At 31.9% G+C, this 72,089-nt stretch overlaps 5 protein-coding genes across 6 annotated transcripts; 3 read left to right on the top strand and 2 right to left on the bottom strand.

Moving 5' to 3' along the window:
* Positions 1 to 23,923: 23,923 nt before the first annotated feature.
* Positions 23,924 to 26,060, top strand: LOC110649655 (endonuclease 2). Its single transcript, XM_058132258.1, has 9 exons — positions 23,924 to 24,227; positions 24,316 to 24,490; positions 24,640 to 24,750; positions 24,899 to 24,954; positions 25,035 to 25,118; positions 25,189 to 25,281; positions 25,387 to 25,454; positions 25,649 to 25,722; positions 25,813 to 26,060. The coding sequence occupies exons 1-9, from the start codon at positions 23,934 to 23,936 to the stop codon at positions 25,905 to 25,907; spliced, it is 1,050 nt and encodes a 349-aa protein (XP_057988241.1). The 5' UTR covers positions 23,924 to 23,933; the 3' UTR covers positions 25,908 to 26,060.
* Positions 26,061 to 31,204: 5,144 nt separating this feature from the next.
* On the bottom strand, positions 31,205 to 33,259 carry LOC110649658 (transcription factor bHLH75-like). The gene is made up of 6 exons (XM_021804325.2): positions 32,653 to 33,259; positions 32,415 to 32,534; positions 32,075 to 32,140; positions 31,910 to 31,978; positions 31,734 to 31,811; positions 31,205 to 31,574 (listed from the first exon to the last, which is right to left on the bottom strand). The coding sequence occupies exons 1-6, from the start codon at positions 32,941 to 32,943 to the stop codon at positions 31,479 to 31,481; spliced, it is 720 nt and encodes a 239-aa protein (XP_021660017.2). The 5' UTR covers positions 32,944 to 33,259; the 3' UTR covers positions 31,205 to 31,478.
* Positions 33,260 to 39,179: 5,920 nt separating this feature from the next.
* Positions 39,180 to 40,658, top strand: LOC110649657 (MYB-like transcription factor EOBI). Its single transcript, XM_021804324.2, has 3 exons — positions 39,180 to 39,421; positions 39,524 to 39,653; positions 39,757 to 40,658. Exons 1-3 carry the CDS (start codon positions 39,256 to 39,258, stop codon positions 40,403 to 40,405), a joined length of 945 nt encoding a protein of 314 aa, XP_021660016.2. The 5' UTR covers positions 39,180 to 39,255; the 3' UTR covers positions 40,406 to 40,658.
* A 4,425-nt stretch (positions 40,659 to 45,083) lies between these two features.
* Positions 45,084 to 57,696, bottom strand: LOC110649656 (glutamine--tRNA ligase). 2 transcript variants are annotated; one of them, XM_021804322.2, is made up of 23 exons: positions 57,283 to 57,696; positions 56,889 to 56,939; positions 56,585 to 56,656; positions 56,371 to 56,470; positions 56,063 to 56,158; positions 55,617 to 55,678; positions 55,409 to 55,510; positions 55,224 to 55,316; positions 54,820 to 54,972; positions 54,641 to 54,696; positions 52,618 to 52,708; positions 52,454 to 52,540; positions 51,941 to 52,138; positions 51,759 to 51,857; positions 48,789 to 48,920; positions 48,567 to 48,703; positions 48,344 to 48,443; positions 48,148 to 48,243; positions 46,795 to 46,895; positions 46,329 to 46,434; positions 46,117 to 46,206; positions 45,889 to 46,018; positions 45,084 to 45,512 (listed from the first exon to the last, which is right to left on the bottom strand). In XM_021804322.2, exons 1-23 carry the CDS (start codon positions 57,412 to 57,414, stop codon positions 45,418 to 45,420), a joined length of 2,379 nt encoding a protein of 792 aa, XP_021660014.2. In that variant the 5' UTR covers positions 57,415 to 57,696; the 3' UTR covers positions 45,084 to 45,417. The 2 variants fall into 2 exon arrangements, with proteins under 2 accessions (XP_021660014.2, XP_021660015.2); XM_021804323.2 differs by lacking the exons at positions 52,618 to 52,708; positions 54,641 to 54,696; positions 54,820 to 54,972; ... (6 more) ...; positions 56,889 to 56,939; positions 57,283 to 57,696 and having other exon boundaries at positions 52,440 to 52,546.
* An 11,561-nt stretch (positions 57,697 to 69,257) lies between these two features.
* On the top strand, positions 69,258 to 70,046 carry LOC110649653 (uncharacterized). The gene has a single exon (XM_021804317.2). It carries the CDS (start codon positions 69,258 to 69,260, stop codon positions 70,044 to 70,046), a length of 789 nt encoding a protein of 262 aa, XP_021660009.2.
* The last annotated feature ends 2,043 nt before the right edge of the window (positions 70,047 to 72,089 follow it).

Genomic DNA, 72,089 nt, shown 5'->3' with positions numbered 1-72,089 from the left:
AGTTTATATTTTCGGAAAATCGAACCCGATTTTTAAAATCCGAAAAATCTCAAAAAAATTCCTAAAATTTAAATAAAATTAAAATATAAAAAATGCTCATAAAATTTTAAATTTTGGGGTGTTACATTAAGATAGAATGGCAGGTCTGTAGATAAATATGCTACAGAATTTCTAGAACTGAGCAGGTATGCCCCTACAACAGTAGCTACAGAAACTATGAAGGTGAAGAGATTCCTAAAGGGGCTGGACAGGAGATATGCAAACCTGGCCATGATGTCTGATCAGTCTTTTGATGTGATAGTTGATCGAGCCCGACAGATTGAGATTAGCTACACCGGAGATGACAGTGGAAGAGCAAAGAAGAATAGAGCAGAGGGTTCTTCAGGTGTTTCCCACATGGGTACTACGGATAGTGGTGGCCAAACTAATTACAGAGGAAGAAGCAGGAATAAGAGGAGTGGTTTTAGACATAAATCTCGAGGATTTATACCAGGGTACAGATCTAGCAGTGGTCACAGCTCGGGATACAGTAGTTCTGGGTCTAGTTCAGGATCCTCCTTGGCACCTTGCGCACAGTGTGGAAGAGGACATTCAGGACCTTGTATGATGGGTTTAGGAGTATGTTTCAGGTGTGGCCAACCAGGTCACTTTGCTAGGGAATGCCCCATGTTCAGCGAGCCACCGATGGGGTCACAGGGTTCTGTTGCAAATGTTCCTTGTCAGTTGTATCCTGGAACTTTCAGTATGGCAGGCAGTCAGTTCAGTGGCCAACAGGGCCAAGGACAAGGAGGATGTGAATTTGGAGGCAAATCAGGAGGTAGAAGTCAGTATCAGGGTTCTGCAACCCAGGGTAGGGGTCAAGCTCGGGTTTTCACCCTGACCCACCAGGATGCTCAGTCTTCCAATGTAGTTGTGGCAGGCATTCTTCTAGTCTGTTCCTATGAGGCTCATGTTTTAATAGATCCTGGTGCTACGCACTCGTTTGTCTTTCCAGTGTTTGCCATGAGATTGGGTAGGAACCCTATAACTTTAGAATGCCCTTTGTCTATAGCTACCCCGCTTAGTGACAACATAGATGTAGATATGATTTTTCTGGATAGCCCAGTAGTAGTGGATGGAAAGATCCTCCCAGCAGATTTGGTTCTTCTACCAGTAATGGATTTCGATGTAATCTAGGGAATGGATTGTTTGGCAACTCATTATGCCATTTTAGACTGCAGGAACAAAAAGGTGTATTTCCACATACATGGTGTGGAAGAGTTTAGCTTTGATGGTGACAGGAGTGTAACTCCATATAATTTGGTGTCAGCAATTAGTGCTAGAAAAATGTTGAGGCGTGGATGTCAAGGGTATTTGGCATTGGTAAGAGATACATCTGTAGAAGGTGTCAACATGGAAAATGTTCCTGTTGTCAGAGAATTCATGTATGTTTTCCCTGAGGAGCTTTCAGGGTTACTACTAGGAAGAGAAATAGAGTTCTGCATTGATGTTGTACCGGGTACAAACCCCATATCAATGCCGCCTTACAGGACGGCACCAGTAGAATTGAAAGAGTTAAAGGAGCAATTACAGGAGCTTTTGGACAAGGGTTTCATACGTCCGAGCACTTCACCTTGGGGTGCTCCTGTTCTATTTGTGAGGAAGAAAGATGGGTCCTTGAGGTTGTGTATTTACTATAGACAGCTGAATAAGGTGACTGTGAAGAACAAGTATCCACTCCCTCAAATCGATGATCTGTTTGATCAGCTCCAAGGGGCTAGATTCTTTTCCAAGATAGACCTACGATCAGGCTACCATCAGTTGAGAATCAGGAATGAGGATGTGTCCAAAACAGCATTCAGGACAAGATATGGTCATTATGAGTTCTTGGTGATGTCTTTTGGACTCACTAATGCACCAACAACCTTTATGGACTTGATGAACAGAGTGTTCAGGCCATTCCTGGACCGTTTTGTCATTGTATTCATAGATGACATTTTGGTATACTATCAGACCAAGGAAGAACACGTGTGGCATTTGAGGATGGTGTTGCAGACTTTGAGGGAGCACCAGCTATATGCCAAATTTTTAAAATGTGAATTTTGGCTAGAAAGCATCTCATTCTTGGGACACGTGGTTTCTAGTGAAGGCATTCAAGTGGATCCTAAGAAAATTTAGGCTATAATTGATTAGCTTAGGCCTACAATAGTCACTGAGGTGCGAAGTTTTCTAGGTCTAGCTGGCTACTATAGGCATTTTGTGCAGGATTTTTCCAGGATAGCAGCTCCCTTAACTAAGTTAACTCAGAAGAATGTTCTATTCATTTGGATAGATGACTGTGAAGAGAGTTTCCAGAAGCTTAAGGAGTGTTTAACCACCGCCCCTGTGTTGACACTCCGATGAGTGGTGAAGGATATACCGTGTACTGTGACTCCTCCAGAGTTGGCTTAGGGTGTGTTTTGATGCAGAATGGAAAAGTAGTGGCTTATGTTTCAAGGCAGCTGAAGAGGCATGAGCAGAACTACCCCACCCATGATTTGGAAATGGTGGCTGTAATCTTTGCACTAAAGATTTGGAGACATTACCTGTATGGTGAAGTGTGCGAGATATACACCGACCACAAGAGTTTGAAGTATATCTTCCAACAGAGGGATTTAAATTTGAGACAGAGGAGATGGATGGAGCTTCTGAAGGACTATGATTGTACCATCCAGTACCACCCTGGGAAGGCCAATGTAGTAGCAGATGCTTTGAGCAGAAAATCTTCTGGCAGTTTAGCACACATATCAGTGGAGAAGAGACTGTTGATTCAGGAAGTACATGAGTTGATGGATCAAGGTCTAATCCTAGATCTTTCAGATGAGGGGGTATTGTTGGCTCATTTTTCAGTGAGACCAGACCTGCGAGATAGAGTCAGAGTTTCCCAGCACAGAGACCAACAATTGATGAAGATCATAGAAAGAGTACAGCAGGGTGAAGGTGGTGAGTTTAGATTTGCCAATGATAGTACCCTTATGCAAGGTTCTAGGATATGTGTGCTCAATGTAAACAATCTCAGAAATGAAATCATGAAAAAGGCACACTATATACTGTACAACGTCCACCCAGGCTCTACCAAGATGTACCATGATGTGAAAGATAGCTATTGGTGGAATGGCATGAAGAGAGGCATAGCAGACTTTGTGTCCAAGTGCTTGACTTGTCAGAAGGTGAAATTTGAACATCAAAGGCCATCAGGGAAGCTACAAGAGCTCCCTATCCCAGAATGGAAGTGGGAAATGATTACTATGGATTTTGTGACTGGATTGCCTCGTACCATGCGAGGATATGATTCGATATGGGTAATTGTAGACCGCCTAACTAAATCAGCTCATTTCTTGCCTGTGAAGATCACATATTCTGTTGCACAGTACGCCTGACTCTATATTCGAGAAATCATCAGATTGCATGGAGTTCCTGCTTCCATAATATCTGACAGAGGGCCCCAATTCACTTCTCGGTTTTGGAGAAAGTTGCAAGAGGCACTTGGCACACAGTTGAACTTTAGTACCGCTTTCCACCCTCAGATAGACGGGCAGTCCGAAAGGACAATCCAAACACTGGAAGACATGCTTCGCATGAGTGTTTTGGATTTTGGAGGTCAATGGGATGATCAGCTACCTTTGGTGGAGTTTGCCTACAACAATAGTTATCATTCCAGCATAGGGATGGCACCCTATGAGGCACTATATGGCAGAAAGTGTAGGTCTCCTCTGTGTTGGACGGAAATGGGAGAAGCGAAGGTGCATGATGTAGACCTAGTGCGGTACACTTCAGAGATAGTTCCTTTAATCAGGAAACGTTTGAAAACAGCTTTCAGCAGGCAGAAGAGTTATGCAAATCCTAGACGGAGGGATGTAGAGTTTGTAGCAGGCGACTATGTATTCCTGAAGGTTTCTCCAATGAAAGAAGTCATGAGATTTGGAAAGAAGGGCAAGTTGGCACCTCGGTATATTGGACCTTTTGAGGTTACTGATAGAGTTAGAGCAGTTGCCTACCAGTTGGAGTTACCACCCAACCTTTCTCATGTTCATCCTGTATTTCACATCTCCATGCTCAAGAAATACATACTTGATCCTTCTCATGTGTTACAGCCGGATGTAGTAGAGCTGAAAGAAAACTTGGCGTTTGAGGAGCAACCTGTAGCCATAGTGGACTACCAAGTGAGGCAGTTAAGATCAAAACAGATCCCTATGGTTAAGGTTTTGTGGAGGAGCCAGTCAGTGGAAGGGTGCACCTGGGAGTCAGAGCGGGACATGCGTAGCAAGTACCCTTATCTATTCAATGTGTAATTCTGTACTTTATTCTGCCTTGTGTAAAATTCAAGGACGAATTTTCTGTAAGGGGGGAAGAATGTAACACCCCAAATTTTTAAATTTATTATTTTGTGAGTAATATTAATATTTTATTTTATTTCAATTTTAGAAAATTATTTGAAATTTTTCAGATTTTAGAAATCGGGTTTGATTTCTTGAAAATATAAAACTTTGATGATTTTTAAAAATTAATTTAAAGACCACATGGCAAAACTAAAAATATATTTGGAGTCTATGAATTTTTCTGAGTTTTCTGAAATTTTTTTAAATTTTTTGGACATCGTTTTTGATCCCAAGATAGAGTAAAAAATTAATTTCGGGTATTCTGAATCGAACCGGCCGAATCGGGCCAGTTCCTTCTTCTTCTTCTTTTTCCTCCCCACGCGTCTCGACCTCTCTCCCATTTTCTCTCTCCTCTCACCTCTCCTCGCCGGCCAGCCGCCACCCCAGCCTCCCCACCTCGCCGGCGCATCGCCCCGATGCCTCCCCACCGCCGGCCGGCCTTCCAAGCTGCCGAAAACGACGTGCAAAGCTCCCTTTGTGCGGCGCACCGTTTCGGCTTCCCGGTCGAAATCCAGCCGATCCGGCCACCAATTGAGCCGGGTCTTATGTCAAACACCATCTACACCTCGAGAGGTTTCCGTAGACACTAAAAACACCAAAATTCATCGAGCGGTTTGTCCAATTTTTATCCGGGAAGTTTTAGCCCATTTTGACTTTTGGGCTAGATTTCTCGCAAACTGTGAACCCCACGAGAAAACCGAGAGTACCAGAGCACTCCACTCGTCGAGAGCTTTGCGGCAATATAAATTTCAAAATTTTTCGACATCGTTTTTCAGTGGGTCTCACCAAATTTCATAGTGTTTTTCCGAGCATTAAATGAGCTTAGAAAATTCCGTAAAAATTTTATACTAACCCCCATGTTGTGGGCTTCGTGTAGGCACCTTCAATTTGCGGAAATTCGATAGTTGTCAGGGTCTGTGAATTTCCGGCTAGACAGACCGGCTACCGAAAAAGTTTTGAAATTTGATCAAGATTTTGGTACCCCACCATTGTCAGACATCCCGAGCGCGTCCCTGGAGTCAGAATCGGCATAGGTAAACCCGAACCTTGCTTTTTCATAATTTTCTAGTGCTTGAATTAGATTAAAATTTCATAAAATATTCGTCGTAGCTCAGAAAATTATGATTCTTTTTGCAATAGCTTAGTAATATTGCTAAGGACCGCGGAGCAAAGTTTTAGAATTTTTAGAGCTTATTTGGGTAGTTTTTACAAAAAGGGGTCAATTTAAGGACTAAACTATAATTTTACATATTGTGATTGATGACTGTTTGGATGGGCCCATGAGGGGGGCTGTGTGATGTGATTGAGATGTGGATATATAGTTTGTGGATATAGAAGTGTGTTTTGAGCCTTTTTGCAGGTTGGGTAGGTCTTAGGTATAGGGGAGACTCTGTCGGATTTTCGGCACGACTTAGGACGTATTTGGTCTTTTTCTTGGTTTGTATTGAGTCAATTGTATTAAATAATTGTAATAAAAATTTCAGGTGAGCCGGGACAGCCTTCCTCCTCCGCCCAGCAGCCACAGTGACTTCGGTTGAGTCTGTGAGTAAAATATTAATTTTAATTGTAATTTCGATATTATTATATGTTCAAGCATGCCCATGCATCACTTATATGTAAATATCTATGTAGTTAAACTCTAGGCACATTTTATATTGCATTCATAACTATTAAAGTGCCATGGATGTTGTAGTGGTAATTTGGAGTAGTGTGCGTGGGTTGGCGTGCGTGTGGTGTGGTGTTGGCTATGGACAAGACGGGTAGACACGGCTTGAGATCTTTACTGGGACCCGGTCCTTCGGGGTAGACACAGCTTGAGTTCTCTGGGACCCCGATTTGGTTTATTAATTGGAAGTCTAAGCTGAGTTCTTCACTAGCATAGGTTGGATTAAGAGAGCTGTATAGAGGATCAGCTCTCATATATGTATCGTTTGACATTATCGGGTGTGTGAGTGCTCCAAATTACCTTTTTACTGTTATGATGTAAAAATATTACCGACGTTGCATTTTACTCTACAGGGTGCATTAGCTTTAGATAGCTATAGAGATTATGGTTAAAATTGATATTTTACTCTCTGAGTCGAACGCTCACTCCTGTTCATTATTTTTCAGGCTACAGGAGGATTATTGTTGTGGTTAACCTGCTTTTCTCCTTCGCAGGTTGTTTATTAATGTTTGTATAATTCTGTTAACTCCTAGAATTTTCGCATGTGTTAGACATATTTATTTGATTTGGGTCTGTAATATAAATTGTCATGTTGGACCTATAAACTTATTATTATATGCATGTTTATTGGACTGGATGAGGGAGCTGAGCTCCCATTTATTTTTATGTTGTTATGAGTATGTGGTGGGTGAGCTGAGCTCCCCAATTGATTATATATTATGTTTACAGGTCGGGTGAGTCAAAAACTCCCCGTTGAAAGGTCCACTTTATGGCCTGACTATATCCGGTTGAATTCTTGAAATTTGGCCCAAATGGGCCTTAGAGTTGGATTAAGGAATAATTAGGCTTACTAGGGGCCTCGGGGGCTTTAGGCTGGCCCGGATCCTAGTGCCGGTCCGGCCCATAGGTTGGATTGTAACACTAGAGACCTAATCTTTTCAGTATTTTTTTAAAGAGTTGAAATATAATTATTATATAACATCTAAATTTAAATATCTTTAATTTTAAAAAAAAAAATAAAAGGTCAATAGTAAAGTTTATTTATATTTTCTAAATAGTTTTAATTAAATTTAATTTTCTTTAAAATATCTGTTCTAAATTAGAACAAAAAATCAAGGATATTTGAATATTTGTGAGAAATTAATAAATAAATTTTTTTAAAAGATGTCTAATTATTAAAAGTTATTTAAAAAAAAGATCAAAATTAAATTTTATCTATATTTTCTGAATAGTTGTAATATATAATTATTATACAATATAATTTTCTAAATACAATTCTTAATTAATATGATCTTCAAAATTTAAATAATGAAAAATTATTGATTACTATAATTAGGTTTAATTTCTTTTAAAATATCTGTTTAAAATTAGAACTAAGAATCAAGAGGTATTTGAATTTTTTTTAGAAATTAATGATAAAAATTTTCATTAAGTTTAATTTCTTTTAAAATATATGCTTTAAATTAAAATAAAAAATTATGGGATATTTGAATTATTGTGAGAAATTAATTATTGAAATTTTAAAAGCAATTAATCTTTAATTTAAAAGAAAAATAAAAGGTCAACATCGAATTTTATTTATATTTACTAAATAGTTTTAATTAAATTTAATTTCCTTTAAAATATCTACTCCATTCATGACAAAGATTCTTAGTGATTTATATATATATACACCCCATAATTAGGTTTAATTTCCTTTAAAATATATGTTTAAAATTAGAACTAAAAATTAGGAGATATTTGAATTTTTTTTAGAAATTAATGATAAATTTTTTTATTAAATTTAATTTCCTTTAGAATATATACTCTAAATTAAAATAAGAAATCAGAAGATATATTTTTAATTATATATTAAATGATATATATATATATATACACACAAACACAAAATGAATTCTTGAAAATGAAATGAAATAAAAATTTATTTTCATAGTTATGGTAAATAGAAAATTTATATCAATATTCAATTTTCATTGTTTTATATTATTTATAGTATATTAATAAATAATTAATATTATTACTTTGGTTAATATTAATTATGTTATATTATTTTATTATCATTTAGAAAAATTAATTAATGATAAATTTTTTTATATTATTATTAAGTTATTAATTTCTTAATTATGTGTATATAAGTTACAAACTATTTACTTATTTATTACTTTAATATTATAATAAGTAGCTATTATTATTATTATTATTATTATTATTATTATTATTATTATTATTATTATTATTATTATGTAGAAACCTCAATTTAATTAGATATAGGAAAAACTCTTTATTTTATATATATATAGAGGTTATATTTAATAATTATATTAATTAATGTAATTAATTATTATCATTACTGTTATCATTAATTATTTTTACTATTACTATTATTATCACAATTTTTATGATTAACTAATTAAAAATATTAGACATATTTTAATAATTTTATAAATTTCTCATCTAATTATTCTTAAATTTTTAATTATTTCATTTAATTATAAAATTTTAATAATTATATATATCTTAAAATTAATAAAATAATTTAAAATTATACTATGAAATTAGTCACATAGAGTTAAATACTTTACTTTCTTTCTCTCTCTCTTTTATATATTTAATAATTTTTAATTTACTTTAATGTTATTTTATTTTTATTTATATTATTTTAATATTCTTTTAATAAAGACATATTTAATTATATATTCAATGCTACATAAAATGAATTGTGGAAAAATGAAATAAAATAAAAATTTATTTTCATAGTTATGGTAAACAATAAATTTATATTAATATTCAATTTTCATTATTTTTTTTTGATATTTTTATAGTATATTAATAAATAATTAATGTTATTAATTTAGTTAATATTAATTATGTTATGTTATATTGTTTTATTATGTAAAAGTTACAAATTGTATAATTATTACATTTTAATATTATAATAAGTAGCTATTATTATTATTATTATTATTATTATTATTATTATTATTATTATTATTATTATCTAGAAAAGTTTAATTTAATTAGAGATAGAAAAAACTAAGAGTTAATCATATTAATTTATTTATTATACTCAATAAAAATACATATGTTAATTTATGTATATTCCATGTTCACTTTTCTAATGAAGATGTTATTTAGATTTTATAAAAATAAATTCAATAAGTGATAGGATTTTAAATTTGTCACATTTATAGCAAGTAGTAATTTTTAATTAAATTTATTGATAACAATTTTTATATGTTTCTTAAAAAGTTGTAATATATAATTATTATATAATATTATTTTTAAATATGATTCTTAATTATTTTGATCTTCTAAATTTAAATAATAGAAAACATATTAGTTACTAAATATAATTGTTATTCATTGCAAGTTTTTTGCTTTTTAATTTGAAAAGTTAATTGCAGTTACTTTAAAAGAAAGTGAAATATTTTTTAATATATTTATTGTAATTAAATTTAATGTTTAATTGCTCATAATTTGACAACTCAAGACATTTAATTTTAAATTTTAACTAATATTATAATGATTATCAAAATTATTACTATAATTAAAAGTTTAATTTTCTTTAAAATATCTGCTCTAAATTATAATCAAATATATTTAAATTTTTGTAAGAAATTAATGATTATTTTTTTTTTAAACATGTCGAATTATTAAAGGTAATGCTTATTCATTAATTTTTAATTTTTTAAAAGAGAAAAATCAACATTAAGTATTTTCTATATTTTTTAAATAGATGTAATATAATTACTAAATATAATTATCACATGTTATTATGTTCATAATTTTTAATTTAAAAAATTAATTACAGTAAAATCAAGACTTATATTTACTTTGAAGAGAAATTAATATTTAAAAGTTTTCTCTTTTCATTTTATGCATTTAATAAATTTTAATTTTATTTTATTTTTATCATTTTAAAATGATTTTATTATTATTATATATGAAGAATAATTTATGGCCATTAAAAAAAAACTTATGCCTATTAAGTTTATTAATTTGAGAGCGATTATTAACTTATTTGATTAAAATTTTTAATAACATTTTAAAATTTTAATTTTTAAATATTAATATTAAAATATTTTTAATTAAAAAAATAATATATATATATATATATTCACAAATATTCCGCTCGTTATATTATGAAATTGTGATTTTATATAGATAATTTATAGAGAATAGCGAATTAATAAGAATTAAATATATAAGTAATCTTAGTTATTAAATTTTAAAAAAGAAAAAAATTATTTAATAATTATAATTTTATAAGATTTACTTATCTATACATAATTAATTTTTATTTATTTACTATTCTACACATAATATCCTACATAAAATCACCTATACCATATAATTATTCCTTGCTGAGGGTCAACGGTTGTTACCTAGAGGGCTAGGATAAGAAGTCACTAGTGCAGGAGAGGGAAGGCAAAATAAAAGGAGAAGGGGAAACAGGTTAACGAGGATTGTTTGCTGTTTTTTTCTTTAAATTACTTTTTAGTTTTGAATTTAAGTGTAGTCCATTATGATAATTTAAAAATATTTTTAATTATTTATTTGATACAAGGTGGTTAAAACTTAACGATGTTAATGAAAAAGTCTCATTTAATTACTAGTGAAAAACTATAGGTATCTATTATTGTAAATTTAAATTGAGTCTCCTAATTAAAAATGTGTGGAATTATAATATACTTTTTTTAATATATTTATAACGTTCTCAATATTTTTAATGCCACGTTAAGAACATTTAACGGTGTTAAAGAGAAAAGTCTCATTAAAACCGCATAACCATGGGACAGTACTATTAAACGCGGCTTATAAGTTGTCTTGGCAAAGAGATTGAGTGAATAAATTAGTAGTTCGATCAATGGATCAATAATTCAATTATTAGGTTATTAATAATTAATTAAATATATATAATTTAACTGAAAATTTATTAATAGAAATAAATAAATATAATTAATGAAATTTTAATTATTTAAAATAAAACTTTAACATTTTTTAGATTATATTTAATAAGTTTTAATATTGTTTTTAAATTGTACATAAAAGTATTCAAGTTATATAATGCATAAAAATTTCTATAAAAATATAATCCTCTTTTTACTATTTATTGATGAAATATTAAGTATATTAGTATGTATATATATATATATAATAAAAAAATACATAACTATCAAGCTAACTCAATTGAATTTAATTTTAAATATTTTTATGAGGTTTGAAATTCAATTCTCTATACCAATACTTAAATAAAAAAAAAAAAATTCTATTGAGATTTATCGGTTAACATCTGAATTGACTGAGTCACGTTGTGTCGCTTCCTTATCTGACTCAATTACAAACTTAAATCAGTTTACCGATTTATTGATTCAATTAACCAATTTGATCTGAATTTAATAATTATGCCATAAGATACTACTTTGTGACAAATTTAACCTCAAACTTTGATTTGAAAGCATATATATATATATATATATAACTTAAAACTTTATAGTTATGTAAATACTTCTAATATTATTGAATTAAAGTTAGAAGATTGATGTTAAATTGGGACGTTGACTTGGAAAAAAAAATTATGTTGATAATGTTATAATCACATCCAGATCAATTGAGTCATGCTAGGTCGCTTATTTATTTTATTCAATTACAAATTCAGATTGATTCACTGATTTACTGATTCAACTAACTAATTTGATCCGAATTTAATAATTATGCCATAAGATACTATTTTGTTACAAACTTAAACTCAAACTTTGATTTGAAAATATGTGTAATTACAAGGTAGATTTTTTTATTATATATATATATATATATATATATATATATATATATATAGACTTAAAACTTTATAGTTAGTTATGTAAATTCTTTTAATATTATTGAATCAAAGTTAAAAGATTGATGTTAAATTAGGATGTTGACTTGAAAAAAAAAATTATGTTGATAATGTCATTATAATGTAGAGAAATTACTTGAGATGCATGAATTATAGGGTGACAGTGGAAAAATGTGCTTCCTTTTCGCTTAAAAAATTTGACAAAACTTTTTTGTATTGAAAATCATTTACTTGACTTAAACTTCGCATGTATCGCATTTGTAAAGTCAATAATTATTTGTACGTATATTTACTTAGTTTGCCTTCAAAATTAATCTGAATGTAAATGAATTAATTTTTAATGTAGTTGCAATTTTAAAATCCTATTTTAAATAGTGAATTCTATCTGTAGTTTTAAAGTGAATCAACATGCTCTAAAAATAACACCTAACAGGTAGACAAAAGAAAAAAAGTCATTTATTTATGCCATCTAAATGTAGAAGTATAAATGAATCGAGCTGAATATTAAAGAGTTTAGACTTAATTCATTAAGTTTGTTAAAACTCGAATCCAGTTTATATCTAATTCGAGCCGAACATCAATAAATTCAAACTTGATTCATTTGTAAAATAAGCTCTAAATAAGTAGGACGACTCATTTATAAAGTAAAATTTTAAGTTTAGAGTTATAAAATTTAAATTACATAGTTTCTATTAACTCTCATATAAAAAATAACTTAATTTTCATAAAAATTAAATTTAAATAACTATATTTTATAAAATACATTTTATATATTAATTATATCATTGTTTTAAATAATATATTATTTTTATAATATTCATAAATAAATTAATAAATATTTATAATATAATAAAATATAATAATTAATATGAATATTTTTATAAACAAGTCTGCTCATAAATTTATTTACGAGTCAGCTAATAACTTACGAATTGAATTATAAATATTAAAGAGACAAATATGCGTAGTTTAAACTCAATTTATTTATTAAATAAATCTAAACATAAAAGTCAAACTTGATTTGTTTGCTAAATAAGTCGAATTAAATTGATTTTTTATCAAGCTCAACCAGTTTGATTGGTTTACAGTCTTGTTGATAATATATATATATAAAATTGAAAAAAAAAAAAATTGAATGAGTAGCCGAGTTAGATTGGTGGGACTTTGAAATAGGTTTTTTCTTTATTTTTCAGTTAAATAATTTTGATGTAAGCATGCGTCGGATTGTCAGGAATGAAAACTGGCATTATACGAAAGAGCAATCCAATAGAAATATTTTGTGAAACTTAGATCGTATTTGAGTTTTATCACAGGCATAAATTAAATAATAAATTGAATAATTAGTTTCGAAAATATAAATTATGGAAAAATTATGAAATTCATGTATATACATTTATTGTATTTTATTTTTTTATTTTTTTAAATCAAAGGTAAACTTCATTAAAAGCATTAGGAATAGGAATATATACTCCATGGTCCAACATAAAAGTGGATTCTAGACTAATAACCTAAGCACCTACCTCAAAAGAAAAATAGTCCAAAGCCCATATAAATTGAAACACTAGCTCGGTTTGGATCTCGACTCGAGCCATAAGTAACTTGGCAAGAAGGGACAATAGTGCGTTGCCAATCGCATCGAGCAAACCAGTTACAGGGGGAATGTCGAACACATCGAGGAGTGCAAACAGGAGCCATGCATGGCTAATTAGCCTGTCTAAAGACCATGGTGATGTTGGAGAAACAGAAGAGGCCTGCCAAAACTCTTGATTTTCAATCTCGCATGGTCACTGAGGGCATCAGAACAAGCATATCAATAAAAATGCTTGCCCTTCAACTCCAAGATCTGTGAAAGCAATCAAAACCCAAAATAAATTATTTAATGGTAGAATCAATCAGATATTAACATCAAGGGGTGAAGAACATATATATATATATAATTAAGTAATCAGTGGTATTTTCAATTGGAGTTAAAAAAAAATTAAATTTTAAGAATTATTTTTATTATAAAATACACATCAATAAATTTATTTTTACTCATGAACTTAGTCTTTTTAATTTTATTAATTTAAAATTTTATTAATTAGTTCCCAATTTAAACATGTGAATAATTACAAAACTAACAACTTAAAATTTCTCTCTCTATATATATATAAGTTTACTATTTATATATGAATGTAATTATCAAAATAAAACACAAGTCATTAAAAATTAATACAAAATTTTATCAAAATTTTCATCCATCTATATTAAATATCAAAGTTTAATAAAAATCCTATAAATGAAATTATCAATTTTAATCTGTCACGACCCAACCTATGGGCCGGACCGGCACTAGGACCTGGGCCAGCCTAAAGCCCCCGAGGCCCGTAGTAAGCCTAACTGTTCATTAACCCAACTCTAAGGCCCATTGGGCCCAAATTCAAGAAAACAAACGGACAGAGTCCGGCCATAAAATGGACTTTCCAACGGGGAGTTTTCGACTCACCCGACCTGCAAACACAATAAACCATCCATTGGGGAGCTCAGCTCACCCTCCACATACTCATCAACATAATAATAAATGGGAGCTCAGCTCCCTCATCCAATCCATCAAAACAGACTTAAAATATTAAGTTTACAGGTCCAACATGAATATAATATTACAGACCAAATTCAAATAATTACTGCTAACACATGCGGAAATTCTAGGAGTAAATAAAATTACACAAATATCGATAAACAACCTGCGAAGTATAAAAGCAGGTTAACCCAGAATAAATATCCTCCTGGCTGTAAAAATTTTTGAGCAGAGTGGCGTTCGACTCAGAGAGTAAAATATCAATCTTAACTATAATCTCTATAACTATCTGAACTAATGCACCCTGTAGAGTGAAATGCAACATAAACAACATTTTCACATCATAACATCAAAAAGGTAATTTGGAGCACTCACACACCCTGTAGTATCAATCATAACATATGGGAGCTGATCCCCTATACAGCTCTCTTAAATCCAACTTTGGTGCGAATTACTCAAGCTCGGACTTCCACTTAATAACCAAATCGAGGTCCCAGAATTACTCAAGCCGTGACTACCCCTCGAAGGAACAGGTCCCCAATTACTCAAGCCGTGACTACCCGTCCTATCCATAGTCCACACCACATCACACGCACGCCAACGCACGCACACTGCTCCAAATTACCACAACAACATCCATGGCATATTAACAGTTATGAATGCAACATAAATCGTGCCTAGAGTTTAACTAAATAAATATATGCATATAAGTGATGCATGGGCATGCTGAACATATAATAATATCGAAATTACAATTTTAATTAATATTTTACTCCACGGACTTGACGACAAATTACAATGGCGGTGGGCGGAGGAAGAAAGGCATCTGCTCACGACAATCATATTACATTTATTTAATACAATCGACTCAATACAAACAAAGAAAAAGACCAATTCGTCCTAAGTCGTGCGAAAATCGGCGAGTCTCCCTATACCTAGGACCTACCCAACTGCAAAAGGGTTCAAAACACACTTCTATACTCACAATCCATATATCAACAGTTCAATCATATCACACACCCCTCTGGGCCCATCAAATCGATCATCCATCACAATACGCAAAATTTCAATTTAGTCCTTATTATTGATCATTTTTGCAAAAGCGCCAAACAAGCTCTAAAAATTATAAAACTTTGCCGCGGTCCTTAGCAATATTACTAAGCTATTGCAAAAGAATCGTAATTTTCTAAGCTACCACGAATATTTTATGGATTTTTAATCCTATTTAAGCACTAGAAAATTACGTAAAAGAAAGGTTGGGTTTACCTTTGCCGATTCCGACTTGAACGCAGCTCGGGATGCACGACAATGGTGGGGTAGCCAAAACCTCGATCCAATTCGGAGACTTTTCCGGTAGGCTGCAATGCAGTAGGAAATTCACGATCCGGACAAGCGAATTTCCGCGAATTGAGGATACCTACACGAAGCCCAATAATAATATATAAAAATCGGGGTGTTACATTCTTCCCCCTTACAGAAAATTCGTCCTCGAATTTTACACAAGCGAGAATAAAGCACATGATTATACATTGAACAGATAAGGGTACTTGCTACGCATGTCCCGTTCTAACTCCCAGGTGCACTCTTCCACTAACTGACTCCTCCACAAAACCTTAACCATAGGGATCTGTTTTGATCTCAGCTGTCTCACTTGGTAGTCCACTATGGCTCTGTTTGCTCCTCAAATGTCAAGTTCTCTTTTAGCTCTATCACATCCGGCTGTAGTACATGAGAAGGATCGGGAATGTATTTCCTGAGCATGGAGATGTGAAACACGGGATGAACGTGAGAGAGGTTGGGTGGTAGCTCCAACCGGTAGGCAACTGCTCCAACTCTATCGGTAACCTCAAAGGTCAATATACCGAGGTGCCAACTTGCCCTTCTTTCCAAATCTCATGACTCCCTTCATTGGAGAAACCTTCAGAATACATAGTCGCCCTTTGCAAACTCCACATCCCTCCGTCAGAGTGCATAACTTTTACGCCTCTTTGAGTGTTTTGATCGTTCCCTGATTAAAGGAACTATCTCTGAAGTGTACTGCACTAAGTTTACATCATGCACCTTCGCTTCCCCCATTTCTGTCCAACACAGAGGAGACCTACACTTTCTTCCATATAGTGCCTCATAGGGCGCCATTCCTATGCTGGAGTGATAACTGTTGTTGTAGGCAAACTCCACCAAAGCTAGTGATCATCCCATTGACCTCCAAAATCCAAAACACTCATGCGAAGCATGTCTTCCGATGTTTGGATTGTCCTTTCAATTTGTCCGTGCATGCATGCGAGGGTGGAAAGCCATACTAAAGTTCAAGCGTGTGCCAAGTGCCTCCTGTAACTTTCTCCAAAACCGAGAAGTGTCCTGGGGCCCTCTGTCAGATATTATGAAAGCCGGAACTCCATGCAATCTGACTATTTCTCGAATGTAGAGCCGGACATACTGTGCCACAGTATGTAGTCTTCTGAGTAAGAAGTGAGTGATTTGGTCAAGCGGTCTACAATTACCTATATCGAATCATATCCTCGCGTGGTGCGAGGCAACCTTGATCACAAAATCCATAGTGATCATTTCCCACTTCCATTCTGGGATAGGGAGCTCTTGCAACTTCCCTGACGGTCTCTAGTGTTCAAACTTCACCTTCTGACAAGTCAAGCACTTGGACACAAAGTCTGCTATGTCTCTCTTCATGCCATTCCACCAATAGCTATCTTTCACATCATGGTACATCTTGGTGGAACCTGGGTGGACACTGTACAGTGTGTAGTGTGCCTCTCGCATGATTTCATTCCTGAGGTTGTCCACATCGGGCACACATATCCTAGAACCTTGCACTAGGGCGCCATCATTGGCAAATCCGAACTCACCACCTTCACCTTGCTGTACTCTTTCTATAATCTTCATCAATTGTTGGTCTCTGTGCTGGGAAACTCTAACTCTGTCCCTCAAGTCTGGCCTCACTGAAAAGTGAGCCAACAATACCCCCTCATCTGAAAGATCTAGGTAATCATCTCTGCTGAAATGTGCGCCAAACTGCCAGAAGATTTTCTGCTTAAAGCATCTGCTACTACATTGGCCTTCCCAGGGTGGTACTGGATGGGGCAATCATAGTCTTCCAGAAGCTCCATCCATCTCCTCTGTCTCAAGTTTAAATCCCTCTGTTGGAAGATGTACTTCAAACTCTTATGGTCGGTGTATATCTCGCACACTTCACCATACAGGTAGTGTCTCCAGATTTTTTAGTGCAAAGACTACAGCCGCCATTTCAAAATCATGGGTGGGATAGTTCTGCTCATGCCTCTTGGTGCCTTGAAGCATAAGCCACTACTTTTCCATTCCGCATCAAAACACACCTAGGCCAACTCTAGAGGCATCCACGATTGCGGTGTATCCTTCACCGCTCATAGGTAGTGTTAACACAGGGGCAATGGTTAGACACTCCTTATCCTCATCATTATAACTGACTCTATCGAGCTCTCTTCCTGTCCTTTGCATCTTATCCACTTCCCTTTTCCTATTTTTGGTATTGTTGGTATCATTTCAACCTGCTGTACTTATTCCTTAATTTTAGTCCTATCTCATCCTTACACCTTTTCCTTCAAAGATGTCTATCCCATCATCAACTTTAACTTTCTTTTTATTTCTTAGTCTTATCTTGAATACTAGTTTCATTACTTCAAGAATTCTAACCCTATGATTTACTCCTACCAGCACATTCTTCACCTTATGTAACACTTATAATTACCCATAGAAAATTTTTTTTTTCTTGTATCCCCTTTTTTCCAACTTAACTATCAGAACATTATCATTCCCTATCAGCCTTAGTAGGAAATTGCTTATCCTGGATGAATATGAGCCCCATAAACTATAAGTTCCATCTGAACTAACACGGCTGTAGGAAATATGTGTCATGCCTTAATTCCAAACAAGATACTTCACGTGTTCATTCTCCTTAATATAATCATATATACTGCCCATAGCTTTCTAAACTTCAACCTCAAATTACCCATCAGCAACAATTTCATCTATTGAATCTCAACCATAAATAGTACTTCCTCCAGCTCATAGTTTAAAACAGTTGCAAGCCTTAGTAGCTAACTCAATTTAACTCCTGTCATTACTCTGTTCGTCCTTTCATACTTAATACTAGGTATGCACTTACTGTCATTCTCATATCAGGAAATTATGTATGAATTTGTGCCTACTAAACTCTCAATAACTAGGTCTCATTGACTCAGTTTTTGTTCCTTATATAACCTTCTAGAACCAAAAGCACAAGCTAAACTTGAAAAGAAAGAAAATATCCTCTTATATTCAACTACACCCGATTGTCATATTATAACGTTTCACCTAAGTTTCTTGGTCTTTATCTCCAAATTTCATCATCTCCTAGCACAATTATGCTCTACCTATAAGTTATCATCTGCATAAACCCTTTACCGTACCATTTTCCTTCTTGACATAATATTTTATAATTTATTAACTTTACTTATACTCGACCTATGATTCATATCTATCATCGTTTTTATTGTGCCCTTAACTTTTGTTGATTCCTGAAAGATTTCTCTCACTAATAAATTCTTCCAACACTAATTCCACCCTTATCTAGGGTCATTAATTTAATCCCTTAGACTGACTTTTATTCAACTTACTGCTTACTAACTTCTCTTTCTCTACCTATTTAGGTAGTCCGCAATACCATCGCACACCTTCTAACATTTACTCATTATTATTGTATTCCATACCTCCATCACTTTTCTCACTAATGTGATCCCATTTTGGGTTTTCCATCCTTGTCATTCTCCTTGCCAAGAATAACACTTAGCCTATCCTATATCTTAACTTTGTTCCTTTTATTATGCGCTCTTTAGGTTGTCCTTTCATTTATTTCCTTTGTCTTACCCAAAATAGAACTTGACTATTCTATCCCTGGTTTCATTCTTCTTCCTAACATAATAATTGTACTTGCTAACTATATCTTTCGAGTCTCTATCGCTTTATCATATGTCTGTGCTACTCAGATTTGGTCCTTTGACCACTCTAGCTAGTACTTCCACTAGCATTTAGATTATATTGCATCTGCAATCAATTGCCCAAACTTTCATTCTGCACTTTCTTTATCCATTGGCCTTCTGTGATTGATCTTCGCTAATTTATTACTCTTAACACTATTATAATTAGATTATACTATTGTTTTGAATAATTTGAAATTAGAAAGGAACTCAGCAAATTACAGTCATACTTTTATTGTATGATCTCTATTCTTATCCTTTAACTTACATAATACCCTTACTACCTCGAGAACTGATTCTGCAGTAATTTTATTTATTATTATTTTTATTATTATTATTATTATTATTATTATTATTATTTTCCATGTTTACTCAATTCCAAAACTTAAGATTTCGGGCACCCAAACCCGTCATCCAATTCAAAGGATTTACATCCATCGTGATCTGATTATATATGATTCCTATGATGGAACTTGTATCCTCTCCGGATACCCGAGCCAACTACTCTCTACCACACTCTACGGTCCATCCGGGACACTATTCCATAAGTCATCATTATCGTAATAACCTTCGATCCATTCTGAAAAGATAGGACTATATCCTAACTTGCTGCAACAAAGGTACTACATCTACCACCTTGCCTGAACCATGTCAAGTTAATGACTCTTTTATCATATCATAGCTCTATAAATCATCAATTCATAGTTTCGACCTTCTTTAGGTAGTAGAGTTGTACTTTATTCCATACTGATACACACAAGGTATACTATTCTCACTCTATAAGTGTCACCTTTACTTTGCAACTAGTCCAAACCTGCAGTGCGATGGCAACTCTTGATGAAACTCTAGCTCATCTTTGGGGTAAGCGAGTCAACGACTCTAGTTATCACCCAAGCTGTGACCTTTCAATATTCTAACTCTAAACTCTTAGCCGAGTTCCCAACTCCTCTGCAAATATAGAACTCTGTTACGCATAAGCTGTACTAAAGCGAAGCCATCTCAAACACCCTCATTATGGAGCACCACGGGGATGCACGCGACTCTACACAATAATCTCATGTCGATCATGTCTGCGACTTACAGAGCAGACATCGAGAATATTGTATAGTTACTACGATACGTCCTGACAGACTAGGTCTCCTAATTTCTTATCTCTCCTGAATCTTCTATTATCACAAACTTATTACATTGGGTCATCTACCGATGACCGCCGAGTGGTATCCTCATCCTTATCTAGGCAACTGTACTTTTAAGACTCACTTTTATGTACTCGTGTCTTACGAAATGGGCACACCATTTAAACCCATACTGACAAAAATATAATATTTCTTGGAGTACGTATCCTCATGATAGATCTCACATGTCTACAAACTCCATTTCACATTTCTGTGTACTCCACGAAAATCAAGACACTAACTGAGGTAATCTTATATTTCCCGAGGTATAACGTAGAATCTAGAAACAAAGAATTACAGGAAAAGACGAAACAGAATCCTATACTCGCATGTGACTCTAGTAGACTCTTCCCAACACTTAGATAATTTTTCCTATGAATCTGGAGCCTAAGCTCACGATACCACATTTGTCACGACCCAACCTATGGGCCGGACCAGCACTAGGACACAGGCGACCTAAAGCCCCGAGGCCCGTAGTAAGCCTAAGCGTTCATTAACCCAACTCTAAGGCCCATTGGGCCCAAATTCAATAAAACAAGCGGACAGTCCGCCATAAAATGGACTTTCCAGCGGGAGTTTTCGACTCACCCGACTGTAAACACAATAAACCATCCATTGGGAGCTCGGCTCACCCTCCACATACTCATCAACATAATAATAAATGGGAGCTCGGCTCCTCATCCAATCCATCAAAAGCAGACTTAAAATATTAAGTTTAGGTCCAACATGAATATAATATTACGGACCAAATTCAAATAATTCTTGCTAACACATGCGGAAATTCTAGGAGTAAATAAAATTACACAAATATCGATAAACAACTGCGAAGTATAAGCGAGTTAACCCGAATAAATATCCTCCTGTGGCTGTAAAAATTTTTGAGCAGGAGTGGCGTTCGACTCGAGAGTAAAATATCAATCTTAACTATAATCTCTATAACTATCTCGAACTAATGCACCTGTAGAGTGAAATGCAACATAAACAATATTTTCACATCATAACATCAAAAGGTAATTTGGAGCACTCACACACCTGTAGTATCAATCATAACATATGGGGCTGATCCCCTATCTGACTCTCTTAAATCCAACTTTGGTGCCGTAATTACTCAAGCTCGGACTTCCACTTAATAACCAAATCGAGGGTCCCAGCGAATTACTCAAGCCGTGACTACCCCTCGAAGGAACGGGTCCCAGTGAATTACTCAAGCCGTGACTACCCCGTCCTATCCATAGTCCACACCACATCACACGCATGCGCCAACGCACGCTTGCTCCAAATTACCACAACAACATCCATGGCATATTAATGATTATGAATGCAACATAAATCGTGCCTAGAGTTTAACTAAATAAATATATGCATATAAGTGATGCATGGGCATCTTTGAACATATAATAATATCGAAATTACAATTAAAATTAATATTTTACTCACAGACTTGACGACAAATTACAATGGCGGCTGGGCGGAGGAAGAAGGCTGTCCCGGCTCACCTGACAATCATATTACATTTATTTAATACAATCTGACTCAATACAAACAAAGAAAAAGACCAATTACGTCCTAAGTCGTGCAGAAAATCCGTGAGTCTCCCCTATACCTAGGACCTACCCAACCTGCAAAAGGGTTCAAAACACACTTCTATACTCACAATCCATATATCAACAGTTCAATCATATCACACAGCCCCTCCTGGGCCCATCAAATCAGTCATCCATCACAATACGCAAAATTTCAATTTAGTCCTTATTATTGATCATTTTTGCAAAAACTGCCCAAACAAGCTCTAAAAATTATAAAACTTTGCCCCGCGGTCCTTAGCAATATTACTAAGCTATTGCAAAAAGAATCGTAATTTTCTAAGCTACCACGAATATTTTATGGATTTTTAATCATATTTAAGCACTAGAAAATTACGTAAAAAGAAAGGTTCGGGTTTACCTTTGCCGATTCCGACTTCGGGAACGCGCTCGGGATGCCTGACAATGGTGGGGTAGCCAAAACCTCGATCCAATTCGGAGACTTTTCCGGTAGGTAGTGCATGCGGCGGAAATTCACAGATCCGGACAACTGTCGAATTTCCGCGAATTGAGGATACCTACACGAAGCCCAATAATAATATATAAAAAATCAGGGGTGTTACATAATCATAGAATAGAAAAAAAAAAAAGAATAAATGAGAAAAAAAAGTTCAGCCTTAAAGTCTTAAACTTTTAAGTTTTTAAGGGTATATATATAAGCATCACTAATTATGTTTTGTTATTTTGATTAGCTAAAATTTATTTAATTAATAGTTTGAATCATGAAATGGGACAACTTAAGATTATAATAATAATAATTGGACTTAAATATTAAAAAAGAAAAATTTTGGTTAGACTAGGTGTTTAACATTAATTTAGTTAGAGGGCAACTTGAATCTATACAAGAGCAAATATAGTAAGCTTCTTGAAAATAATTTTTTTGGCCTGGGGGCATTGGCCACAGTTAGTCCCCTTAATTCTGCTATTGAAACTATTTATATCCTCAACCTAGAGGTAAGGAGGGAAAATTCATTATTTGATAAGAAGAAAGGCTTTCTACGTCCTTTCGGACAGAATGAGAGCTAAAAGGATATAGAAAGCCTTTTAGAGGCAGTGATTAAGAACTCCTAGAGAGCTAAAAATGAAAGAAAATCAAAGGAAATGAGAAAAATCAGTTTCAGACTTCTATATTTGTAGTTGAATGACTGTTAAGTTAGTAATATTATAGTCAATACTACTTTGTCAATAATATAAAAAGATTTATGCGCATTTTGCCAATACTTGTGAACATGTACAATTTGGGAATTCACAACCACACAAGGCAATAAGCATTGACAATTAAATTTGGGGATACCATAAAACATTATTAATCTTCCCAAATTTTGCATCTCAAAAGGGAAAAGTCTTCCAAATTTTTGATATACAGAATCTCTTATTGTTCCATTGGGCAGATCCTGCATTCTAATTCAAGTGTCAAAATGAACTCCCAAAATTTTCAATCACAAGTCAAAAGCCCAACACCATCAAATTCAGCCTTTAATTCCTATCCTTTTTCAAAACTTCCTTTCCAACTACGTAGCCGTTAAGTCCGTGGACACAGGTATGAAAATGACCAACAATGGCCTTTTACGTCGAGATTCAAAACACGTAATAATAACTTTCAAGTGTGAACATAGGCACCAATCCAAGCCCACATCCTTTTAAAGATCCGCTTTGTCACATCCAAACATAATTAAAAACTTGCCTGTTCATGCAAATCAAAAACACTATATGATTTGTGATACAGCTCAAGCAGACGCTACAAAAGTTGGGCTATTCATACAATCAGTTCACACCAATCCAAATCCCATACGTTTAGGTTCTTGCCTTCTTGGTACTTCCATTTCCATAGCTAGATTATATAAACAAACTACTCGCATTAGCAATAATTGTCTTAGAATGAAAATGGGCTACTCTTGTTTCAAGGTTGGGATAATATTAACTATTTTCTCACTAACACTTCTCCTTCCAGTGACTCATGGCTGGGGAAATGATGGGCACTTCATAGTTTGCAGAATCGCTCAGGTACTTGAGCCTTCCTTCTACTTCTAATGTATTTTTGGCATGTTTTTATTCTTTTAGTGGATGTATGTTTTCTCTGTGTTATGAACAGTCTCGGTTGAGTGAAGCTGCTGCAGATGCTCTGAAGCAACTTCTGCCAGAGTCTGCGGAGAATGACTTAGCAAGAGTGTGCTCATGGGCAGACAATGTCAAATTCCGTTACCATTGGTCATCTGCCCTTCATTACATTGACACCCCAGATTCTCTCTGCACCTACCAATACAATAGTAAGTTCCTTTTCCTTATCTTTCCTCCCATCAAAAGTTTTCGATTTCTTGATCAAAGAGTACTTTTCGATTTCTTGATCAAAGAGTACTTTTCGATTTCTTGATCAAAGAATACTATTAGGCTCTTTTTTATCTTTTTGGGTATCTAGGGGATTGCAAGGATGAAAATGGAGACGAAGGAAGGTGTGTTGCTGGTGCAATTAACAATTACACTTCCCAACTTATTACCTACAACACTGCTTTCTCCCTGCAGATTGAATGTAATTAAAACAAACCTATTGTTTAATCTCTTTAATTTTTTTTTTCGTATCTTCCATCTTTTTATTCACAGTATATGCTCGATTTGTACAAGCATTTCTCCTTTTTAAATCTTGTCTGACAAAATATAATGATATGAGTGAATATCAGATAATCTCACAGAAGCACTTCTTTTCCTTTCTCATTTTATAGGAGACATCCATCAGGTAAGGCACTCAATAAATTTATACCCATTTATTGATATTTTTCGAGTCTGTAAATGATAGTATAATTTTCCATAATGTAGCCTCTGCATGTGGGTTTTACTTCAGACAGGGGAGGCAACACAATTGATGTCCATTGGTACACAAGGAAACAAGTCCTTCACCATGTGAGTCCAATTGCCAAACCAACTTCATGAACTTCAATAACATAGTACTGATTAATGCCAACGGTTACAGGTTTGGGATGCAAATATAATTGAGACAGCTGAGGAAAGATTCTACAGCTCAAATGTGGAGGACATGATTGATGCAATTCAGCAGAATATCACGGTATTCCACTCTTCAAATGAATTATCTGTATCATTTGTTTTGGCTTCATTTATCCTGACGTATACCCTTTTTCTTTCCCTTTGCATTGGGAATTATGAACAACAGACAGAATGGAGAGATCAAGTTCAAAAATGGGAGACCTGCAGTCGTAACAAGACAGCCTGCCCAGACATGTATGCTTTGACAACCTCATTTTATTTGGATATAATACTTTAGACAATTTATCATAAGATCACTCAACTCTCACAGTTTAGTAGCAAGAAGCCCTGTTTATTGAGCTTCTTTTAAACTATCATGCTAGAATTGATGAAGAATTATTAGTTTAATTGAAGCATTACTCTCAAATAAAATTGCCTGCTTCCCATAGGTATGCATCAGAAAGTATCAAAGCAGCATGTGATTGGGCGTACAAAGGTGTAACGGAAGGATCAGTACTAGAAGGTAAGCCACAAAATCTTCTGATATTAAGGCATGTTCATTTTTTTATTTGATAAATCAGGAATAATAATTAAAACAATAACCTCCTTGTAGATGATTATTTCCTATCCCGAAAACCAATAGTGAATTTGCGATTAGCTCAAGGCGGGGTCCGATTGGCAGCAACTCTCAATCGCATTTTTCAATGACTTAGTCTGGTGCTAATTAATGTTTGGTGTTAAGTAAGGCATGCCTGAAGCTTTTCAAAACGTTATGTTTACTTTAGTACATTATCAATGTATCATAAACATCAAGGCATTGCTTGCAAAAAAAATAATGCATATATTCAAATAATTCTTGCACTGTTCTCTTCTAAAATTCTTGCACGCATGCGTAATTCCAACTACTGTGACAAGCAACAACAGGAGATAATGACAATGTTGGTTCATTCATCAATCACTACCTGTAACAGACCGTTAAGAGAGGGGCGGTGGGGTGGAGATCCAAGTTTAAAGACAATCTTTGTGACACTACATTCTTCTTAACATAGCTCATTTACTTCAGAATCGTATCAAACAACATGTGAACATCTAAGTTCTTGCACAGTATATACTGTACTCTTGTTATGGTTTCTTCACAACAAGAACAGGGCACTTAGCCTCTAGGACACCTAAGGTATACCATTGAAGAAAATTATAAAATAAGAAAAAGAAAAGAAAAAGCCTCGGATATCCCATTGTACACGGGAGGAAGGGTGAAAAAGGACGGGCTAGGCTGACCCGGTTTCTCATCATCTCAGGCTTGGTCAGTCTAGTTGAGTTCGAAGGGGATTCCAATTTTGGTTTTTAAGGTTTTGATTCTAGTTTCTTTAATATACTCAATTCGATTCCTTATCAAGCTAACAGTTTCTTTTAAAATAAAAAATTAAAATTTTTTATTTTGAAACCAAAAAATTTTTATATTTATCAAAATTTATGGTACATCACGTTGTCTTAGTTTTTATTATTGTAATTTCTTCTATAAATATCTTAGTTTCTATAAATTTGCATGATTTACATGAAATTAACCAAATTTTGATCTTAATTTTAGGAAGACAATTTGCTTTATTGACTTAATTTTTTTTTAACCTGTTTAAAAAAAAATCCATTGAAATGTACATTTTTGTATGAAAATAACTAAAGGATGCCCTTAGTTTTAGGAGAGAAAATTGCCTTAATTAATTTAAATTTTTTCAATTTTTTTAAAAGTTCATCAAGATTTTGAATTGGATTTTTTATATGAAAATATTAAAAAGTCATTTTTTTATAAAATTTAAGTTAAATTGAACTAAATCAGCAATTTCAGCCTGATCTATTTATGAAACTCTCAAATCAACATTGATCCTTCCTCTCCCTGATTTTAATCTAATTTCAAGAAATGAATTTCTAACCTAGTTTTAGCTATGCCAATTCCAGTCTTAAATTGTACAAGACCATGTCCAAGTAGCACTCTTAATTTTGTATTATTATTATTATTATTTAAATGAAATTATTAGTATTGAATATACTAATATTATAAATAATAATATTGTAGAAAAGTGTTGACATCTTCCTAATAGATCACTTATTATTGTGCCCCTTAAATTCGAGCACATATGGAACTTATAAGGACTCTTAAGATTATATTCCATTATTTTTATCAAAAGCAATTGCTAAGGACGAAAGCACATCCTATGTCCTTTAAAGTATTGCAAAATCTTGCATCTCACATGCTTTAAATGAGTATAAAGGCTTTGCGATATGCCTACTCAGGGGCGATTTGTCCCTAAAATATCAGCCTATCCAGGGTACAAAAGTGAAAGTTTGATTACTGACCCCTATATGACCAACAGAAAGATTACTTGGCTTTAACTTAATTATAAATGGAAAATGGCCCAAAATTTAGTACGGTGTAACTCTTGTACATTGTTGAAAGAGTTATTATTCACGGAGAGAAGACACCCTCCATAGTATATTATAATATTAAAACAGTAAATATATGAGTTATCTATAGAAAAGAGAGAAAAAAACAAATTAATATATTTAATACGAGTAATATGTTGTGTGTATGAGTGTCGTTACTATATATTGAGTGTAACTGGATTGATGGATCTTAAATAGGTCATTCAATGATATATTTTATATGAATTGTTAATAGTAAAAAATGAAATATCTATATATGTAATTCTATATCAAAATTCTATATTAAAAGGGTAAATTCTGTAAAATATTTTGTGGTATTTATCTATTCATTTATTTTAAAATTACACACTTTCACAAACATAATAAAATATCACTTGCAAAGACCAATTATTTATTTTGAACTCCATCGATTGCAGTATATTTTGATTTATAAATATATGTGAATGCATATGAAGAAGAATCACTAAATTGAGTGAAATAGAAAGATAAATGCAACTCAATTTTTCTAAAATCATGTGATTTTGAAAGATTTCTTTTTCCCTTAAAAAAAATTGCATTCATAATTAGAATATATATAAAACGTGTAAATATTAATTTCATTTCCATTTTTATTTTTCTATATCTAATAATATTTTATAGAAATCTACTATATATAGTCACATAAAACTCGCATAAATTAATGGTTCAAATTACGCAATCACATTATTGTAATTTCAATCTTATATATATTAAGATATTTTAATAATATTACTAAAATCATAAAAAAAAAAACCTGTATTTATAGCACCAAATGGATGTTATATGATTGAAGTGACAATTAGATGAAGAAGCAACATAAAGCCTAATATGGATGTAATAACTCAAGAATAGGTAGGCATAAGGGATGAAGAAACGTGTCTCCTAAAATTTGGATTAATGGGATAGATAGAAGAGTTTCGATTAGGTACGACTATTTTGTTACTTTCAGGTTTGGGGGTAGCCCTCTTTGGGAGAGTTTTACCAAGGTAATAATAAGGATTCTATGAGCCTTCCCTACCTATCGAAAGATGTCCCATATTTATAGAGTTAAAAAACCAATGGGTGTTTGTCACTTACAAAGCTCTTTATTGGTGAGTTGTCTCAATCATTGTCATTCATGTTGAATTCACATAATGTTGTTTCTGAAATGACAATAGTTCTGAAATGCATGAACTTATATTACTTGAATACGATCATCAAGCCACTTGGAAGGGTCCCGTTCGACAAGTTTTAGGTAGATGGGTATGCCAACCTTGGAAAATGGGGTATCTTGACTTGGACTGGTCAGTAGGAGTGCAACTCGACTTACATGATACTCTAGCTTCCTAGAATAAGACTTCGTCGGATCATACAACTTGTTCTTTGGTTTTATGGGGATATTTCTCTTTATACAGTTGACTTCATAATCATTTTGACCACTTAATTCAGGTAGCTCATGAAGTGCTGAAGGTCAAGGGTATTGTTATTTCATAGATGATTTCCCTCAATGCTTCATTTTCTAATCTTAAGGAGGCTGACATTTGGGTGCAACACTTACCCTTAGATGATGTTACTTGGATTGTCGGTACATAAGGTAGATATCCTCCTAAACAGATTTGGGTACTCTTCATAGGTGACCAAGAGTGGGGTGTATATTAAGGTCTTTTATCCAATGCACACGTATCTCTCATCAGTAGTCCCGTCTTATTTTATAATGTATCAAAATGGTAATGGGTTGAGTATTTTCAAGTATTTATCTAACCCAATCCTTTTGAGTAAGATTTAAGTAATATATAATTAGGTCTAGAGTGATTTCAAGCTTGAAAAATAATATTTGTGTTGGGTTTTTATTAGATTCAAATTTTATATTTTGGATAGTCATTGCTTGAACTTATTTACATAAATAATTAATTAAATATAAAAAATATATTTTTTATAATAAAATATTTATACATTTTTATACATTATATTTTAAATAAATAGAATTTAAATATATTATAGAATTATAAATTATATTGATGTAGATTATTAATTAAAATAAAAAAGTTAAATAGGTTTGAGTATTATTTAAATAATAATAATTGAATTTAATAGGAATATGAATAATTTAACAAAATAATCAAAATTAAAATGAATTCAAGCATAAGTATAATAATATTTAAATTCAAGCTAGTTTGGATAAGCTGATATTTGTGGACGTTCTATTGGTTGCTATCGCTTAACTCTGACTGTTGGAATGGGCAAATACTAGTTAGCGGTTAGTAGTGGACATAAAATGGATGTGGAGGCATGGATAGAAGTATAGAAACTCGCGGGGAGAAGTACTCCACGAGTCCTTCCAAGTTCTAGGCCAAATGCAAGACAACAGCTACTCTTCTCCCCGCTCCACACCAGCAGGCAATGGCATATCCTCCTAAGATTAGATGGTACTTGGGCTTTGCTTTTGCAGTGGGACCTTTCGCTTCTTTCAATGCCATACGGTCATATTTGCTTCAAACATCAACCATGGGCCTGGTGATTGATGCATTTCATGAATGCCTCCAGACAGATTACGTCTTCTGTTACGTTATTATTATTATTTTTGCCTTGCTCAAGTTTAATCCTTAATATGGTCCAATGGCGCTATTAAGCGTTAACTACCAATAAGCCTAAATTTCTGGTAGTAAGCCTGCTGGAGAATGCCTGTTACCCAACTGAAATTGACAAATGAAAAATTCTTAGTTCTAGCAAGAATACTATATTATTTTTAGTGTAGGCTAAAACTGATTACTAATGTGTGACACTGCTAACATGAATGATTTTTTAGTATTACAGGAAGGCTTTGGAGTTGGAGATTAACCAGAGACCACTAAGGTACCCATTGGCTATTATCTCTTTGATTTCTTTCCTTTTCGGCTGCAGACCTGCCAAGCTTTCAAAATCTGCTTGAGTTGTCAAAAGAAATGAGGGCCCAATAAGGCCCAAGAACCAAAGCAAGCTATGCCACGTTGGTAGTACAGCTTTTGGTGTACTTATCACTCAGAATCAAAGCAAAAAATAATAATATAATAATAATAATAAATAATTGAGAAATGCATCTGTAAAATATTATAAAATGCCATTGGCAAAGCTATCACACAAATTAGGGGCTGAATCTGCCCATACGAGCCAAAGCTAAAATGCCCCACTCTTTAATTTACACCAAACCCAACTCTATAAAACTTTAAAAATATTTAAGATATGATTAATATTTGTCAAAAATATATAAGTGTGAATTCTAAAATGATAAAGTAAGAGACGTATTGATGAAAAAACTTATATGTGCCTATATATATATATATATATATATATATATGTATATATGATTAGAAATTGAAGCACAGAGTGTCATTTTCTTTAGTTATCACTTTCATATAGATATAATTAACATCAAAGAGATCAAGGATCCTTGGTAAATAGATAGTCTACCTAGCAATAATTTTCAATCACATGAAGTGGCTGAGACAATCCTAATCACCAAACAAAACTGTCATCTTCCTCGTGTCCTTGCCCAATAATTTGTTTCCTCTTCAATGTACATGATTATGAAGAGACTAATATAATAGAGAGAATAACTAATAATGCTAGATCTAACACACTAAGATAAAAAGATACCATAAATTATTATAGACAATGTACAAGATTACATTAATAACGACTGTAAATATGCTTTAGGTTTATTCATTTGCAATAAGCAGATACATAAGGCGTAGATAAGGTGTACAATTTTCCTTTGCATGCTTGCATGTCTGCTTATAAGTAAATTTTAAAAAGAAGAAATTACAAATATATATTATTTATATATAATACTAATAATGATTTTAGTCAAAGGGGCCATGCTGAGTTAAAATAATTACAAGGTTCCCCATACCCTTCTCTTCCTATCTTCTCCATCTCTTGTACTTCATATGCATTTGGCCCCTAAAGCATAATTAAGCAATATATACCAGAATTAATTAATTTCAATGTTCAAAGATTAATTACTATCCTAACATGCATGTATTGTACAATAACAGGATTAAAAAATATATGTTGAGGAAACAAATCCCATATCCAAAAAGAAAACATTAAATGAATTACCTGAATTGTTTCTATGTTGTCCTTCTCCAAGTTGAAATCATAGTGCATACTGGCTGCCGAAAGCTTCATAGAGAGAAACTAAAAACAATAACGAAAGATCTAATTAATTACTTAGTTTTGTTGTAAATGAATAACAATACATAATGAGATTTTAATAATTATGATTCAGAACTCACTTCAATTTGATTTTGGAGTGATTGAACATAATTAATAATGACATCCAGCATTACTGCCATTCCCATTGTCTGCAAATGTACAAGTTATACTACAACTATCATATGATAAATGATTATCCCGTGCACATCTTAAAAAAAGTGTAAAATTGAGGTTTAATTAATTACCTTATAACATCCTGGAACCAGGTCCTGTAAGTGCCTAAGCTTCTCATTGATTTTCTCTCTTCTTACCTACAACAACACGGAAATATGTTTCGGTTCAGTTGTTTTTTTCCCTTTTCCTTGCCTAAATAACAAATTAATTAAACAGACAAAACTTTAATGTATATTGCTTAATTGCTTTGTACAGTGAAAGAACTACTGGCTCATTTCCTAATAAGCAACTTGCGCTTTTAGATTGCATTTTCTAGTTGAAGCACGATGAATTTGGGAAAACAATTAATTTTGCATGCAAATATAATTATTTATTCAATAATTTTTTAACCCAAAAAAAAAAAAAAATTACCCTTTCTGCTAAACTGTGACTATCTGTGGCTTGGCCTCTTTTAGCTCTCACATGAACTACTTCTGTTGGTTTCTGCAAATCTTTTTCATCCTTTCTCTTTCGTTTTCTTCCTCCAAAGTTCTACAGGTTTCACATTAATTGTTAAGATACCCTAAACTCGCAAACACATAATACAACACTAGAGCTTATAAGACACAAAAAGAGCGTACAACGCAGAAACATGATATATCGAACTGACCTTAATATTTTCACTCTGCCCTGTTCCAGAAACTGCAGCAGGAGGAGGAGGAGATACATGCAGCAAGCTTTGGATATTAGTAGCGAAGTTCATAGGGAGATGCGGTTGTTGTTGATGATTGGAGAAGCTGCCGCCATTGGAGAAGGCTACAAATTGATCTTGATCACCTGTTGAGCTAAAATTCTCTAATGCTCTCTGGTTAATATTCCCTATCAACGGCCAACTTGAAGAGTTGATTCCTGAGAAAGAGGGCTTAAGGTTTTGTAGCTTCCCGGTAAACTCATGAGCCATCTGATTCTGAATAAATCTGGTGCATATGCAAATAGAGAGGATCACTTAAGAGTGCACTATATAAATGAACTGGGGACCTACCTATAATGATTTTTGAACGAACTTACCTGTGAATGCTTTAAATGATTTAATTTTGTTTCTTAAAAATAAAACTTGATTACTAAACTCAGTTGATTTCTGTTTAATTTCCCTTTTTTCCAGCCAAATTATTCATTTTTTAGTCAAATTAAATGGTAGTTTTAAGCATTGCTTTAATTTTTTTTTTCATAACATAAATTTGACTCATTGAACATTAGAAACCATTAGTTTCCCATGATTGAGAGGTGAAATTTGATAGGCTTGACATGCATATAGAAAATTCTTGGAAATGAAATGATTCCCAACAACTATTTTAAGCAGGCTCGTCATTCACTATTCTGCTTATGTATGGCCCAAAACTAATGAGTAATCCACGTCTTTATATTTTTTTTTTCTTTTTCAATGCATATTATACTTCACTTCCTCTTAGTTGCATTTTTAAGTAATTTTGTTTAATTTTTCACCTTATTTAAAATAAATCGAAATGTTTCTTTTATATCTACTTAAGCAGGTTTCTATGAGAAAAAAATAAATTGGGTTAATCTAATTACACTCTCGAAATTATTAAATTTTTCTTATTTAAACCTGATTTATTAAAAATTAAAAATATAAAATATGTAATAGATACATTAGCCAATTTCACATATTTATCTCTTTAATTCATAATGTTAATTAATATAAGACTTTTACATTTAATTCCCACTAATCAAATTACAAATAAATCTTCATAGGGTATGCCTATAATCTAGAGATTGACCATCTTTATTAATTTGGCATTATAGTCCAATATTGCATATATATATTTTCTAATTTTGATATTAATTCAAAACCTGAATATAGGTGTGTTGACAACTTCATCACCTATACTAAAATCCAAGAACATCAAGAATTGTGGACATATATATACAAGTCTTGCTTGGGAATGGGGCTATTAGCTATATAGAAGGAGAATCTTCACTGAAATGGGTATATGATTTTGATGCTCCTAAATTTTGAAATATTTTCATCAAATATGTCAAACATTTATTCTAATATGGTAGCAACCAAAAGGTTTTTATTGTTCACCACATTTATTATAATTTGCCACACTCATGGCGTTTGTGGTATTGTGAATTGAGACTGTCAGCATCTTCATTAAAAAGATATTCAATTAGGCTTGGAAAATTCATTCAAATCTTGCCAAATTGTCCTTTTTTCCTATCTTACACGTACTAGTTTCTATATAGTTTGTTATGTTTTGGGGCCTCAATTAGGCTAGTTAATTGGAAAAAATAGATATTGTGAGATCTACAAAATTCTAAAAAATTTGTAAATTTTTATTTTTAAATTTAAATTATTACAATAAAATTATTTTTTATATTATTAATAATTATGATTTAATTTGAACTTCAAATTACGATATTATTTCACTATATAAATTCTTCGACAATATTACATCTTTGAGTCTTTTATGATAAAAAATTGATATTATAGTATTTTGAGATTTTAAATTTATTTAATATAATATGGATATTTAAAAAAAAATTAAAAATGATAAATCATCATTTAATTATGAAATTTAATAGCCCGTTCGCTTGGCCCATTAGTTATTAGCAACTAAGGAACAAAATATCCAAGAAATGTAATGGGCCTCTGAGCTTCACTGCTTCAGGCTTGAAATACATAACTCTATTGGGCATTTGGGCAATTTTTTTTAAAGCCCAATTATATATCCTTAAAATTAATGCCACCAAATCAGAACTTCCTATTTTTAATGCTTTTTTTTTTTTCTTCATGCACAGCCAAAAATAGAAAAGGCCCGAGTAGGAGTGCTCACATTCATGTAAGTTCGGGTAATTAAGGCTACGTTTATTTCATAAAAAATAATTTATATATAAAAGATATTTTATATAAAATAATATTTTTTTAAAAAATAATTTTTAAAAAATAATTTTTATCATTTAATTATAATTTTAAAATAATAATATATATTTATTATATATATATATATAAGTATATTGATATTTTAATAAAATTATCAAAATTAAAAAAAAAGAAAATAACTTTCTTTTAAAAAATAAAAGTTATTTTTCTTAAAAATGAAATTTTTTTGATTAAAAAAATATTTTCAATTGATATTTTTTCTGAGTCATCAAATATTAAAAAATATAAAAAATATTTTTTCAAAAAATATTTTCTATGAAATAAGCCAAACCTAAAATTAAGTGTATTATTTTTTAGTGCATCATAGAATTTACTGAGAAGTACATGCAATATTCTTAAAATAAATTGAAAATATTAAAAAATAATAATTTTTATAAAAAAAAAAGTAATTTCATCTTCAATTTTAAGAGGTAAACTCTATATATATTATAAGAGATGGAGTATAAACTCTTGATGCAAATAATAATTTACAGAGGTTCAGTTTACCAGACTGACGCTCTACCACGCAGAGCAACCATAAGCTTCTGTGTGTAATTCGTAGATACGAAAGCTATTTTAAATGGGTATTGGTTTTGGTTTGTCAATGAAGAGAAGATGACAGAAAATAAGAAAATGGAAAATTTTATTAGAAATAGGAACTCCTAACTCCCATACTCATAAAATTCTATTTTACACTTTTCAGAAAATTTCACGTTTTTAATTTACAAGCCCTAAATAGAAGATTGTTTGGTAGTCTTTGCTTAATGATTAGTGATAAGCACAAGCCGACAAAATCTTCCCCCTTCTTTATCTTGAAGCGGTGGGCAGCCTTGAGGTCAAACTGCCAGAGCATGCAAGGTAACAGGAAAATCTATTCAAACTTGGAAGCCTCATGTGTCATTAAAGTTACTAGACATGTATCACCGAAAATTTGTGGAAATGTCAAATCCTGAGAGAGAAAAGCCCTTTAGACCAAACTTATAAAATAAGTGGCTACGCATATTCTGTGACATTAATTTTGAACAATTGAGTATATGTATAAAGAAAACATTAATTAAATTATAATTACGTTATTTAATTTGATTTAGTGATTGAAAATATATAATTTATTTTATAAATTTAAATTTAAATTTTCACATGTCCAATTTATTACTTAACAAAAAAATTGTAATCACAATGTGCATCATTTTAATAAGATTTCATAATTTATCTAACAAGTAAATTAACTTAAGAAAAGAATTAGCCATGAAATGGTTTCAAGTTTAGTATATTTCTTGATAATAAGTGAAATTATTTTAAAATATATAAAAAGCAAATTGAAGTGCAATGCATCATGATCAACATTTTCTCAATGAATGAACAAGACTGGGGAAAATAAAAATTAATGTTAGTTTAGGCTTCATTTGATTCACCAGAGACTCATCAGGAATGGAAATGAATGGGAATGAATTTTTTTGTAAGTGTTTATGAACTCATTTTTTTTTATTCCCATTTCTACAAATTAAGGAATTCAATTTCCATAATTAAGAAATTATCATTTCTATTTTCAATCTGGAAATGAAAACACATGATTATTTTGTTAAAACTAGATACTCATTCTTACTCATATATTTATTGAGATGTTTCAATTTTTATATTTTCATATTATTAATTAAAATAAAAATAAAAATATTATATTTTCATATTTCAAATAATTAATTAAAATAAAAATATAATAATTATAATAATGAAATAATTATAATTATAATATTTTATATTTCAAATAATTATTTAAAAATAAAAATTATATTTATAATTATAATAATAATTAACTAACACAAAAATTAAAAAAAAGATAATTAAAATATAAAACTATTATTTTTATATTTTCATGTAAATAATTAAAATTAAAAATTATAATTATTATTAGTTATACCTAATTAGAATGAAATTATAATTATTATTATTAGTTATACCCAATTAGAATGAAACATAGTAAATATATAATTTTTATATTTTCATATAATTAATTAAAATAAAAAATTTTGAATATAATGAACTTTAATTATTTAAAGTAAAAAGATAAAATATATTATTTTTATTTTTATTTTTAATTAAATAAAATTGAAAAATTATAATTAATTCAAATTAAAATATAAAAAATATTATTTTATATTCTCATATTATAATGAGTAAAATTAAAAAGTAAAAATATAAAAAAAATAATTTTAAATTTGATTTTCATCCCAATACAAAATAAGTTTGATTTCGATTCTATAGTTTATATATACAAATTTAACACATTAAAAAGAATTTAATTTCAATTTCATAGCGAACCGAATAAATAAAAATATATCATGTCGTTTTCAATTTTACTCAAATTTGATTTCAACACTGATTCAAATTTTAGTGTATGAACTAAAAAAATTCTTAATTTAAAATAAATTCAAACACATATGTGAATGTGTACATACATATTTAAGATTTAGGTAAAAAGATATTTTTGACATAATTCATGTTATATGTTTTAGTCAAGGTTATTGTGGGAAAGAATCACATGAAAATCTAAAAATTATTAATTTGTGAGTGAGCCACATGAGAAGCTTTATCATTTACATTCAAAAATGGAAAAGTGAAGCACAGCTGCAAAACAAAACCCTGGCGCCTCGGCTTAAATTATTGATTCTTGTGTACTTTCTTATGCCAATCTTATCACAGTCACATATAACTTAGGCCCCCACTAGCTTCCTTTACATTTAAATCTCCCCCTGACGTCCTTGTACCATTTTCTTCTAAAATTTCTTGCTTCATTTTAAAAAGAATTAAAATTCCATATCTTCTCATTTGGCAGATTTGCAAAGGCAGCTTGGAGCCCGCCCCAGGAGAGGGAGATAAAGCATGTGGAACCTTTGCAAGGAGTTGAACTTCAGACGTAGACACCAATTGCACCCTTAGGGTTAAGCGAAGTGTCATTAGATCATTGGTCCATGTCTTATCAGTTTGACTATATGATGTGGAAATGAGCATGTTAATTAAATACAGTCAAATTTAACTTGCATCGGCAACAGTAACATTTCATTTTCGCTGGACCAATTCTCTTAATAAACTCCACATATGTATCCTTGACCCTTTTGGGTCTTCTTCCTTCGCTTTGATGGATTCGTAGGAACAGAAAAATCACTGTTATTTCTTGAAGAATGGATTACTTCATCTTTCTATTAACAGTTTTCACACATAAGCTTCAGATTTCCTCTCTTATTATTACTAACTAATTAAGAAACTTTAAGTTTGCAGAGTAAATAAAGTTATATCACTCATGATATGTGTCAAGTTTGAGTCTTTATTTTTTTAATTCCTGCAAAAAAAAAAAAAATTAGACTTGAATAATTTCTTCATGTGTGATTAGCACAATGTTTTCTGCTAAGTATATGAAATAGTTTGCTTAATCATCATCTTTCGTTTTTATTAAAACAACTGAAAAACAAAAACCTTAATAGGTACTCCGACATTTAGTTTTGTATTTAACCTATAATATATTTTGTCCAGTCAATCACGTTTCTTGCAAAGTGAATATAGAAACACTGAAAGGAAATGAACTGAATCATTGCCTTCTTTAAATCATGAAATGTGACAATTGTATTGGACTGTTAATACTCTTTCTTTGGGCTCATCTCTCTCTCTCTCTCTCAAATCATGAAGAAAATACAAGTATCGATACGGTTGGTGGGATATAAAGGAACAGGACCCGCTTTGTACTTGCATGATCATGGTATGTGATTTTCTTCTTTCTTGATTGACGGTTAAAATTAAAAAAAAAAAAAAAAGATGTTCTAACTTTAATTGCTTGCTTATTAAAAGAAGCTATAATCGCTTTAAAAATTCACATATTATCTCTAAAGTTTCATATCAAATATATTATATTAATATTAAAAATGTTTTTAATATTAATTAAAAATTATTAAAAATTAAATATAATATATTTTAATTAAAAGAAAATTAAAATAATAAAATCACTTTTTAAAAATTTTTCTAATTGCATTTAAAATAATATTTTTTAAAATACCTTAAAAAAAAATTGAAATTCAATGCGAATATAGGGTTTAAGTCTCGCTGTTTATATATGCTATTTTGATAGGTAGGACCCATGGAGTGGACCATAGCCAATTAGTTCTATTTTCTTTGCCACTTGTGCACATTGGAGATGACCAATGCCAGTATGCCACCTCCAGAAAATTCCTTTCATTTTTTGGGTATATAAAGGGAAGAGCTTTGGGGAGATATTGCTCTATAGTTAATTTCCAAGTTTTCCAATCAGAGACTCGAAAGAAATTCTCTCTTTCTATCTGTGATCAGATGCACAGCATGAGAGCACCTAGTGTAACAAAAAGGATGTGCAATTCTAGAGAAAAGGAAAGCGAGCTAAGAAGAGGTCCTTGGACCCTTGAAGAAGATACTTTGCTCACTCATTACATTGCTCGTCATGGTGAAGGTCGTTGGAATATGTTAGCAAACTATGCAGGTAATCAATTAATTAAACTACTAATTACAATTAACCATGCGTGACAATTAATAAACTTTTATTTTATATTCACCGTGTTTTGTTTGATTAATGACTTTTCAGGACTGAAGAGAACAGGAAAGAGTTGCAGATTGAGATGGCTGAATTATCTAAAACCTGATATTAAGCGTGGCAATCTTACTCCACAAGAACAGCTCTTGATCCTTGAACTGCACTCCAAGTGGGGTAACAGGTAAACCTCAATTAATTAATTGCCTTGTTAATTATATTTACAAGTAATCTCAAGAGAACAAAATTTATATAGCTAGGTTTTTTTTTTCGCTCTTTATGCTTAGGTGGTCAAAAATTGCACAGCATCTGCCTGGAAGGACTGACAATGAGATCAAGAACTACTGGAGAACAAGGGTGCAAAGGCAGGCACGTCAGCTCAATATTGAGTCCAATAGCAAGAATTTCCTTGATGCTGTTAGGTGTTTTTGGATGCCAAGATTGATTCAAAAAGTGGAGCAAAATTGCTGTTCTTCTCCTTTACCAACCCTGGATTCACAAACTCAAGCAATTGCTTCTGAATCATCACCCAATTTCACAGTTGCTAATTCTTTTTCATCAGAAACATGTCCTCCACAAAACAAATTGGCACAATACTCAAATCTTGCAAGTGAAAATTCAAGTTCAGTCACTAGCCCTAATGTTCTTTCCACAGATTTCTTGCCAATCTCACACCAGCCCGAAATTGTTGAAAACCCAGCAAGTTCTTGTCCACCTCTACTTGATAACACAGTCTACAACAACCTACCTCTAAGTGATAGTTACTACGTGGAGAACAGTGGCTATGACATGGATGGATTTAATCCTGCTTATGTGCCTGAAATTGACACTTTTGGTGATTCAACATCAGAATGCAAAATGGCAGAAGGCAATTGGGTCTTTGATGATGACATGGCGTATACTCTATGGAACATGAATGACATATGGCAATTTTAGACTTTAAAATAAAGAGAAATTAGAAGGCCATATATATCTTGCATATCTATAGTTTATAGGGTGGCACTGAGATTGTGGTTAGGGTACATCATTACATACATATGTATCATCTTGACTCAAATTTCATACTGATCTACATTGGGTTTGCAAGGATGAGTAATGAAATTATGAAATGAAACATCATCTATAGTGACTTACATTCTGTCGTTCATAAACAGAATATTTATATGCATGGTGAGAAATTATTTATGCAGTGTTATTCTTTATGTTGAACAGTACATTCTCTTTTCTTAATCTTTGATCAACCATAGAAATTTAACAAAAGAATAATGGAAAGGATGATAAAGACTAATTTAAGCATAATATCAATGTCTGCAGTTATTGGCTTCAGAACTCCATACCTTTTTTTAATAAAATGAATCCTCATTTCCGTTTAAAAAGGAAAAATAGACGATTTGTAGTGGTTAAGTTTGCTTCCACAAAGCCTGCATTATTAGTGAATTAATGTTAATTAAAATTTCTACCAAAAAGTTATTGTGAATCTATTTGAGAAATAATTATTGTTAATGATGATGAGATTGAAACTCTACAAGTCTCCTATCTTGTAATTTTAAGACTAAAATGATGACTAACTAGGCTACACTAATTGATTTTCTTTTCCTTTTTCTTGCTTGGCTGCTTTCATAGCATTTTCTACAAAAAAAAAATGAAAAATTCATAGGCTTCCAATGGTAACTGAAAAAAGAGAAGACTATAGAAAGGTGGTAGTCAATTCAAGGAAAAGATGGGTGGACATGACCACACATAGGATCAGAGGTGGAGTCATGTCCAAAGGGTACATTAAACATTAACATGTACATGTTAAGAGGATTTGGAGGAAAAAAGAGAGAGACTGATAATAAAAAAAAAAAAAAAAAAAAAAAAAAAAGAGAGAGAGAGAGATAGAAGGGTGTGGGGGTTATTGTTGCGACTAGAAGGGGGTTGCCTTGGAAAGAAGTAACAAGAATGAGGGGAAGGTAGCTCTTCCACATCATTTCAAATGAAGTTCTTGATAATCAATAGATGCAAGAGTAAAAAGTGGGGGAGATAAAGATCTTTTCTTGGAGCTTCAATATATCAACAAGATAATGCATTACTTAATTTCAAGTATAATTCTTAGAATGAAGAATTACTATGAAATTTCTAAATATTAACATTATTCATTAATTCGTCTATCTATTTTTACAATTACATTAGTATATGGCCTTGATTTTTTTTTTTTTTTTGCTTTTACAACAAAAGGTTTTCAAGTTTGATTTATATTGTGGGGTACTATTTTATATATATAAGCCCATTTAAATCCATAGATTGTGGTTTATATTCACTGATATGTTTATATTTATAATCTTATCTTGACTATATATAAATAGTTGCAAGGTTAAGATAGGGAATTGTGTGTAGGCTTGAATAACGAAGAATATAAAAAAGCTGTACTAAAGGACGAATTTGAGGCAGATGTGACTATGAATGGATTTGAACATGACCCTGAAGAGTACTTCTTTGGCTTGCTTGGAATTTAAATGCCTCACCACGTGTGAAAAATTCAAACTCCAGATTACACTGTACCGTTTTTTCTAAGTCATATATATATATATATATATATATATATATAATTTGATTAAAATGAGTTCAGGTATTTATAATTGCACTCAACCTATTTGGAAAAGCAAGCAATGAATTGTCAAATGCTAAGCTTGTTAGTCTCAGCATCAAGATTATCATGTCATTACTGTGTAAGTTGACAAGTGAAAATATATATTCATCCAACAGAACCATCCACTATTATATATTACATCAACTTATACAAGAAATCCTTTCTATTCAGGGAAAGATTAATTGTTGGTTTTATTTGCACTTAGTTGTGTTTTGTGGCTAAAATCCCTTGACTAAGATATTTATCTTTACATTGAAAAGTGAATCCACTGTGAGAAAATGATGTCTCTGAACCATAACCAAGAGAATTAAAGAGAGTTTGCTCTAAAAATTACAAACTGAAAGAAATAAAACACATGAAAAGAGTATATTTTTATTCCTAATCATGGTATATATAGGCAAGAATCCAGGGAAGAGAAAAAGGAGTGTAGAGAATAATAAAAGGTTAAAATATGCAAACAATCATATCATTCTATAATACTAATACTATGCACACTGATCATATCATGCTGCAATCCAATTGATCACATCCACTGTTGCAAGAATTTAGAGAAGATTTTCTTCTTTTTTTTCCTTGAAAATTATGGGTTTTCTATTTTATATGCCTTGTGATTAATGGGTTGTCTTGAAATTGAAAAATATTAGTGAATTCGGTTTATTTTTGTTAAGTTGTTGCTTGAGCTTGATTAAGCCAAAGAGGGTGAAGAAAAGAATGATTCAGCTTATATCATGATATAACTGTTGCCAAGGATCTAGAGAGTGAAAGTACTGAGAATAAAATGGCTAAAAAGATTTAATGATGCAATCATGTGATTTTATCCCAAGCACTATATCAGCATCCTATTCTAAGACGTCTGAAAGTACTATTATATGTTCTTCTAAACTCCTTAGTAAGATTAGCAAAGTTGTATACTTGGAAAAAGAAAAGTTGCAGTTGATCATGTGAGTTAAAGAATCTGCCTAGATACTCATCCTTTCAAATTTCTATCAAATCACCCTTTCACTATCACACATAAAAGCGTGAAGAGACTAAACTCTCATGATAGGGGCCTTTGTTTCCAAGACTGGCAAGAGTTCTTGACCTCCCTTATTGATCCTTAAAGCCCCTCCTTTAAAATTTTCTCCCTCACCCCCACAACCCAAAATGTTTAGAGAGAGAAATTTTCCAAGAGTATGGTGCATGAACGAGCTAGGGCACTTCCCAATTTTCAATGATGGTAGGTCCAATGAAGTGAAAGCCACTACCTTACTCGCTAAGACAATCATTTGTCCTCGAATTAAAATCCCATTGTTATATGGTTCTTCAATGGAGGATGGATAAGAATATGCTCACCAAAATTTTAACGACCTTCCTCCTCGTGTCCCTTAAAGGACTAATCATTAACTTGATTAGAAACACTAAAAAAGTACAATTACCTTGATTTGAATCGTTAATTACTAGTTTAAGTATTATAAGTGGATTGATACCATATAGTGATTATAAACAAGATATTATGGGTTGAGGTTGGTGGGTTAAATATGTTTTTCAGAAAAAAGAAATTATTTTAAATATTATTAAAAAAAATATATTTCATTATTTAATATTTTAATAATTAAAACTTATCAAATTTAATTTTAAATTTTTTTTATTCTCTTAATAATAATTTTAACAGTAATGTCAAACATATTCTAAATATGAAAATGAGTTATACGAATTATATGTAGATGCAAATAATGAAATTCCCTAATTTTGATTTCTCTCCTCTTGCAAGAATTTTCAGCATCTAACTATAAGAAATTACAATGAGAATAAATTATTATTTAGCCTCTCTATTTTAATGAAACTAATTATTTAGTCATTTTATTTTGAAATATATATTAATTAGTCTTTATATTTTTATTGCATTTATTCTTTAGTCCATTCGTTCAATTTAAATAAAATTTTCTATTAATCAATGTATTCAAAAGAGAGAGAAATTACCTTTATGGATACTAAATAATTTAATGTTTAGAAAATAAATGGATTATATAGTTGTGATTTTCACACTATAAAGATTGAATGAAATTCAAATTATAACTCTTAAAATGACTAGAAGATTAAAGAATAAATAACATAAAAATATAAAAATTAATTAATATATTTTAAAAAGAATTAAATAATTAGTTTCACTAAAATAATATATTCCCATACAATTACCGAATGAAAATTCCTAATAGACGTTTTGATCTTGATACAAACATAGTAAGATCTGTCTATGTGTATGTGTAACAAGCGTAATAATTTTAGTTAAGATGTGAGATTACCTACCTATCTCCCTTTCAAATTATTAAAAAAATATTAATTTATTATAATTCATGTAAAGTTAAATTCAAATTTAACAAGTCCTTTAAATTCGCAAAATCTTCAATTTTGCTCGCTCTTATACTTATTAGGAAGTTTAATTTAGATGATTTTTAATTTTTTGTTTAAATTAATTTAAAAATTTAAATTTAATTTAATTTAAAAATTAAAATTTATGAACTAAATCTCTTGGTTTTAATAAAAAAATAAAATTAACTTTTTATTTTTAAGATAAATTAAATTTAAATTTAAATTTAAATTTTCAAACCAATTTAAATAAAAAATTGAAAATAAATTAAATTACACTTTTCCCTTTAAAGTGCAATTGCATGATTTAATTGACATCCGTTACATGATACTTGAAAACTCGTACTGTTCCCATAAACAAGTGTGAAGCGTCTGCATCGCAACTGCCAATTCACTGACACTGAGACTAACACCTGAAAAGAACCCAAGCCGGGCTGGCCACCACCTCAGAATGATTGTTTAATGAAGAAAAAGCTTCTGCACTGAAATTACGTTAAAAAATTTTATCAATTTCAAGGTCTACCCTAAGACCTTTGACCACAGAACTTCATTGAGCGCAAGTTGCTTTCAATCATTGAGAAAAATTAGGAATGCTAATCATAGATAAAATTGATAATCTAAGTATAGATTAGGACCCAATAATCCTAAATAGGGCTTTGCATTGGCATTATTAGATGCTAGGAAAGTTCTTATTGGCGCACGAAAATATTTATTACAGCACAACGAAAAGAATAAAATTACAAAGTAACCATTTCTCCAGTTGCTCTGGTTCAAGCTTTGCCTAAAAATCTTCCATGCAAATTTCCATTAGGCCATCACATTTTAATATTTGCACTCATCTCATTAACCATGAAAAAATTTGTATACATGGTTTCTGGTAAACTGCCAATTCATTTACACGCGAATGAAATATAAATAACAGAACCCGCCCCAACTGGTCACCCATTTCTATTCTGCTTTCACGGACGATAACCTACTTCCCGCCCTTACCATAGCTGTCTCGCAGGGTCACAGTGCGATTGAAGACAAGCTTATCAGGTGTGGAATCCTTGTCAACCACGAAATAGCCTGGTTTGCATATTTAAAAAATGATTTATAAGATGGCACAGGAAAACACGTCACATGAAGACAGAATGATCTAAATTTAAGAGAGAGAGAGAGAGAGAGAGATAGAGAGATGACTGCCACAGCAAAACCAGCATACATTAGTTCAGATTAATCAGAGGTGATATACCAACTAGACATTTCAACACCAATGAATAGCCAAAAGATGCAAGAACTAAGAATTATAGTTCCTAATGTTTAATTCATAGTTCCTAACATTAAGATTTACATCACCATGAACAGAAGATAGAACTTGATGTAAAGCTGGAATCAACATTCCACTTTCAAGTCAAAATATATCCAAAACTTTCAAAACTAAAAGAGGGTTTTGAATTTTTACCAAGGCGTTCAAACTGGAATTTTTCCCCAACAGCAGCCTTTTCAAGTGATGGTACAGCATATGCACTAGACCTCACCACCTTGGACTGGGGGTTCAGATCAGCAAGCCAATCATCAAATTCAACAGGATTCTGATACAATCAATGATTAGAGAAGTTATCAGACACTGTGTTTGCAAATGTGGAAAAAGAAAATCAAAAAGCCCCACAGGAATTAAACAATTGCCAACCTCTGAATTAAACAGTTTGTCAAACAATCTGACTTCCACCTTTAGTGGATCAACCCCTGGGGAAGGTTCAGCAACCCAGTGCAGAACCCCCTGCACAAAAATGAGATTACAAAAAATTTAGCAACAAGCAGAAAAACCAACTCAAAGTTTGCAAGTACCCAACAGCAAGTGCAGGGATGGAGAGAAGACAACAGTAAGGAAAAAGAAAATACCTTAGGTTTGGTTTTCTTGGAAGCATCATATTCAGCCTGGATCTCAATAATGGTCTCATTATCATTAGCTAGGAATACTTCTGTGCACTTTATAGGGAAAGCATACCTGCACAGAAGTAAAATTCACTAATTTTGATGCAACTTTCTAATAACTGTATTGCCATACTGAGATCAACTCTACTCTATTGTTGTGCTTTATAAGATTTGTCAATTAAATTTGCATAATGAAGTTCAATTCACTTTTTATTTGATTATAATGATGACTGTCAAAGTTAAACTTATTTTAGTGGATTTAAAATCACACCTTTTATAGATATTTCAAATCCAAACTCAAATAATTTTTTTAATCTACATTAAAAAACAAACTTCAGTCATGAATCCAAAAAAAAAAATAGAATAAAAAAAAATCTATTCAGTAACAAATTCAAATCTCTCCATCAAAATAAATGAATTTGCATCTGTATACCTGAGTAGGACAGATTTACCCGGTGCAAGCCCATAATAATCCTTTGAATCTTTCATCCGGAAATCAGAATGCTCAATGTATACAACATTGGAAAATGGAACCTGAAGAAAGAACAGTTGAAGTAAAAATGCAGCAGATTATGAAGAGTTATTTTAAGGTACAAAATCCAATCAAGAATCAATTATTCAAGTCGTTATGAATTAACTGCGAAAAAGTGGTATTTAAACCAGTCTCAGAAAAGCAGCAGTTTGCAACTCAGGTATGTTATATAAGCTCATGCCAGGCCACCCAAAGCCAGGATCAGACATTTTAAAAGGGGGGTGTGAGTGGGTAAAGATCTTTAGTTTTGAGCTGCAGTACTCTCTTTGAAAGGAACATTTAAAAAAAAAAAAAAAAAAAGCCGAGCCTGACTTCCAATCCTCAAATTTTGCAAGTTGGAGGAAGACGTGGATTGTGAGCCCAATCCCAATTAGACATGGGCCCAGTCAAACCCAGATTTGACTAAAACCGTCTTGAATTGGACCAAAAACTGGACCAGATCAGTTTTGACCGGTTCGGCCTGTTCCAGGTCAAAACCAGATTTTTCTTTTTTTTTTTTTAAATAAAATATTTTGACAGCTGGGTTTAATCAAATCGGATCAAACCAGAACCAAAGGGAAACCTTCGGCCTGGTTACAGTTCCAGTCCGGAACCGGACTACACCCAAGCTTAATCCCAATGATATAGGAACAAAGGTATAAGCTTATCCAAAGCATAAATCAAAACATGTATATTTGTAAAAGATTGAAATACAAAGAGTTGCGTTCTAATTGGCTATTATCATCTTTAACTCAACAGTAAATGGAAGAAACCTTACATTCTTCTTCTCAACACTCTTCCCATCCTCTTATTTCTCATGTACCCTTAATTTTCCTCCAAATTGAAACCCCCCAAAAATAAGCAAGAGGAAAATGAAAATGAAGAGTGTAACTCATATTATTGAACCAAGATTCTGCTCTTCTTATTAACATACAATATGCATCACACTCTTATTGAGTTAATAGTAAATTCTAACATTGCAGAAATATTTAAGATTATATTTTATTTTCCTGGTAGTCAAGCAAACTTGACCTAACCAACTTTTCACAGCTTAAACCAAGTGCAAGACAGCTGCATAACTGCAGATTAAGCTTGGGTTAGCACTGGCTAAAACTCACACTAGGATATGTTAGGGCCCTAACTAGGCTGAATTGCAACCCTATCAACAACAGCTGCTATGAACCAAGATAAGTTGTGGAGATATGTCAAAATTGAAAAACATTATTGCCTGACAGAAGCATTAAACTCTGGCTTCAACCAGAGTTATATATTCACCTTGTAAAAAGCAGAAGCATCATCATTTTGAGCATCGGGCCATTTCTTTGCCTCAAGTTCCATAATGGAACCAGATTCTAGGTTGGTAATGACCACCTAAGAACACAGAAAAGTTGAATTGAAAACCAGAAGACAATCAATAATAATAAAAAAATAATGAAAAAGCATAAAAATAAAACACAGATAAGACGTACACCTTTAAGGGATGCAGGACAACCATTGTACGAGAGGCTGTTTTGTTAAATTCTTCTCTTATGTGATACTCAAGACGATCTAAGCGTATCAAACTACCATCACTGTAGCACAACGTGCAGAAAATATATTTGATACAAAGTAAAATAAATACAATTAGTTATTCATTCAAAAATAATTAAATATGATAGCTATAGCTCTAACTAAATGCAAACATATATATAAACCTTCTAGTGATTCCAATTCCTCGAATAAAAGCATTGATTGCAGTTGAAGTTACACCCCTTCGCCTTAAACCAGCCAGTGTCATAAGACGGGGATCATCCCAACCATCAACATACTTTTTTGTCACCAATAAATTTAACTGAAACAGCACAACAAAAATTAGATTTATCACAGAACAGCAGGGTTAGATCAAATTTCAAGCTTTCCAAAGAAATGTTGCTCACTTTACGCTTTGACATCACAGTATTTGTAACATTCAACCGGGAATACTCCCACACATAAGGCTGATAAATGCCCAACGCATGTAACAACCAGTAATATGATGCACGTCGTGTCTCAAATTCCAATGTACACAGCTGCACAAATTTTTAAAAAATTGAAAAAATTTAAACAGAACTGTAGATAACATTGAGATAGAAATCAACTGATTATCAAGGTTGGAAACTAGCAACTCAGAAACATAACTTCATAGAGGACATGAGAATTCAAACTTACTTAGGATTGAAATTGAAAGTCTTTTCATGTGAATGGCATCTTTGGCTTACTCAGGGAAATATTATGATTTATAATCATTTGCAAGCCAAAACCATCAAGTTATTTCCAATATACTGAGTTTTGCTATATCTTCTTTACAAATCTACTAAGCTACAGGACAGACAATTATAAGCCAGGACTTTCAAAAAGAAAGCTTTCGATTAGGTGACCACAGTCAATTTTGTAGTCTCTTGAAAAATTCAGTCCTCCAAAATGATACAAAAAAATCAAGAACAAGCTAATACCAAGTTCTAGACCTAAGCTCACACCATTAACAGAAGGGGGAAAGAAGCAAGCTAGTAACATTCCAGCATTTCAAATTTGACATCCAAGAAGATTAATTGACCACTTATATTATGCTCAAATAACAATATAAGTACCTAAGCTAAGAGAAAAGTTATGTTTGCAGTTGGAATGCAACTCTTAAGGCCATATTTCCTAAGGAGCATAGGAAAATATATAAAAGAGAACTTGGGCTCATTTTCCCTGTACAGATTGCTTATAAATCGTTTGCAAAAGTACCTAACATTATTCCAGGAGCAAGGTAGGATGTTTAATTGACAAGTCAGCACAATTTAAATGGAAAAAAAAGACAAATTCTCGATGCTCTCCCCACTGGAAATCAGTTAATGGGTTTAACAATCAAAGGGGAGAAATTGAGAAAGATTACAATCACGTACATAAAGAGTTACTCCTATTAACATTATGGAAAGGAAAAAAATATAGAGCCAAATGGATTATAGAGATGAGGAAGTGAGTTTCTTCATGCAGCTTCTCTGTCCTTATAATGGCCCAACAACTGCACTTTTCTCCCATAACGTGTAAATGTTTGGCAAGGACCATGGTTTTAAATAACGTAACAGCTGTTATTTAAAGGTTTTTTAGCCTCCCCTTACCGTTACACCCGTTATTTAAAGGCAACATAAAATATGCACCCGTAATGGCCGCAACGGCCTTTACGTAACGGTAATAGCCGTTATTTACCATTAAGTACCATTTCATCACTGTTTTTTTTTTTTTTGTCCAAATGGGGGCAGTAGCTCTTCCTTAGTTTTAAGATGCTATATCTCACTTTCTCTCCCCATTTTCCATTTAAAATTTTTTATCTTTCGACAAATCTCACACTCCATTCTTAAGCTAAGATCATAAACTATCTTTCTAGTTCTACACATCCATATCTTGCAAAAGATGAGTTATTTATTTATTTTTTGGTGTTTTTTGCTCATTTGTTGAAGAAAATTATGTTTGATGCTAGGTTTTTTATTAAATTTATAGCATATGAAGCATTAGTTTGCCTAATCTATATTTATTATTTTCTTTTTCCTAATTTTGAACTATTTTCAAAATTAATTTTAGTAAAATACATAAGTAACTAGAAAAAACATCAAAGAAATTTTTGGCTTCATTATTGTTAAGTATAATGTTAGTTCTTTACTATCTACATATAGTTATTTTAATTTTAAATTGATTAATGTTAATAATGTCCAAGAATGATGGATTTAATATTTTTATTTGATATATTTATGCTTATAAGTTAGTTGTATACCTCAGTTTTACTTATATATTTAAGTATTTATTAATTTCGTGAATTTTGTAAATTTTTCAAAAAAATTTGTGTAGCACTAGGCCATTATAGGCCTATTTCCATTACTCGCGGCTGTAAAAAAATTTGTGTAGCACTAGGCCATTATAGGCCTATTTCCATTACTCGCGGCTGTAGCTGCGACCACGATTTAAATCCTTGGCAAGGACCTCTTTCTTCTTTTCTCTTTTTGCTTATCCTTGTAACAGAAGCTCTTAGGTTAATGGGGTTTAGGGGGGAGGGCTCAACTGACTTGCGGAATTCAGCAGGTTTCTCACCTACTTTTTTTAAGTCTAACAATTCTATCATCCTCTGCATACTAATGTTGAGAATTCCAGTTTTTAACAATGTGTCAATTTCAAGATATGAGGGGATCTATATAACAATATTATCCTCTTTTAAGGTTGAGGAAGGATTTTCGGTTTGTTTTGGAATGATTATTGATGCAGAAATCACCTCTTCAACCAATTCCAGATGCTACTAATGAAGCCATCAGAATGGGATCTTTGGTCAGCAATTGCTTTTTATTATGATAACCTGGTGATGTGGACCTAGTTTACAGTAGGAACCCAAGACAACAAGATGAAGATGGTCGTGGATTACCAAAGTGCCTTAAGAAAAAAAAGAGTGACCCAGTGCACGACGGAAAGGAGGATAAAATAAGATTTTAGTGTTGACAAAGAAGACGGACTATGGTGTAAAATCTTTTTACAACAATCTATTAGAGAGGTGAAGTGCAAGAACGGATTTCTTTTCCATGTAGTCCTATTTAGAGAATGAAAGTGCCTTCAAAATATCCCTATTCACTTGGGAAAACCATATGGGAAAATTTTTTCTCAATTGACAAATTGATGAAGGAACACATTTAGTAAACATACGCATGTATCATAAAAAGCAAGGGGAGTCAGAAAAACTCTTGTTTCTCCATTGAAATTGATTGGGCCACTTTACTCCTTGGGACGCTGGCAGTATCCCCCATTTGATGTTCTTATCAACATAGCTCTTAGTTTCATAAACAGTCCCACAATGTTAAAAAAAAAAGCATATAAAAAAAACCTGAAGAACAAATAAAATTTACCGAATGAGTGATATTCTCAAGAGAGTCCACAATGCAGTGAGCATAATCATAACTTGGATATACACACCACTTGTCTCCTGAATGTGGATGAGGAGTGAACTGAATAAAAGAAAGTGGAACCATGAATATATGGAAAAAAGTAAAGTTCACAGAGTCAATGATGTTTATTTGATAACACTTGCCTTGATTCTATAAGCAATGAGGTCGTACATATTAAAATTATCGCTCTGCATGTCTTGCTTCATTCTAAGTGTTGCCTTGCCTTCTTCAATCATGCCTCGTCTCATTTCATCAAAAAGTTTCAAAGACTCTGCAATAGGTCTATCCCTCCAAGGACTGTTCATCTTCTTTTCTCTATACTCCTTAATCTCCTCAGGTGTCTAGGAACAACATTGACTTAAATTAATCTTTCTGATTTCAATGCTACTCCAAATACAAATGCCATGAATGCAAATTGCCATTTCATGCAGATCACTTTCATTTTTATAAGAACTTGGCAACAACATAACTTATGCAACTAGATAATATCTAGGAAAAGCAAGCAAGCCATTATAGCATGCAGTTGCTAAAAGAATGGGGCCAAGGATTTTTGTGTGTGTGTGTGTGTGTGTTGGGGCCTTCAAGCCCCAGCAGACAACATATCACACTCAAAATTCACCATATTAATTTCCAAACATTTACCGTTTGGTTGCTACCTGGTGATCAACATATGCATGACCCCTTCGTATCAGCTCAACAGCTAAGTCATACAGGTCTTGGAAATAATCACTGGTGTAAGTGATCTACAAAAGGAATATAAAAGTCAGAAAAGGCACATCCACACATTATACATGGCAATGAAATGGAGTAACAATATTACCTTGAAGGGTTTCCACCCCATCCACTGGACAATCTCTTCAATGTGATCAATATACTCCTTCTTTTCAGCCTCAGGGTTTGTATCATCATACCTAAAAGTATCAGGTTGGGGATTAAGAGTTAAGACTAAGAAATAATGGCTGATGAATATCCACAAGTCATTTCTCATCACAAGAATCCAAATGAAGTTCAAGCAAGTACAATTGTTATCTGACAAATGCTAGACTATATATGATCCTCTAGTCATGTATAATCATTTTCAACAATTCTAAATTCCAGAAGGCATAGTGTTGTAGAACCACAAAGAAAAGCCAAAGGGACAAAAAAAAATCTCAAATTCTATTAATTCCCAATTGTCAATATAAATAGTAACAAGCTCTACCAGAATACATTGATGGTATAGGAATTTATAATATAATAACTAGCCTTGCTAGTACTAGGATTAGAAATCCCATAATAAAAAATATTAAACCAATCTAACTAGGAAAATACTAAGCCTAATAGAAATTTTTAAATATTCCTAAATAATAACATAGTTCCTAAATAATAGAAATCTAAACTTCCTAATTGTACTAGAAAATCTGAATTAAAAATCTTAATTTCACATCTAGTAATTAAATCAAAATAAATCCTTAAAATGGTCTTTCCTGACTGCATTATTCTCCTCAGGTTGGAGAAAATTTGACCTTGTAGTACTGAATAATCAAGAATTGAATTTGGAGAACAAGCAACTCTGTCATCTTGGATGAAAGCAATAAGATTGAAAAAAAGGACTTCATTAATCAAAATAATTCCTAAATCTATTCTTTGTTGACTACATCACAAGGCCAATGCTCAGCTAGCAGAAAGATGATAACAAAGAGTCTAGGAAGTAAATCAAGTGCCCACATAAAACATGTAATAACCAATCATATGATAAACTTATTGCGGTAACCTGTGACCATTTCAATCTTTTCTCACAATTATAAGGGTTTGTTTGGGCATTGACTTGTCTGCATAATTTCATTGTTAGTCTAATAAACAAACCATCTAAATAAACTCCCTTCACTTAGATTTTCTCTCCTTCAATGTGAATTGAGTCATAATCCTTCCTACTAGCATTTCCTGCCCTATGAAGCACAACAATGGATATGCTCTATAAAAATAAAAAAATAATAAAAATAAAAAAACAATGGACATGCATGAATACATAACACATTGGACCATCGACACAAGCACAACACACTAGGGATAATTAACGTACACGTCCATACAACAAGACACTAAATATACAACCTAATCTGAATTAATCTAATTTAAAATGCAAAAACTTATAGATTCAAGTATAGCCATCTCTTGATATGATACTTCAATTCAAGTACCACAAGTTGCAATATCCATGCAAATGCAATAGTTATTGGCAAAGCCTATCATATTTTTCTCCCAAAAATAATATACTAACATATTACCCTAAAATAGAGAACAAAAGGTGCACATCAATTATCAGTTAAATTAAACTTCAATAGCACCATGTCTTGCTAATTAGTTCAATCTTCATCATTGAACAAAAAGGTGCACCTCAAATATCAGTTAAATCAAAATACAATGACATCATGTCTAACTAATTAGTTCACCCTTCATCATTGGACAAAACATCCTCCAAGGCTCCAACACCAGCTCATCATACGGAGACATGCATGTCCTAGTCCCATATTATTTGAATTTTAAAATAATAATAATAATAATAATCCATAAACACCTTGGACACAGTGCCACAAGCATGTCCATGCAGAATGTGTCAACAAGCGTCCAAAATGAACATGGCTGCAAAATAAGCATTTTCAAGCTTCCTAGGTGCACCTTTTGGCCTTTTTTCATCAAATTGTTGCATAAAAAGATAAAATATATTGTTATCTATCACGAAGCACATATTATTAGTTATAAACCCAAACCAAATTATATTTTAGCAAAAGATCAAAAAGAGAACATTAAATTTTAGCACATTGCACCCCTGCAAATCCAAAAGAAAGAATAGCAATCTTCACCTCAGGTAGCAGCATCCATCTCGCTCTTTTGCCAAACCAAAGCTAACAAACATTGCCTGAGAAATTTTTTCAAAATGAGGAATATAACTCTGAATAAGGCAAACGATAAATCTCAAAGATTATTTTTCTTCCCCTTTTTATGAATAATCTCAAACATCAACCCAGAAAAGAAATGATACCTTTGCATGACCAATGTGCAGATATCCATTTGGCTCAGGGGGAAAGCGAGTAAAAACTTTTCCCCCTGTTGCTTTCAGATGTTTATCAAGCATTTCCTTTGTGTTGCAGCATCTCAAAACAGACTTATCACTGAAGAATATTTCAGTGTGCACCTGATAATCCACAAAGAGATTTTCATATGGGCTATAACATTATGAAAAACACTGCATGAGAGATAATGTGAAACTAATAGTTTCAAGATTTAAAAGAAAAGTTTGCAGCAAGTAAGCATATAACATCAGTGGCATCTCAAGTTTAATTTGCCAATTAAAATTTATAAGATATTTTAACTTTGATATGCACAGACAATCATAATGCGACTATTGGTAATGAATTATGTTGCCAGACTTAAGTAATCAAGTACCTTGAAATTTTCCTCAGGATTGGGAAATATTAGAAATGGATTAAGATCTTCCTCAGATGGCAGCACTGGATTATCATCAGCAACTTTTTTATCCTGCACAATTTCAACATAAGCAAAACAGAATGAGAAAAGGAATTAAAAAAACTCCTAAGTTAACAAAGATGGCAGCAAGTAAGTGTTCTTACCTCAACTTTAGATGGCTTTTCTTTTTTCTGCTTAGAGGGCTTCTCATTATCAGCTGCAGTCCTTTCACCAAGTAATTCAAATAATTTTGCATCTATGAGTTGCTAACAAACAACAAGACATGGAAAGTAGAGAGATGTCAATGAATTAAACATGACATATAAATTCTTACTGTTGACAAATTTTTTAAAAAACATAATCATCATTTACCTTGACAATCTTTGGATCAGCCCATGGAAGCCTCTTGCGAACATGTCCAAAAAGATCGCCCACTTAAAACAAATCATAGAAAGCCAAATTGAAATATTATTATCAGCATGAGGCAGTAAAACATAATCATGCATGTGTTAATGCACATACATGCAACAACAAACACAAAAAAGCAAGTAAAGCGTATTGCAACATCTTTTTGCTCCACAGCCCCCCCAACCAACATCTTCAAACCCTCTTTCCAATTTTCACTCTCTTCCATATGAGCCCACAGCCCATAAGAGTGTGTATGCTGCGGAAAAACCACATTAATGGTCTTTGAAATGGTGCTTATAAACCAAGCACTACAGAATTACAAACACTGGCCCAGTCCAAGGTAAAGCTTATAATTATAAAATTAAATATATTAAAAAAAGATAAGCAATAATTTTAGAATTAATACCAACCATTTGTTCGGTAACGTAGCTCCAAAATCGATTCCTTATTCTGTTCAAAAATTTCATTAACTGTCCGTTCAGTAACTTCTACAGAGACCTCAATACCTGCATAGAAGTAAAAAGTTATCAACATCTACTCTCTTGAATGGAATGTAATCAATCAAAGCAATCTAAAATTCTAAATAATACCCCAAAGAAATTTTAAAATGATGGTGAAATAAAGAGAAAGCTAGAAAAAGTGGCAAGATGACGCAAAGAAAACTTATAGCCCAATCCCAAAGGATAGTGTAGTACATTCAACAAAAAGGATAACCTACCAACACCACATGCTTCTTCAAATTCATTCAACTCAAAACTCTCTGAAGCAGTTTTAGATAAAAATGAAAATGCAGCTTCTAGCTGGGCTGGGGTTTTAACCTGCAGAATTTTAACCAAGAATCCATCCAAAAGTTTCCTTAGGACTAAATGTTCTCAATTTAAATTCCCAAAACCAGACTTTTACAAGTAGAAGGAGAAGAACTAAATCAAAACCTTTGAGGAGACAACATATCCCAGTAAAGTAGGTCGATGTATGAGGGCATTTGCTGGGTACTTTGTAGCTACCTGTGAAACATATAACAAACACCTGTGAAGCATTGCAATGGAAAATTCACAGCGGAAAGAAACGAACCAACCCACTTTAACAAAAATGGAAATCATAAGTTTCACAAAGTTGGAATAAATAGACTAATAGAATATTTCTAAAGGAATTATCATATCCAGTGAACAATCAATTTGCAAAATACTCAGCTGCACAAATGCAGAAAAACATGAATGTACATATGAATTATCTTACCGTGTAAAGGAGGTTTCCAATTGTTCTACTGCATCCCTCAGTGACACCCGCCTGAAGGCAAGAAAATAAATTAAAGGCAAAAACGAACAGGTGGAATGCAATACCACAAAATACATACACTTGAAATCAAAATTTCCCCAATTTACAGAACTGAAATGACCAAATATTACACGGAACTGAATCGAACGCAAATGCTTCTCTATTTTTTTTATTATGAATTAAAGCTCGAAAATTTTTGAAATAATAACCAAAGAAGAAGAAGAAGAATTAAAGCAATCCACTCTCCGGTATTTGTCCCTCCAATTTCTCAGCAAGAAAGCAGAAATTGATGAATCACTCCGGTGAAGAAATAATAAAATCCGAAAATGGGAAAAAAAAAAAGTAATCAGAGTACCTCGTTAATGACGGAGGTGAGATTATTGGTGACCTTGTTGTTGGCGATGGTGTTTCGCGCGGTTCTCTCATCGAGACCGATTTTCAAAAACAACTCCAATGGCGTACCAGAGCTCTCTTCATTCACCACCATTGATACAGAGAGAGGACAAAACCAGTGTTACAAGCGAGTGAGCAGGCGATTTGTGGGTGTGAGAGAAATGTGAGGCTACTATGAAGAAGATGGTAAAACCCTAATTAAGCCTCCAAGTGAAACAAACTAGAACTAGAATGAACGATGAATCTACTAGCGTTTTTGAGATGTTCAAAAGATTCTTTTGAGATTTAGATTCTTTGGACAACACAGCAGCATGAATTTTTCCTAATTTCCTTTTTTTCTTAATTTTTATTATTCTTTAAGACTTGGAAACCAAGCAAAGTTTCTGACTTTCTGTTGCCGTGGGCTACGACTTCGTAAGAAAATAAAGAAGTCAGCCAGCTTCAGCGTGGGCTTCAAGAGATGGATGGTTTTGGAGTGGGCCCACTGGGTTACTGCCTTTGGATTCTATACTGCTGCAACTACCAACAAGAAGAATACCGCAAACTGCAATATTTCATCCTCCTCTTTATGCTTCAACTCAAGATAGCATCAATGAAAGTAGTAGCAAAAACAAACTCAATGCTATTTTTATAGCTTGAATTTTGAATATGTTTTCATGGATCCAAATTATGATCCGACTAGGAAGTTTCGCACTGCGATCCAATTGGGATAAAAAGTTGCCTCATCGGTATAGACCAATATAAATATTGTAATATTATATCATTTATGGTAGAGTTGTGAGATATTCGGAAAACACACTGGGTAGGGTTTGAGAGTTCTTAGTGATTGTATGTTGCTCTTTTCATCATAGTGAAACTTTTTTCTCTTGTCTTGCCCGTGGACGTAGACCTTACGATTAAATCACGTTAAATCCTGTATTATTCTTCTTCTCTTTTTTATACTGTGTGATTGTGCGATTTTTGTGTGTACTTTAAATTTACATGCTTATTATAACAAACTAGTATTAGAGTTTTGTGCGCAAAACCTAGGGTTTATAAATGGCATTGTCTTCAACGAAGTATGAGATGGAGAAGTTTGATGGTGGATCGAGTTTTAGTCTGTGGAAAATTAAAATCAAATCTTCCTTAATCCTACAAGGTCTACGAAAGGCAATCGAGGATAACTTTCCAGAAGGTATGAAAGAGGCGAAGAAGGTTGATCTGAAGTAGAGAGCCTAAAGTGTGATTTTCATGAGCTTAACTGATAATGTTCTACGCGAGATTACTGGTAAAAGCTCAGCATCTGTGGCATGGAAGCAATTAGAGGAGTTGCACTCTGCTAAATCGCTGACCAACCACCTATATCTGAAGAAAAGACTTTACAATTTGAGAATGAGCGAAGGTACGCCCACTAAAGAATATCTGGATGAATTTAATTTAATCGTTATGAACCTGAAGAATATTAATATTGATATAGATAATGAGGATCAGGCCTTTATTGTGTTATATTTTTTGCCACCCTCCTATGAAACTTTTGTTGATACTCTATTATATGGGAAAGATAATATTTCGCTAGACGATGTTAGTAATTCTCTAAAATCAAAGGAGTTGAAAAAGAATTTTTCACATAATAGAGAAAGATTTGAGGGGAAAGGTTTGGTGAGCAGGGGAAGAACACATTCAAGAGAGGGTTCTTCCAATAGAAAGAAATCTAAGGCCATATTTAAATTAATAATGAAAAGGCCCAACTATTTTGAGTGTGGAAAGCAAGGTCACTACAGGAGAGATTGTTCCAAATTGAAAAATAAAAAGGGAAAGCAACCAGCAAGTTCTACGAATGTGGTTGACAGTTTTATCGACTCTGATGGTGATGACAGTGCTACAGAACTTTTATTTGTGAGTTCAGAACATAGACAAAATTCCTGGATTCTTGATACTGGTGCTACTTATAATATGTGTTCACACAGAAACTAGTTTGTCACTTACAAATAGATGAGTGGCAATGTGTTTCTGGGCAATGATCGTGCATTATCTATGGAAGAAATTAGTAACATCAGATTGAGGATTTTTTATGGCGTTGTCAGAACTATAGAGTGCTAGCATGTTCCAGGACTAAAGAGGAACCTAATTTCTCTTGGGACACTTGACTCTCATGGATTCATATAACATTCAGAGAATGGAGTTCTCAAAGTGTGCAAGGGCTCTATGGCACACATAAAGAGCAGTTTGGTTTCAGGATTGTATTTTCTTCAGGGCAATACAATTTAAGGGGAAGCTGCAGTAGCATCCGGAAGTAATAATCAGAATCAGACTCAATTGTGGCATTTGCGTCTTGGTCATATGAGTGAAAGAGGATTATCTTTGTTGAGCAAGTAGGATTTATTGGACAGACAGAAAATAGAATCTGTGGAATTTTGTGAACACTATGTGTTTAGCAAACAGAACAAGGTGAAATTCGATAAAAAGGTAGTGTGCAAGACCAGAGGAATGGTGGATTATATCCACTCAGATCTATGGGGTCCTAATAGAATCCCTTCCAAGAGCGGTGCCAGGTACTTCATGACTTTGATTGATGATTACTCTCGAATAGTGTGGGTATATTTTTTGAAAATAAAAGATAAGGCATTTTCAACCTTTGTAAAGTGGAAGACAATGATTAAAAAGCAAACAGAAAAGAAGGTTAAGTGTCTTAGAACTGATAACGAGTTAGAATTTTGTAATTGTAAGTTCGATGCATTCTATAGCAATGAAGGTATAGTGAGACACCGCACTTGTACAGGAACACTACAACAGAATGGTATTGCAGAACGCATGAACAGAATACTTTGTGACAAAGCACAAAGCATGCTCTCATATTCAAGATTGGGAAAGGATTTCTGGGCTGAAGCAATTAATACAACCTATTTCTTGGTTAATAGATCTCCATCTACAGCTATTGAGTGCAAAACATCTTTTGAGATCTGGTCTGGTTCACCTGCTGATTACTCTCAGTTAAGAGTGTTTGTTGCCCTACTTATGCTCATGTGAGAGATGGTAAGCTTGAGCTGAGGGCAAGAAAATGCATATTTCTATGGTATGCATCTGGAATGAAAGGCTACAGGTTGTGGTGTAATGATCCAAAGTCTCTAGGATTAATTATTAGTAGAGATGTGACATTTAATGAGTTTGCTTCATTGGATAGTCAGAGGGAAAGTTAATAGCAGAATCAGATCACGGTGTCAGAGAATAGGTGGAGCTTGATGTTGATACTTCAGCAGTTCAGTCCAGTGATTCAGAGGATGAGGTGCAAGATCCTGATCAACGAGAGGATGCACTTGAGCAACAGCAACATGAACCATATAGCATTGTAACCAGTAGAGAGAGAAGATAGATTAGACCACCGCAGAGATATGCATGTGCAGATCTAGTTGTGTTTGCCTTGTCAGTTGCTGAGACAGTTGATGTGCATGAACCCAACACTTATAAAGAAGTTATTTATTGTTCAGATGCAGAATAGTGGGTCAGTGCTATGGATGAAGAAATTGAATCTCTTCACAAGAATCGAAATTGGGAGCTTGTAACATTACCTAAGGGACAAAAAGTGGTAGGCTGGAAATGGGTGTTTAAGAAAAAGAAAGGCACTCCAGGGGTTGAAGCACCTCGATATAAGGCACAGTTTGTAGCAAAAGGCTTTACAGGGAGGGGATTGACTTTAATGAAGTGTTTTCTCCAATTGTGAAGCACAGTTCTATCAGAGTCTTACTTGCTATGGTTACTCATCATGATCTAGAGCTTGACCAACTAGATGTGAAGACAACATTTTTGCATGGTGAGTTAGAGGAGCAAATTTATATGAGTCAGCCTGAGAGATTTGTCATTCCAATTATGGAAAACCATGTTTACTTACTTAAATCTTTATATGGTCTGAAACAATCCCCTAGGCAGTGGTACAAAAGATTTGATACATTCATGGTTCATAATAGTTATATTCGTAGTTCATTTGACAGTTGTGTGTATCATAAGAAGCTTTCAGATGATTCATTTGTCTATTTGCTATTGTATGTAGATGACATGCTTATTACTGCTAAAAGCATATCACAGATTAATATTCTAAAAAAGTAGTTGAGTGATGAGTTTGAGATGAAGGATTTGAGTACTGCAAAGAAGATATTGAGAATGGAAATTACCAGGGATAGAAGTGTTAGGAAGCTTTTCTTGTCTCAATAGACATATGTTAAGAAAGTGCTTAAGCGTTTAACATGAATAGTGTTAAGCCTGTGACTGTTCTTTTTGCTACCCATTTCTAGTTATCTGCAGACATGTCACCAAAAATAGATGAGGAGATAGAGCACATGTCCAGTGTTCCCTATTCGAGTGCTATTGGTAGCATCATGTATGCTATTGTATGTACCTGACCTGACATTTCACATGCATTTAGTGTTGTGAGTGGATACATGACGTGTCCTGAGAAAGAGCATTGACAGGCAGTGAAATGGATTTTGAGGTATTTGAAGGGTACTACAGATATTGGTCTGACATTTGACATGGCTAGAATAAGTAATTCAGTTATTGGTTATGTAGATTTAGATTTTGCAGGAGACTTAGACAAGAGGAGATCTTTGACAGATTATTTGCTTACTATTTTTGGAAGTATTATTAGTTAGAAGGCAATATTGGAAGCTATAGTTGCTTTGTCTACCACAAAGGCTGAATATATGGCCTTAGCAAAAGTAGTAAATGAAGTTTTATGGTTACAAGGTTTGGTGGGTAATCTTGAGTTGATACAGAATAAGTCAACAGTGTTTTGTGACAGCCAAAGTGCAATACATCTCACAAAAAATCAGATGTACCATGAGCGAACTAAGCACATTGATGTCAAAGATCACTTTATTCGGGATATTGTATCTCAGGGGACTGTAGTTATGCAAAAAGTCTCTACACATGATAATCCAGTAGATATGATGACCAAGGGAATCCCAGTCAGCAAGTTTAGGGATTGCCTAGACTTGGTTGGTGTTTGTAGTGCTCAATAATACCCTTGCAAGGACATATAGTAAAACAGAATGTTTTGTGATTATTTTGTTGATGATTGAAGGAATTCAAACCAAGGGGAATAATTGTTATTTTTGTGGCTTGAATTTTGAATATGTTTTTATGGGCCAGAATTGTGACCCATTCCGAAAGTTTCGCGCTGCAACCAAATTGGGATAAAAAGTGAGATCTGTGGTGGTAGCCTGAAGCCCGCCATTGATCTCCTTGGGGGTACGGCGGCAACGTCTCCGCAGTATGTACTAGTATAAATATTGTAATATTCTACCATTTACAGTAGAGTTGTGAGATATTCGGGAAATACACTGGGGTTAGGGTTTAAGAGTTCTGAGTGATTGTATCTTGCACTTTTCATTATAGTGAAACTTTTTTCTCTTGTCTTGCTTATGAAAGTAGACCTTACGGTTGAACCACATAAAATCCTGTGTTATTCTTATTCTCTTTTCTATATTGTATAATTATACTATTTATGTATGTATTTTAAATTTGCGTTCCTGTTATAGCACTCAATAAACCAAATCCTTATGGAAGTAATACTGACTGACTGATTGGCAAATGCAAGGCATTTAAGTCTCACTAACGATTACTAATAAATTTTATTTCAATGATATTGGTGTTGGAGCCATCTCTGAAAAAATTTTGAATTCAAATCTTAATTAAGGTCAAATGACTTTAGATTTTAGTAAAAAAATACATAAATAAATCATAAACAAGTTTGTTAAAGTTGTGATCCAATATTTTCTTCCCATTCTCCTTGTATATTCACAGTGACGGACGCAAAAATTCAGCTTAGTAAGTCTAATTAAAATATATGACTTATAAAAATAACATACACAAAATAAATAAAAATTGGCAAAAAAAATTACAAAAAATTATTTGCTAAAAATTAAATGAAATTGTTATTATTTTAAAAAAATAATGAATATTTAATATTATGAATTTATGAACTTAAAATATATTGATAGTACAAAATTAAAAAATTTATGCAGTTTATCTCAAATTTATTATTTTTTTTTTCAAAATAAGCATAAAAAATTAAATTAAAATTATAAATTAAATAAGATAAATAAAATTGCTATAACTTATGAAATAAAAAAAAATTACAATATGAGTGTGACAAAATTCCAGCAATAAAATTACGAGAGAAAATCCTTAAAATCTCAAATCGATAAAAAAAAAAAAAGATAAGAAAATTTTGATAACTAATAATTTAAATTTCAAATAATAAAAATTGATGTTTGTAGAGTAAAAATGATAAAATATAATTGATAGAGAAGAAAAGGCAATAATGATTTTATTTTTTTTAGCTAAAAGGTTATATCATTTTTTCAATAGAATAAAAAAAAATTAAGGTTTTTTTTTTTTCTAAAATTGCTAATAACCTACTAAAAAATTTAAAAATATTGGTTCAGTGCCCATCAAAATCAGGTAGCATATTAAGAAAAATACTAATTATTTGATAAGCTATCACTACACCTCTAAAAAATTTTAAAATTTCAGAGAGAGCTAATACCTATTAAAATCTAGAAAATAATCATAAAAAATACTATTTTTCAAAATATAATTACTACTACACCTCTAAAAAAATTTTAAAATTACCACTTCACTCCTCTTCCTTTTTTTTTTCCAGTCTCCCTGAATTTCTGCTTGACCTTACACTGGCGGGCTTATTTTTTATAACAGTAGAATCGAATAACTAATGGCAAAGTGTTGAGGTTTTGGAAAAGCTTAAGAATGGGCTTCACTTGATCTCTGCTCCTGTGTTTGAGGTTTTTAAGACTTCTCTGTCCATTCTTACAATAAGTTAGCAATTCATTTGTGAGTTCAAGTAGAAAACTAGAAGGAGAAAAATGGGTCGGAGGCCCTTTATGTCATTTACTCTAATTTAATAATTAATTTTTTTTTTTTTTAATTTGAATCACTTAATTTGGAAGATGAAAATAGGAGTGGAATAACGGTGCCAGAGGAAAATTGGGATGAAGTAACGGTGGGTCTCAGCATGGACAGGAAAAAAGTAATAAATGTTTCACCGTATTTCACCTTCACAGTGCAAATGCAGCTATGACACCTGCATATCAGCAGGGTATTGACGTTCTAGTCTCAGCGCCAACTGATCTTTCTTTGTCAACTTTCCTTTCTAATCCACAGAAAAGCAGACGCATGGCCATTGAAGGAAACAGAAATCAAGCAATGCATAACGATGTGAAAAAACAACAAATTATCAAAACAATAACTGAAAAATATCAGGAACACTACGTAGCACGCCCAGCAAGATAAGTATTTAGAAAGGCATGAAAATCAGAAGGGGTGAATATGAGAGCCGGAACCGAGGGCGAAGAGTCTTGCCACCCTAAGAAACCATGGAGACTCACAGGCTTCGAGGAAGCTCTGATCAGTTAGAGCCAAACAACAAAACAGTTAAAAAGTCCATTTTCCGCAATCTAAATAATTTTTAAAAAATTTTATTTTTTTCGTTAAATTAATATCATTTTATAAAATTTTAATGAGATGAACTGTATAAATTCGTTAAATCAACTTAGTTTTGTAATAAAGTAATTTTATTTTATTTTAAATTAAGTAACTATATAATACACCAATAATAAATAATTCATTGAAATTTGATTAAAATTACATTAGAAAAAACGAAAAAATAAAGCTTCTGCCATATAATTCTTTTGCCACGGTAGTAAAGTTTATAAATCTTGACTTTTTTACTTGCAATCCTCCTATTGATTAAAATAAATTAAGTGACGTAAACACTAATTATTGGGGTTTATGAATGATGATGAACATCAAGTTGCGGTTCATCATTATCTACCATGGTTTAATTATGGTGGTCCTTCCTTGATATATAATTACTATGTTCAAAAATCATCATCCCTCTCTAATAATTCAATCTTAAGGTAAAGAGTTGTGACTTATGTTGATGATTAGTGATTAATATTTATTATTTCAAAAAATTAGTGATTAATATTTATATTAGCATTAAATTATTTAGATTTTTTTAGATAATATTAGTCTTAATTTGTATTTTTTTTTATCAAGGGTATTCTCATTGTTATTTGGAGCATTAAGGATAAATTTCAATAGTCGTCCATGAACTTAAAGAATTAATGTAGAGTCATCCTGAACTTAAAAATATAACATAAAACTCCTTAAATTTTAAAATTTTATATAGTAAAATATTTTTTAACTCCTAATAACTGACTTGTAAATAACACACTAATTTAAACAATCCAAAGTAGCAATAATGTGAACAATTGCTTTTATGTTTTTAATAAGAGTCCCTTTGATTAGCTGTTATATCTAATGCTTCATTAATTCATATGACTAAAAATTTTTTATAGTTAATCAATGAAGAAATTCATAACTAATTTTATCACTGTCAAATAGAAAATAGATAATTATTTACGTTATTGTTATTTTAGGTTATATAAATTAACTACTGTGGATTAGAAGAATTTTATTATGTAAATTTTTAAAGTTCAATGGATTTATATTCTATTTTTAAGTTTATGAACTATTCTATTACAACTCCTAAAATTCAAAATCGACTCTTAAAATTTATCCTTACCATAATCTGACTAATAATATTACTTTAAAGTTAAAGTAAAATAAAGTCAAATATGGTTATCAAAGTTCCAATATATATTATTAATCACTATTCTCTTTTCCAATATTAAAAAAAAAAAAGCTAGAATAGCTTAAATGATCTGAATTTAATATCTTTGATGGATGAAAAATTCTTCATCAATGCAAAACAAATTAAAATTTTTAGGTTTGTTTAAAAAAATATAGATGTTTTTCATTCATAATGATAATAATGTATTTTAATTTAAAAATATAAATATATTATAAGGTATTAAAATATGAAATTTGTGTCAACAATGGATCACATTTCTTCTTAATTATATGTTCTCCTATCAATTATTAAAACATTTACTCACGAAAAACATATTTTAAGCTACAAATCGACTCGTATTTTACCAATATTAATTGAGTTTATTTCGAGTTAAAATTTCTTAAAATCTTAATATTATGGTTCTTTTAAAATCATAAAATCGAGTTATTTAATAATTATAAAATTTTAAAAATCATGCAAAATAATGTTAAGAAATATTTATATATATTATTATAAAAAATATAAATAAGTTTTCCAATATATTATTAAGTATATAATATTTTAATTATTTTAATTTTAAATGTAATATTTTTCACTAAATTTTTAATTAATAGAGAGTAATTAAAAGTTATTTAATACAACAATGACTAATTAAGCCTTAATCTTAATTTTAAAATATTTAATAATTTCATAAAATAAAAAACATATTCCAACTTTAAAAATTAGAAATATAAATAATTTTAAATTAGAAAATATTATGTTTATGAACAATAATTGTAGTAATATATAGTAATAATAATGATAGTAATAATAATAATAATAATTATTATTATATTTAAGAATGTTAAAAAAAATATAGAAATGATGTTAAACTATACATGATAATGATTTTGATAAATTAAAAATAGCATTTTAAAATTAGGAAATTTAATTTATAAAAATTGTAAAATTATATTAATATTTTATTGATTTCTATTTAATAATGTAATTTCATTTGATTTCAGTTTTCTATATTTTTAAATTAATTTAAATTCTCATAATTTGTAAAATCATACTAATTAACTCACGATATTAACAGCAATAATTGCTAGTTTTTCAGTTAATTTCAATTTTAAAGCTCATACCACAACAAAATTTATTTTCAAGCGCATTACGTAAAATAACTATGAACTCTTTTTGTAAGATTTTTTCTTATAAAATTTTAATTAGCCCATAGAGTTTATATTATACTGCAACAAAGTCTACATTTGAACATCATGTATATTAAAATACAAATTAAGCATAAATTGATTCATTATAAATTCAAAATATAAGATATATATTAAAATCTACTTATTAAATATATAAATTTTATATATTTTTATTTTAAGTTCATAATATATCATATTTAAGTAAGAATTTTCATGAATGAATCGTATGGAAATCAAGTAGATGGAGAAATAAATAAATATATATATATATATATATATATATATATATATATATATATATATATATATATATATATATATAATCCTAGGAGAAGCCAAAGTTGTTCAAATGGGACGGTGTGATCTGATCGAATTTCAGACATATAACATGTGATGGAAGAGGAATGAAATGAATACTCGACAGACTGACAGGGCCCTTTGCACGTTCACTACTCCCTCTCTGGATCTCATTCCTTTTTTATTTTTTTCTCCACATACCACATTGCCAGCTCCCACCTACATCTATCAATTATTCTCAACATTAATTTAAACTTTGTGATATAATTACATTCTTTCTATGAGTTTATAATCAAGTTTTAATTTTTTATGCTCGAGTTTCATTTGAGTCAGTCCAATAGTTTGAGTGTTAGAAGGAGGTGAAAGGTGATATACAGGAACATATATCTATGGAGGCTAAAATAATATGTTGGTGAAGGATAATTAAGAGGCGGTTGCATGGAAGGACTCTGGTTTGTATTTAGCTGAGGTAAGAGACATATCACGTTTCTGCCTTTGCAAAGTTTGCTGAGCTCCTCCTTTGTCTGTTTTTGCCATATAATGCAAAACATGGCTTCATATATTAATCCATCTTTAATCAATTATTTCTCTATAGATGGACACAACCTCGCAATTGCCTACCCCATCAATTATCTACCTTCTGTCTCCAACAATTAGACAAAAATTTCTCATCTTCTATATCTATATATTTCATTAGATTAATTTGTATATGATTCCAATTCTAAATTTTATAATTTAAAAATAAATTTATTGAATTTTATTAGATTTTAACGAGGTCAAGTTGCCCATCAAGAGAGATGAAGTGAAAGTGTTGATTGAATTTTGACAACTTAATCAATACTTATTAGCAACTATTTATCATTTTATGCCGACATGATTTTCAAGTTATTCAACAAATAAAAAAGAAAAGAAAAAGGAAAATTGGATCCTAATATATAATCAATTCAGGTCCATTGACATTATCTTCCATTAATGGCTAGAAATAATAGAAAGTGTGTAAATTGCAGTGATAATCTTAATTATTCATATGATTAAGACCAATTTAGTGGAGCCTCAACCTCAATGCACGCATTTAAATTTAATAGAATTCAACCACAGCAGACTTGATTGAATTGGAATAGGACAGGTGAGTCAGTGGTTAGACTCTGATCAAATTGACTATGAAACACGTGGCATGTATCCGAAGCCCTCGTCAAGATTGATAAAATCTATTATATTGATCCAAAGCATATAGGTACATACATACATACATGTATTTTGTTGCAGGAATTAATCTATTATATGTGAAGCAGTCTTTGTAGTGTAAATACAAGGTGATCAATGAGGTCACAGTCATTGGAGTCTCACTGTTGGGGTGTAGCCAAAGCCAATAGGCAAATATGAAATTCCTAAAAGTAAAAGTTTTCTTTGGAAACCATCCTAGAGAGGGATTCGTTTTATAGCCTTTCGGTGCTTGAATTCTACTTTCATCCTCTTTATTCTTTCTTTTGCTTTGATATCTTGTAACAATGGAATCAATTGTTGCTCTGCTTCAATCTTTTGCGTAATTGGTATCACGTCCTGATCCTTGGATGTTGGAAGAAAATAATCTTAGCTTAGACAAAAGGCAAAAGCTAAAGCTGCAATTGCTGACTTCTCATTCTCTTTCTCACTTCCTACCTCCTTTTCTTTTGCTTTCTTTTGACTCCAAATCTCCAGCATTTATTGCTGTTCTTGGGTTGTTTGTCTTTTGAAACTTTTGCCCGCTTTCTTGGATTCAATTGTGCTAGAGTCCCAACGACTCTAGTTATCTCACAGACTGGTTTCTTGAAAGCTGTAACTATGGCTGTAGATGTCTGCTCAGAGATTTCAAGTGCTGTAATTAGTCCAAGAATTTCATTCTCCCATGATCTCAACCAAAATACAGATGCTGTATCCATTAAAGATTGTCATCGTAGATTAGACTCATCTCTATTGGATTCAGATTTTAATTTCTGCATTAGCAGCAGCTTCGTCCAAGAATTGTCTTCTGCAGATGAGCTCTTCTCTAATGGCAAGATCCTGCCTGTTGGAATCAAGAAACACTTGGTTTCTACTAAAGATATTGATCAACCAAAGCCTGTTGCCTGCCGTTGCCCTCTGCAAACTACTACCGAGACTACACAGAAGAAGCTACTGAAGGAGTTCTTGTCAATGAGTATTGATGCAGATGAAAAGCCTGCATCGAAATCTTTTTGGCAGTTCAAGAGAAGCAATAGTCTGAATTGTGATAGTTCTAGAAGTAAAAGCCTAATTCGGTCCCTACAGTTTCTTTCAAGAAGCAACTCTACTGGGTCAGCTCCAAATCCTCCAAAACAAGCAATGTTCTCAAAGGAAACTCAGAAACTACGTTTGCAAAAACAACATTCTGTTCCAAGTAGAAGATCTTCTGCGCCAAGTTCAGGGGCATTTTACTCTTATAATTCAGGCCAGAAACCTCCTCTTTTAAGGAAGTGTGGGTCTTATGGCAATGGGGTTAGAATTAGTCCTGTGTTGAACCTACCACCCCCTTACATTTCCAGTGGAACTGTGAATCTTTTTGGTCTCGGTTCCCTGTTCTGTAACGGTAAGGTTAAAAAGAAGAAGAGATGATTATGCAGGAGAGTTCCATTCATGAATGAATCTTTTCAAGTACAGATGTATTTAGCTGTCTATCATTTTAGTTCATGGAATAGCATGTGATCACATGATCTGCAAATTGAAAGAAAATTCTAGTGAGGAAATGATTAGATCTTGAGAAAGAGAAACTACTGCAAGGGTTAAAAATGGAAAAGTGAAAACTACAGTGGAAGAAAAGAATTGGTAATGTTGTTGGATGATGGTGATAGTTGTGTTGATGCCTATCAATATGACAAGGGATTGGGAGACATATAAACAAGGTATTCTTCTTTCATTTGCGACCCCATATATCATTTCCTTTCTTTTTATCCTTCTCAATTCTTTTTCTTGATCTCAACACTTTATTGTGGCTCTCTTTTGTTCTTTTCAACTTTGATTGAGGCTTCTCTTTGTTTTTTTTTTTTTTTTGTATATAAAATATAAAATGTTCTTCAATTTGACCATATGGGGTCTCTCTGGTTTTGGTCTTTTTGTTTTACGTCTTGATTGAAGACAAAACAATTGCTACAATGAAGTGGCTTCAGAAATAAGAAGGGAAAAAAAAAATCGGAATAATGTTTAATTTGTCCCATTTATTTATTGGGGAGATTCAATTTAATCCATTTTTAATTTTTAGTCCGATTTAATCTATAAGTTTTGATTTATGCTTAAATTAGCATAATTAATAAAAATATTATTTTTTAAATATTAAAATATAGTATAAAAATAATTTATTTAATATTTAATTATACAAATTATATAATATAAAAATAATATTTTAATATCATTTTTAAAATATTTAATTATTTTGTTTAAATAATAATAAAAAATGACTTTTGTTAATATTAAAATATTATTTTTATATTATATAATTAATTAATTAATTTGTTTATATATCAAATAATGTATTTAAATAAATTATTTAATATTTAATTATTTTTTTAATATTAAAATATTATTTTTTATATTGTATAATTAATTAAATAAAAATATTATTTTTATTATTCAATATTATTAATTAGAATAGTAATAATTTTTAATTTTAATTAATTATATGAAAATATAAAAATATTTTTTTATATTTTCAGTTTAATTAATAATATTGAATAATAAAAATAATATTTTTATTTTTATTAATTAATTATACAATATAAAAATAATATTTTAATATTTACAAAAATACTTGAATAATTAAATAATTACACATTTTTATTAATTGAGTTAATTTGAGTATAAATCCAAACTTATGGGTTAAATTGAATCAAAAATTAAAAATGGACTAAATTGAATCTCTCTAATAAATACAGGAGCAAATTGAACCTTATTAAAAAAAAATCAATGATTAAAGGTTCCTCTTTAACTTTGATCTTCTTAAAGAAAAATAGTTTTATATATTTCTGTTGGTTGTGGCTTATCTTTCACAACCAACTCTGCTGTTAAGATGGAATCTCTTAATTTTTTTTATTTTTATAAACAACTAATTGATCTTATGCCCATCTAACTAAAATGTCAAATAGGCTTTAATATGGCATCCCTTATTCCTTCCTAATATTTGTTTAAAGTTAATCTTGATGCCATCCAACTAACTAAAAGATTAATTGAGGAAGGTTACCTGCTCTTATATTTTTATAGCAGAGGAGGCATTATATATATATAACCCTTCTCAATTGGAGTATTCATAGGATGTGTCCTTAACTCGAAGTGAGTTAATTCAAAAATATATCTAATTATATAGAAAAAATAAATAAATACTTGAAATATTGACATTATTAGTCTCATTCTATCCAATGAGATGGACAGTTCATGGACAAATTTGCTTTATGGGCATTGGATCCTTTTGTCTCCACCCTGCAATTACATCAACTGGACACAACAGTGTGTCCATAAACTTAACTGAAGTCTGCCTCCAAAATGGGTCGTGTTTCATATTTAAGCATGCTAATTTTTACACTACTTGCATTGCACATTGTTTTACACACTATATAAATTTATGATTTAAAACTTTTTTTTATATAATTTTCTTTTAATTTTTTATAT

This window comes from Hevea brasiliensis, chromosome 13 (genome assembly GCF_030052815.1).
Source record: "Hevea brasiliensis isolate MT/VB/25A 57/8 chromosome 13, ASM3005281v1, whole genome shotgun sequence".
NCBI lineage: Eukaryota > Viridiplantae > Streptophyta > Magnoliopsida > Malpighiales > Euphorbiaceae > Hevea > Hevea brasiliensis.
The sequence above is the reverse complement of the archived record's forward strand: the minus strand, read 5'-3'. Positions and strand labels throughout refer to the sequence as shown.

What these genes read in the sequence shown, in the direction of transcription:
- LOC110649655 (XM_058132258.1), top strand. Translation starts at nt 23,934, where the DNA reads ATGATTTGTGATACAGCTCAAGCAGACGCTACAAAAGTTGGGCTATTC. An exon ending in CTGCACCTACCAATACAATA is followed by an intron (nt 24,491 to 24,639) that starts GTAAGTTCCTTT and finishes TTGGGTATCTAG; the next exon opens with GGGATTGCAAGGATGAAAAT. An exon ending in GGAAACAAGTCCTTCACCAT is followed by an intron (nt 25,119 to 25,188) that starts GTGAGTCCAATT and finishes CAACGGTTACAG; the next exon opens with GTTTGGGATGCAAATATAAT.
- LOC110649657 (XM_021804324.2), top strand. Translation starts at nt 39,256, where the DNA reads ATGCACAGCATGAGAGCACCTAGTGTAACAAAAAGGATGTGCAATTCT. An exon ending in TATGTTAGCAAACTATGCAG is followed by an intron (nt 39,422 to 39,523) that starts GTAATCAATTAA and finishes ATGACTTTTCAG; the next exon opens with GACTGAAGAGAACAGGAAAG. An exon ending in CACTCCAAGTGGGGTAACAG is followed by an intron (nt 39,654 to 39,756) that starts GTAAACCTCAAT and finishes CTTTATGCTTAG; the next exon opens with GTGGTCAAAAATTGCACAGC.
- LOC110649658 (XM_021804325.2), bottom strand. Translation starts at nt 32,943, where the DNA reads ATGGCTCATGAGTTTACCGGGAAGCTACAAAACCTTAAGCCCTCTTTC. An exon ending in TGGTTCCAGGATGTTATAAG is followed by an intron (nt 31,979 to 32,074) that starts GTAATTAATTAA and finishes GTACATTTGCAG; the next exon opens with ACAATGGGAATGGCAGTAAT. An exon ending in ACAACATAGAAACAATTCAG is followed by an intron (nt 31,575 to 31,733) that starts GTAATTCATTTA and finishes ATTATGCTTTAG; the next exon opens with GGGCCAAATGCATATGAAGT.
- LOC110649653 (XM_021804317.2), top strand. Translation starts at nt 69,258, where the DNA reads ATGGCTGTAGATGTCTGCTCAGAGATTTCAAGTGCTGTAATTAGTCCA.
- LOC110649656 (XM_021804322.2), bottom strand. Translation starts at nt 57,414, where the DNA reads ATGGTGGTGAATGAAGAGAGCTCTGGTACGCCATTGGAGTTGTTTTTG. An exon ending in TGAAGAAGCATGTGGTGTTG is followed by an intron (nt 56,159 to 56,370) that starts GTAGGTTATCCT and finishes ACTTCTATGCAG; the next exon opens with GTATTGAGGTCTCTGTAGAA. An exon ending in ACAAACTGTTTAATTCAGAG is followed by an intron (nt 46,019 to 46,116) that starts GTTGGCAATTGT and finishes TGATTGTATCAG; the next exon opens with AATCCTGTTGAATTTGATGA.